The sequence below is a fragment of the Macaca nemestrina genome, chromosome 8 (assembly GCF_043159975.1).
Source record: "Macaca nemestrina isolate mMacNem1 chromosome 8, mMacNem.hap1, whole genome shotgun sequence".
In the NCBI taxonomy this organism is placed as follows: Eukaryota; Metazoa; Chordata; class Mammalia; order Primates; family Cercopithecidae; genus Macaca; species Macaca nemestrina.
The window spans coordinates 81,313,850-81,385,938 of record NC_092132.1 but is presented as its reverse complement, the minus strand read 5'-3'; the positions used below and the strand labels follow the sequence as shown (position 1 = coordinate 81,385,938).

At 34.4% G+C, this 72,089-nt stretch overlaps 2 long non-coding RNA genes across 4 annotated transcripts; one reads left to right on the top strand and one right to left on the bottom strand.

Annotated features, from left to right (window-relative positions):
• Positions 1 to 21,221: 21,221 nt before the first annotated feature.
• LOC105482205 (uncharacterized) lies at positions 21,222 to 26,110 on the bottom strand. Its single transcript, XR_987441.2, has 2 exons — positions 25,802 to 26,110; positions 21,222 to 21,475 (listed from the first exon to the last, which is right to left on the bottom strand). It is a non-coding gene; the product is annotated as an uncharacterized lncRNA (long non-coding RNA).
• A 101-nt stretch (positions 26,111 to 26,211) lies between these two features.
• On the top strand, positions 26,212 to 39,306 carry LOC105482206 (uncharacterized). 3 transcript variants are annotated; one of them, XR_987445.2, is made up of 7 exons: positions 26,212 to 26,363; positions 28,642 to 28,682; positions 29,601 to 29,621; positions 34,701 to 34,798; positions 36,356 to 36,509; positions 38,386 to 38,489; positions 39,027 to 39,306. It is a non-coding gene; the product is annotated as an uncharacterized lncRNA (long non-coding RNA). The 3 variants fall into 3 exon arrangements; XR_987442.2 differs by lacking the exon at positions 28,642 to 28,682 and having other exon boundaries at positions 29,601 to 29,728; XR_987444.2 differs by lacking the exons at positions 28,642 to 28,682; positions 38,386 to 38,489 and having other exon boundaries at positions 29,601 to 29,728.
• The last annotated feature ends 32,783 nt before the right edge of the window (positions 39,307 to 72,089 follow it).

Below are 72,089 nucleotides of genomic sequence, written 5' to 3'. Positions count from 1 at the left end.
AACATAACTATTCATAATAATATAAATTGATTAATCAATTGTGACCCCATCCCTGCTGGAGCTCTTTGTCCTCTTTTTTATTTTGGGATTAGCTGCTTTTTCTTCACAACTTTCATTCTAGAATTCCTCTTCCATTCTCTCTAGTGTGGGAATTCTTCTTTCCTGGACCTGCTACCCCTCTTTTTCTTTGTTTGCCTTCATGTTTTAGCTCATGATCTCATAGTTTCCTGAGGGATTGTGGGAAATAGTTTTTGGGATATTATCTGTCTAAAATGGCTAATCTCTGCTCACATTGAGTAGTTTGATTGGGTCCAAAATTATATCAAACACAAATTTCCTTTAGAATTGTGATGACTTCACTCCACTGTCTTCTAACTTCCAGTGCTGCAGTTATGATCTGCATTCTTATTTTGTTTCTTCATTCTTTATAAGACCAAATCCCTTCAGTCCTCAAGCTCAAAAGCTCTTATTTTCTTAAAATTTTTATTGTACCAAAAGTTTATGGTGCTATGTCTTGGGGGGGTGTGTGTGTGTGTGTGTGTGTGTGTATGTATACATACTTCATTTATGGTTTTGAACATTTGGTGTACCCTTTCAATAAGAAGTCATATTCCAGAGTTCTGGGGACAATTCTTGTGTTACTTCTGATATTTTTCAGCCTTACGTTTGCTCTGTTCATGCTTTTATGTCAAATGGTACATCCCCCTCAAGTGATGCTTTAATTACCTCTGACATTTACGTTTACTTCCTGGGATATTCCTGCATCTAACAATCCTTCTACTGATTGTTCTTTATCTCAGTCATCATATTTCCAAAAGTTCTTTCTTGTTTTTCTTGTTTTCGTAGTGTTTTTTCGTTTTCCTCACACTTACGATTTTCTGAATATATCTTCACCTTTTTTTTTTTTTTGAAAATGGTAACAGTGAAAGTGTAGAAGTATTGTTTCTCTCCCAATATCATCCCTATTTCCATTGAATTCCTTTATTTCTTTATTTATTGAAGTCTTTATTTTTCTCTTGAAGGCTTTCTTCAGGCCACTGGGGTTTCTTGGATACACATTCATATTTAAGAGTGAGACACTAAAATTTGTGTGTATGTGTGTGGCTTATCAGATCATTAGTTTTACTTTAGAGTAATCAGGTAGGGAGTCCGTTACTGGTGTGCTGAAAGGTGGTTACCAGGGAAGTTAAAGAGGGGACAAAACTGGATTTATGCATTTTCATAAGTCTTATTAAGTAGAATTATTAAGTAGAAGTGATGTTTACAAATTTTGTATATATTGTCAAGTTGTTAATACAGTCTTAATGACCCATACAACTTCAAAACAATAATATTTAAAAATAAGTTGTGAATTTTCTCTTCTTATCATTGCTTTCAATCACATGAGTAGATTATATTAATTTTTTAAACACTCAAAGTGGCAGAAATCTTTTAGAAGATGAAAATTTTGATTCTTTCCAATTTTTACTATTATATTTTTATGATTGTATTTCTATAAGTATTTTTCTGGAAATACATTTTTATTTCTCTTGGATGGAATGCTGAGTCTTACTGTAAGTATATGTCTGACAATTTAAGAAATTGCAAAACTATTTTTCAAATAGACTGTACCATTTTATATTCTTGCTGGCAATAAAAGGATTTCAGTTTCCACACATTCTTGCCAATATTTGTTATTGTCTCTCTTCTATATTATAGGCTTTCCAGTAGGTGGGTAATGATATCTCCTTATGGTTTCAATGTACATTTCCCTAATGACTAATGATATTGGCATTTTTTTCATGTGCTTATTGGACATCTGGATATCATCTTTAGTAAAATGTGTATTCATATCTTTGGCCCATTTTTTAAAAGGATTGTTAGTTTTCCTGTTATTGAGTTTTAATACTTATTGGTAAATTCTTAGTAGTTCTTTACTAGATGTATGATTTTAAATACACTTTCTCCTAGTTTGTGTTGTCTTTTCATTTTCTTAATGATGTCTTTTTAAGCATAAAAGTTTTAAATTTTGATTAAGTTCATTTTATCAAACTCCTTTTAAACAGATCGTGCTTTTGTTGTTTTATCTAAAAACTGCTTAACCCAAGGTCACAAGATTTTCTTTCATGTGTTCTCTAGAAATATCATAGTTTAAGCATATACATTTATATACACAATTTGTTTTGAGTTAATTTTTGTGTATTGCATGAAGTAAAGGTCTGAATTAATTTTTGCATATGCATATTCAGTTATCTCTGTAGTAATTTTTGAACATCCTTTCCTCAATGAATTTTCTAGGCATTTTTGTTAAAATCAAATGGCCATTAATTTAAAGCTCATGGATTATATAAATAATAAAATATATGATTGTAATTATTATTCCCTTTTTGAAATATGAGTTTTTAAAAAGAACAAGTTAAAATTTGAAATAGTTGAATGGCTTGTTTCTTCCCAAGTTGTTAAACAATTTTTTCAGCTTTGTTTAGTTGTCATTGGAAATATGGCTTATATTATGTCTATATTTTGAGTTTATTGAGGTATTCTTGGGCATAATATATGATCAAGTTTCAAAGCAATTAGATGAAAGGCATATTTTTATTTAGCCTATTACAGAATTGGATCCATGCTTATCAAATCAACATTATTACATACATTTGATTCCTTATTTCATGATGGCTATATAAACTCTGCCACAGACTGAGAAATACATATATAAATCCGCTATTGTGATTAATTGCAAGGGGCTGAATGTTTCTGGCTCCCTCAAAATTCACAGGCTGAAGTCCAAACTCCCAATGTGATATTATTTGGAGGTGAGGCCTTTGAAAGATAGGTCATGAGAGTGGAGTCCTTACAAATGAAATTCATGCACTTTTAAGAAGAGGCCAGAGTGCTAGCTAGCTCTCCTTTCACCACGTGAGGACACAGCAAGAAGACAGCTGTCTATAAACGAGGAAGAGGGCCCTTCCAAAGAACTGGACCCTGATGACATCTTGATCTCAGATGTTCAACCGTTAGAGTTGTCAGAAATACGTTTGTTGTTTAAGTCACCTAATTTTAGTTAGAGATTGATTGATGTTTTATTATAGGATCCTGAGTTAGGATAGTTTCATTCCGTTTCTCTTTGAATTTCTTTTTCCTTTTTTTGGAGATGGAGTCTTGCTCTGTAGCCCCAGCTGGAGTGTAGTGGTGCAATCTCAGCTCACTGCAGCCTCCACCTCCCAGGCTCAAGCAATTCTCCTGCCTCAGCCTCCCTGAGTGGAGTAGCTGGGACTACAGGCATGTGCCACCATGCCCAGCTAATTTTTGTATTTTTAGTAGAAATGGGGTTTTGTCATGTTGGCCAAGCTAGTCTTGAACTCCTGACCTCAAATGATCCTCCCACCTTGGCCTCTCAAAGTGTTGGGATTACAGGGGTTCTAAAAAATTCCCTTCATTTGTTTAATGCTAAACGGTTTGACACACATCGTTTTATGAAAGTTATATTTTATTTTGGATACTGTATTTAAATTTTTTAAATCATCTTCTAGTAATGCCTTTAGTTTATTGAACTGTACCAGATATTACCTTTGAAATCCCCTTTTATAATTAAATACTATTGTATGATTACATGCATATGACATAAAATTGCATGCTTTTTTAAAACTTCAAATGTTTTTACTTACTTTCTTTTAGAACTATCTCTTATATATTTTATACTGTTCTGTTTCTTTAACCCAACTTGTAGGCTGTTAGTCAACTTTTCAACAACTTTATTGAAATACATTTGAAAAAATCTTATTTGTATACAACAAATTGCAATTAGTAAAATGTGCAATTTGATAAGTTATCACATATGCATACATCTTCTAAACCATACAAAAATAAAGGAACATATCTACTATCTCCAAGAGTCTTCTCATGACTCTTTGAAATCCCTCTTGGCTCTCACTGCTACTTATTTCTATGCAACCAATGATCTGCTTTTTGTAACCATTAGGTTGTATTTTCTATAATTTTGTAAAAATTAATTCATAAAATACGTATTCATTTTTATCTGGCCTCTTTCATTTAGCATAATTGTTTTGAGAATAGTGAGTATTGAAGCAATTATAAATAATTCCAAATTGTAACATGTATATGTGTTTTCCATATATATATTCCCCTATCATTTTCAGGTTTTGGCTATTATAAATAAAACTACTATGAACATTCTCGTACAGATCTTTGTATGAATATATACTTTCATTTTTCTTCTGCAAGTACTTAGAAATGGAATGGCTGAATCATATGCTAGATGTATGTTTAATGTTTAGAAATGGTCAAACTGCTGTTCACAGTAGTTGTACAATCTTACATTCCCATCAGCATGTTGAGAGTTCCAGTTCCTTCACATTCTCACTAACACTTGCTATGGTTGGGTCATTTTAATTTCAGCTATCTGATGGTGTCTAGTGGAATCTCACTGTGTTCAATTTTCTTAATGACTATGTTGAGCATCTTTTCATGTGCTTCTTTGTGTTACGTCTTTTTTGTGAAGTGTATATTTAACAGTTTTGCTCATTTTAAATTGATTATCATTGAGCTTTGAGAGTTAAATATTCTGTATATAATTTTTATTAGATATTTCTCTATAAATATCTTCTAATTAACAAATTTACATATATATTCCCTTAACTGTCTTTCAAAGAACAGAACTTTTTAATCTTGATGAAGTTCAATAAGTTCAATTCATCAGTTTCTTATATCAAGGATTGTGATTTCTGTGTCTCACCAAATAAATTTTGCCTAATCCAGTATTACAAATATTTTACCTATTTCCTTCCAGAATTCTTATATGTTTAGGTTTTACATTAGATTTATGATTATTTTTGCATTAAGTGTTGTATATAGTGTGAAGTATGAATCAAATGTGTGTGTTTTTTTAATGTGGAGATCCAATTGATCCAGCAATATTTGTTAAAAAGATCTATTTCCCACTGAATTGGCTTTGCACCTTTGCTAAAAATTATTTGTACATAAATGGGTGGATTTATTTCTCCATTCTTTATTCTATTCTATTAATCTATTTGTCCGTCTTTGTGCCAATATCACATGCAGCATTGTAAGTTCGAAATCAGGTAGTGTGAGCCCTCCAACTATTTTTTCTTCTTTTTGAAAGTTGCTTTGGCTACTTCAGGTGATTTGCTTTGTTGCATGAATTTTAGTATGAGATTTTCCTTTCTACAAAGGAGCCTGTAGGAATTTTTGTTGAGATTACATTGAATTTCAACATCGATTTGAGGAGAATTGACATAACAATATTGAGTCTTTTGATCAATGAATATGATATAGCTCTCCATTTATTTAGGTCTTCTTTAACTTCTGTCAGCAATGTGTTTTAGATCTCAGTGTACAGATCTTGCAAAGTATTATTAGATTTATTCTTAAACATTACCATTTTTGATATTTAGTATCTTTAAAATTTTAATTTCTAAATGATCATTTCTAGTGCATAAAGCACAATTGATTCTTATATGTTGATTTTGTATCCTGCAGTGTTGCTAACTTCACTTACTAGGTCTTGTAGCTTTTTTGCAGACTCTATGGGATCTTCTGTCTAGAAAATGACATTTTGTGTCCAAAAAAGGCAACTCTACTTTTGCTCCAATTGAGATGCATTTATTTTATCTTATTGACTGATTACACTAGCTAAGAACATTTGTACGATGCTGAAACAGTGAGAGTAGACATCTTTATTTTGTTCTTCAACTCAGGAAAAAAATTATTTGGTTCTTCACCTTTAAGTATAAGGTTAGTTGTAGGATATTTATCAGTTTGAGAAAGTTTTCTCTATTCCTATTTTACTGAGGGCTGTTATGAACAATTGTTAGGTTTTTTTTTTTTTTTTTTTTTACAAATAATTTCTCTGTGTCTATTGAAAGAATCGTGGGTTTTTTTTTCCTTTCTTCATTTTTAGTATGGTAAATTAAATTAATTGATTTTCAAATGTAAATCCAAGTTTGCATCCCAGGGACAAACTTCAGTTGGTCGTGATGTATTATCCCTTTTATATACTATTGTATTTAATTTGCAAAATTCTAAAATAGAATTTTGTTCATTTATTGCATATATGTTCATGAGGATTATTGGTCTGCAGTTATCTTTTCTTGTAATACATATTCTTGTTTTGGAATCAGGGCAACGCTGGCCTCCTAGAATTAAGTTGGAAAGTACTTGCTCCTCTTCAACATTCCCAAAGAGATTGTAGAGAACATATATAATTTGTTCTTTAAATATTATATAAAATTACTAGTAACGCTCTCCTAGCCTAGAGGTTTCTCTGTGGAAATGTTTTAAGCAAAAAAAAAAAAAAAAAAAAAAAAAAAAGAAAGAAAGAAAGAAAGAAAGAAAGAAAGAAATTTAGTTATTTAATAGATATAGGGCTATTCAAATTGTTTCTTTTTTAGTGAACTGTGGTAGTTTTTGTTTCTAAAGAGATTGGTCCATTTTATCTAAGTTGTTGAATTTATAGTATTAAGCCCTTTATAATATCTTTTTAGTTTTCTAATATCTGTAGAATCTCAATTGATGTCTTGTCTGTCATTCTTGATATTAGTAATGTGTACTTTCTTCTCCCTCTTTCTTTCTGCTCTCTTGATTGGTCTGTTTAGAAAATTATCAATATTATTGATCTCCTCAAACCAATCTAAGAAATTCTCAAATTATTTTTGGTTTCATTTATTTTCTCTAGTGTTTTTCTGTTTTCTAATTCATCATTTTCTACTCTGACCTTAATGCTTTTTTGACTCTTTATTTTAGAATTAATATGTATACATATGTAACAAACCTGCACGTTATGCACATGTACCCTACAACTTAAAGTATAATAATAATAAATGAATTAAAAAAAAGAATTAATATGTTTGTTTTCTAGTTTTTAAAGGTCAAAACTGTGGTGATTAATTTCACCATCCCTTTTTTCATAATATAGGCATTTAGTGCTATGAATTTTTCCCAAATTACTACTTTAGTGGAATTTCCAAAATTCAAACATGTTGTGTTTTCCATTTCAAAAAAGTTTCAGGTTACCATTTTGATTTCTTTTCATGCCATGTGTTATTTAAGAGGATGGTATTTAATTTGTACATAATTACAAATGTCCCAACTTTTCTTCAGCTATTCATTTCCAGTTTCATTTTATTGTGGTTGAAGAGCATAATTTGTATTATTTCAGTCCTTCTAAATTTACTGAGACTTGTTTTATGACTTAAAAATGGTTTATCTTACGACATATTCCACGTGCTCTTGAAAAGAATATGTTTTCTCCTATTTTGTGAATTATTCTATAACTACACATTGGTTAATAATGTCATTCAAATTTTCTGTATTTGAATTGATTTTCTGTTAGTTGTTCTATGAATTATTGAGAGGAGAATATTGAAATCTCTGACAGTAATTGTGAATTTGTCTGTTTTTATTTCTAATTCTCTCAGGTTTTACTTCACATATTTTGAGGCTATGTTATCTAGAAGCATGCACGTTTAGGATTTTTATGTATTTTTGACTATTTGACACATTTGTCATTATCTTGTGACCTTTCTGCCAGAAAATGTCTTTTGCACTGATGTCTATTTTGTGAGATATTAATATAGTCACTACAGCCTTCTTTTGAATATCATTAGCATAGCATATATTTTTATATACTTACACTTTTAACTTATAAATTTCTTTATATTTAAAGTGTGTTTCTTCTAGGCAGCAGTACATATGTTGGCCTTGTTTCTTTATCCAAGCTATTTCTGACTTACTTGTAATGTTTAGACCATTTACATTTAATGTGATTATTCATGTGGCTAGATCAATTATATAATCTTCATATTTGGGTTTTTATTTGTTTTGTCTATACTTAATTCCCCTTTCTTCCTTTCAAGTCTTCTTAATTGTACATTTCTTATTATATTTTATTAACTTTGACTGCTTATCACCATAGCCCTGTCTTGTTATTATAGTAGTTGCTTTGGAGTTACAGAATATATCATTAACTTAGCAGAGTCTACCTTCAAGTGACATTTTACATAATTTCATATATAAATATTATACTTCTATTTTTCCTATTGGTCTTTATGTTATTGTTGTCATATACTGACTTCTTAATATGTCATTAACCTTACAATACAGTGTTGTTACTATTATTTATACAGTCAATTAATTTTACAAAATTTAAATTATCAGAAAGAAAATCATGTGTGTTTATACATGCAAGGACAATTTCTGGTCTTGCTTCATTTCTTTTTGTAGATCCATATTTTCATCTAATGTCATTTTCCTTCTGCCTGAAGGACTTACTTTAATATTGTTAGAAGGCTGATTTACTGGTAATGAATTTTTACAACTTTTCTATGTCTGAAAATATCTTCATGTTATCTTTGCTTTTAAAGGCTGTTTTCACCGGGTGGAGAATTTTAAGTACAAGCAACAAAAAAGAATAGTTAAATTTGACTTCATAAAAATAAAAACTTTTATGCTTCGAAGTACTATCAGATAAGCAGACAACTCACAGAATGAAATAACATATTTATAAATCATATATCTGAGAAAGGTCTAGTGGCCAAAATATGTAAAGAACACTTACAACTATGCAACAAAAAGGCAAACAACCCAACTTAGAAATGGATGAAAGACATGAATAAACATTTCTCCAAAGAATGTATACAATTGGAGAATAAGCCCATGAAAAGATGCCAAACATTATTAGTCATCAGAGAAACACAAATCAAAACTACAATGAGATACCAATTCTTACACATTAAGTTGGTCACTATCAACAAAATGGAAAATGGCAAGTGTTTTCAAGGATATGGATAAATTGGAATCCTCATACATTGTTGATAAAGTTGTAAATGGTGAAGCTGCTGTGGAAAATAGTTGAGCAGGTAAACATAAAGTTAGCCTATTATCCAGGAGTTCTATTCTTAGGTATATATCCTAAAGAATTTATGTCCAAGAGAATTGAAAACATTTGTCACACAAAAACTTGTACACACATATTCATAGCAATATTATTCATGATAGTCAAAATGTGAAATCCACGCAGATGTCTGTCAGCTGATAAATGCACAAACAAAATGTGGTATACCCATACAATGGAATATTACTCAGCCTTAAAAAGGAATGGAATACTGATTCGTGCTACAACATACATGAACCTTGAAAACATTATGAGAACATTATGCTAAGTGAATGAAGTCAGACAAAAAAAAAAAAAAAGAAAGAAACATGCACTGCATGACTCCATTTATATAAAATGCTTTCAAATCTATAGGAACAAGAAGTAGATTTGTTGTTTCTGGGGGAAGAGGGAGAGGGAAATTGAGAAATATGGGGCTTCTTTTTGTGTTACTGAAAAGTTTTAGAATTAGACAGTGTTGATAGTTGCATATATTGTGAATATACTAAAATCTAAATTATCTACTTTAAAATGGTTAAAATGTTAATATTTGTTATGCAGATTTTATCTAAATAAAAATTATATACACATATACACACACTTATGTATTGGGGGAACTCACCCCCAATATTTCAATGTAGTTTCTTTCTGTTTTCCCTAAGTGTCGGCTGGTCTGAGAAATAAAGAGAAAAAGTACAAAGAGAGGAATTTTAGAGCTGGGCCACCGGGGGTGACATCACATATCAGTAGGTCCATGATGCCCACCTGAACCACAAAACCAGCAGGTTTTTATCAAGCACTTTAAAAGGGGAGGGGATGTACGAACAGGGAATAAGTCACAAAGATCACATGCTTCAAAGGGCAAAAGGGAGAACAAAGATCACATACTTCAGAGGCCAATAAAGACCACAAGGCAAAGGGCAAAGCAAAGATCACAAGGCAAAGGGTGAAATCAAAAACTCCTGATGAGAGTCTCTGTTCAGTTGTGCACTTATTGTCTTGATAAGCATCTTAAACAACAGAAAACAGGGTTTGAGAGCAGAGAACTGGTCTGACCTCAAATTTACCAGGGTGGGGTTTCTTCACCACCCTAATAAGCCTGAGGGAACTGCAGGAGACCAGGGCGCATTTCAGTCCTTATCTCAACTGCATAAGACAGACACTCCCAGAGCAGCCATTTACAGACATCCCCCAAGAAATGCATTCCTTTCCCAGGGTCTTAATTATTAATATTTCTTGCTAGGAAAAGAATTCAATGATATCTTCCCTACTCACACGTCCATTTATAGGCTCTCTGCAAGAAGAAAAATATGGCTATGTTCTGCCCGATGCCACAGGCAGTCAGACCTTATGGTTGTCTTCCCTTGTTCCCTAAAATAATCGCCGTTATTCTGTCATTTTTCAAGCTGTACTGATTTCATATTGTTCAAACACACATGTTTTATGATCAATTTTTACAGTTAATGCAATCATCACAGGGTCCTGAGGTGATGTACATCCTCAGCTTATGAAGATAACAGGATTAAGAGATTAAAGTAAGATAGGTATAAGAAATTATAAAAGTATTAATTTGGGGAACTGATAAATGTCCATGAAATCTTCACAATTTATTTTCCTCTGCCGTGGCTCCAGCCAGTGCCTCAATTTGGGGTCCCTGACTTCCCGCAACACATATGTATATATAAGTAGTTTTATTCTTTCATTACTTTAAATAATTTTCTCCAGTATCTTCTCACTTGTGTTAATTTCAAAGAGAATTTTACTATTATCCTTATCTTTGTTTATCTTCATGTAACATTTAATTTGCCTCAGGCTGCTTTTCAGATTTGTTCTTTATCATTAGTTCTGAGCAACTTGATTATTATGTGTCTTGATGTAGTTTCATTTATGCTTCTTGTGTTTTAGGGTCATTGAAAATTTGGGGTTCACAGTTTTCTTCAAATTTGGAGGAAAAGGTTTTTCCTTCAAGTGTTTTTTCTGTCCTTCACCCTTCTTTAAGAACCCCAACAACATCTATGTTAGTTTCCTTAAAGTTGTCTCACAGCTCACTGATGTTCTTTCCTTTTTAAAATAATATTTTTTATCACTCTGCTTCATTTGGATAGTTTCTCATTGCTAAGTATTCAAGTTTACAAATCATTTCTTTAGCAATGTCTAATCTGCCATTAAATCCTCCCAGTGTCATTTTCATCTCAGACACTGCATTTTACATTTCTGGAAAATATATTTTTATCTTTCTTGTATATCTTTCTACATAACTTTGGCCGTATGGAATGCAGTTGTAATATATAATAACTGGAAGACAGTTTTAATGCAATTGTCTGCTAATTTGAACATCTGTGTTTGTTGTGGGGCAGCTTCGATTCATTAATAATTCTCCTTATTATTAGCTATGTTTTACTTTTCTGCATGTCTGATCATTCTTAATTGGATGCCAGACATTATGAATTTTACTTTGTTGGGTGTCAGAATTTTTGAATATCTATACATTTTCTTGAGTTTTGTTCTAGGATGCAGTTATTTAGAAATAGTTTTACAGGTCTTGCCTTTATGTGGGTCTTGCTTTTATGACTCAGTAGGCAAGTCTAGAACAGTGTTAGTCTATGCCAAATTATTCCCCACTATTTTTTTTTTTTTTTGAGACGGAGTCTCGCTCTGTCACTCGGGCTGGAGTGCAGTGGCCGGATCTCAGCTCACTGCAAGCTCCGCCTCCGGGGTTTACGCCATTCTCCTGCCTCAGCCTCCCGAGTAGTTGGGACTACAGGCGCCCGTCATCTCGCCCGGCTAGTTTTTTGTACTTTTTAGTAGAGACGGGGTTTCACTGTTCGCCAGGATGGTCTCGATCTCCTGACCTCGTGATCCACCCATCTCGGCCTCCCAAAGTGCTGGGATTACAGGCTTGAGCCACCGCGCCCGGCCTATTCCCCACTATTAAGGAAAGATCGCTCTGAGTATTCTGTCCAATTCCTTGTGAATTATGAGTTTTTTCAGTCTCACTGGTGTGAATGGGCACTATTACTGGCCCTACGTGAGCTTTGAGTACTATTCCTTCTGATGCTTTCAGGTAGTTCTTTCCCTGGCCCTGAATAATAGTTTTTTCTTCTTCTTCTTCTTCTTCTTCTTCTTCTCATACTTAGAACACTATAGTTTGCTTTTCCCTCTTTGAGACTTTATATAATTGAAGTTATATTGCATTTTTTTTTTTGCCTTGCTTCTTTCACTCAATATTATGTTTTTGAGATTCAGCCATATTGTTGCACATGGCTGCAGTTCATTCATTTTATTACCCCATCTTATTTCACAGTACAAGTATACTATAATTTATTTAATCTATTCTACTGTTGAGGTTGCTTCTATTACCAACTGTACTGCTATGTATAATATATTTTTGCACATGTCTCTCGGTAAATGATCTCACACATTTCTGTTGTCATATATAACAAAGGCTAGAGTTGCCAAGTTCTAATGTATGCATATGTTAAACTTTAATAGATAATTTCAAAAGGTCTCCTAAAGGTATAGTATCAGTTAATGTTCCCACTATTATTGTATAAGAGTAACAGTCACTCCACATCTTCACCTTTTCTAGTGACATCTTTCTAATTTTAGGTATTTTGGTAGGTGTGCAGCGACATTTTATTGTGATTTTAATTTGTATTTTTCTGATGAGTGGAAAACTTTTCATATGTTAATTGGTCATTTGGATATTCTTTTCATGAAATGCCAGTTTAAATCTTCAGCCTACTATTCTACTGTGTGACTTTTTTATTAATAACCTGAGAGAGATTCTCTACATATATTGGATATAAGCCTCTTATTAGTTATATGTGTGTGAAAATTGCTATTTATGACTTAATTTCCACTTTCAGAGAACTTTGACATAAACTTTCATGTATTTTTGTCTCTTATGTTCATCTTTTTTTTTTTTTTTTTTTGATAGAGTCTCACTATGTCACCCAGGATGGAGTGCAGTGGTGTGATCTAGGCTCACTGCAACCTCCACCTCCTGGGTTCAAGCAATTCTCCTGCCTCAGCCTCCTGAGTAGCTGGGACTACAGGCATATGCCACCACGCCTGGCTAATTTTTTGTATTTTAGTAGAGACACGGTTTCAACGTGTTGCCCAGGCTGGTCATAAACTCCTGAGCTAAGGCAATCCACCTGCTTTGGCTCTCAAAGTGCTGGGAATACATGCATAAGCCACCATGCCTCGTCTCTTATTTTTATCTTTGTATTATCTTTTAGTGCTGCATATCGTAACTGTGCACAATCCAATCATTTAATAACTGTACTTTTGAGTAACTCTTGATATATGGCTTATTAGTCGTTTTTACACTGCTGATAAAGACATACCCAAGACTGGGAAGAAAAAGATGTTTAATTGGACTTACAGTTCCTCATGGTTATCAAGGTCTCAGAAAATCATGGCAGGAAGCTAAAGGCACTTCTTCTTCTTCTTTTTTTTTTTTTTTTTTTTTTTTTTGAATCTTGCTCTTTTATGCCCAAGCTGGAGTGCAATGGCTTAATCTCAGCTCACTGCAACCTCCACCTCCTGGGTTCAAGCAATTCTCCTGCATCAGCCTCCCAAGTAGCTGGGATTACAGGCACTCACTACCATGCCCAGCTAATTTTTTTGTATTTTTAGTAGAGATGGGGTTTCTTTGTGTTGGTCCGGCTGGTCCCAAACTCCTGACCTCAGGTGATCCACCTACCTCGACCTCCCAAAGTACTGGTATTACAGATGTGAGCCACTGCACCCAGCTTGTGAAAGGCACTTCTTACATGGCAGCAGCAAGAGAAAATGAGGAGGGTGCAAAAACGGAAACCCCTGATAAAACCATCTATCTTGTAAGACTGATTCACTACCATGAGAACAGTATGGGGGCAACTGTCCCCATGATTCAAATTATCTCCCACCGTTTCCCTCCCACAACATGTGGGAATTATGAGAATACAATTCAAGATGCGATTTGGGTGGGGACACAGAGCCAAACCATATCAATGGTAAAGCAAGTTATCCCACTTTGTTCATCTTCATCACAAATAAGTCAATTGAGCTTGGCCTTTGATATTCTCTATTAATTTTAGAATTAGTCAGATTCCATAAAAATAGATTTTTGGTTGAGAATACATTCAATCTATGAATCAATTTGGGGAAAATGTTCATCTTTACAATATTATTTCCTTCAATTTATGTATATAATACATAGTATACTCCTCTGCTAATTTAGGTGTTCCTTAATGTTTTGAATTTTCTATGTGGCAATCTTTTAGTACATTTATTCCTATTCCTATGTATTTAAAATATTGGTGATACTTTACATAATATTATTTTTTAAATCTTGTTTCTTTTTTCTAGCTTTAGTTAGAAGTGCAATTTATTTTTTAGTCTGGATAATATGTAGAGCTGTCTAATTATAACAAGTGTGTCAGTTCCACAGAGATTTCTACTGACGATTTATCTTCTGCATTATGGGCTATATTTTATCCTTTCTTTGTATGCCTGGTAATCTTTGGTTTATTGTCAAACATTGAAATTTCACATAGTTATATACTGAATGTTATGTATTTCAATTTTCTTTGTACCTATGTACAAACTACCACTGAGTCTCTTCAGTTCTTTCTTTATATTTTCTACTAAATCCTGCTTTTCAATTATGTTTCCAAATAATCATCTCACTTCCTTAGCACCACTTGTTAAGGTTTCTACAATTTCTATTTGTTTTCTGCCTGTATCTTTGTCTTCTAAACCACCTTATAGACAGTTGCTAGAACACATGCATGTGTATTATATATAATGTGCTGATATACAGGATTGATGAGAGGAATTCATTATAATCATAATTAGCAACCATATTCTTGGCACATATTATATGCTAGGTGCAAAAAATGCAGTATTTCTAATCTCCACAAAATCTCTTTGAATTGGATAATTCTATCTTCACTTTATAGGAAAAAAGACTGAGTCTCAAAAATGTCTCATTTGTGTAAGGCCTCATGCCCCATATGAGGAAAGGACAAGATTCTAAAGCATATATTCTAAGGTTTCACAACTCACTTTTACTGAATATATTTTATGTTATGAGGGTTGTAATCTTTTAAAGTTTTTGAGGTCTTTGAGATCTTTTATATACTCCACACACAAATTGCCTCAGCAAAAAATAAATATTGATCAACTTGTTGAATTTTGTGTCACAATTCCTCAAGATACGAATAGGCAGGTAACAGAGATGTGCTCAGTGTGAATAGGCAGCAAGGCTCTTCTGCTCCAAAATTATACTCACTGGACAATGGTCCTTTGATGAGAGAAAATAGCTCTAGAAAAATGAGCTAATAACAATGAGATCATTTTCTCCTTGAAAATATCCTCAGTTCAATAATACATGGACATTACATTTTCCTGATATCCTCTGCAGAGTTTGAAAATAGTAGTCCATCTCTAAGGTTGTTTCAAAACTAATTCAGGGAGCTTTCAGTCTTCACTTTAGTTAAGGCTGCAGTCACAATATAGAAGCATTCATCAAATTATTGGACAATTCAAACCAAAAGAATCTTCCTCTAACCCTATACACACTATTGCCCCCTCCGAAAAAAAGAAAGAATTTTGATTAAAGGAAAAGATTGTGATCTAACTAATCCTGTCTCTTCCATATGCTTCACATATATTCACTATATAACTGCTCCAACCCTTCCTTACTGTAGTTATGGAGATCTGGTTATGTTCATTATAGAGTTTAAGCTTTTTCTTCTCTGGTTATGACTGGATTAAAGAGTTTAGATAAGACACAAATAAAATGGAAAGAAATCTAGAGAAGGAATAGCTGTCCTAAAGAAACCTATGTACTTCCTTAATTTTTGCAATGGACATGGTGATTTACAGATAAGTATTCTAGAGCTAAAGTGACTGTGGGGATTATACGTTACAGAAATGTAGCCACCTAAAATATATAACAATGATTTTTAAATATAGACAGATGATTTAGTCAAGACTGTTTACTGACGGTAAATCTTGTTAAACAATCTCTTTTCTGAACATTCATCCTATAAATAAAGTGGAATTGAATTTGATATTTTAAGCTTTAGCTACTGTGACTAGTTGCATTTAATTGTGTGCAATATATTCAAGTAAGCAAATTCCAAATGGAACTGAATGATCTCTTATAACTGCTTTTTATTGACTCATTTCTCTGTATGTTCCTTAAATATTTTATCATTTTATTTCCCTATTGCCTTTTACACATATTTTTAAACAGTAGTTGTCTTGCCCCACAATCTTTTGAATTAGATCATCATGTTACTGCTCTTATCAGTATTGTGAGTAAACACTATTATTCCTGTTAATATAAATCGATCAGCATTTCATTTCTGGTATAAAATTCTATTACTGTTTACTGAAGTTCCTGAAAAGGAAGACTTAATCCATGTGATACCTTCTTTTACATGTAGCTAGAAAATGCCTTCAAATTCTCTTGACACTTCAGTGTTGTGCCCAGAACCTGTGTGTGATTAAGAAAAAGTACTAAATGCATGAAATTTGTCATATTAACTGACAGGGATTTAGAAAGCATCCATAAAATGGTATATAATGAAATTCTCAAATAAAGAACAGCTATGTAAAAAAACAAGACTAATACTAATATTTTAATTATTATAAACCTTGTTTATAAACCAGCAACTTACCTATTTTCTGCCATTTTAAGCTAAAATCTGAAGATTTATTTTTAAAAACTATGAGAGCATTTTTTCTTGCAAGTATATAACCTACAAGTCAATTATTTAAAAGACCCTGGTACTGTTATCTAGACTGATTCTGACCCCCACCCCCATAACACTGATACCTTACTTCTATTAGTAAGTTGATTTTATTTTTTCAGATATACAAATCATTAGAGAGTCTTTCCTCTGTGGCTTTGTTCTTGTAGGGAACATGGAATTAAGAGACACTCTGGATAAACCCAGGTGTGATAGAGACTGATTTCAGTATCAGAATGACTTATTGGATCTGTTTCCGTGTTTGTTTTCTGGATTCAGTGGCTAATTTGGTTTCTAATCATGCTTTTGACCCCATTTTCAGACTGTTTGTGGTAACCGGAGAAGAAAGGCCCTGCAGTAGGTAATTAAGTCTGCAAAAGCAGGGCTGCTTACTTTTCATTGCAGCAGATAATCAGAGTGCTGTTGCTCAAGTGTAAAATGCAGAAATTAGTGATCCTATATAATACAGATTAAGGCTTTCATTTTAAAAACTATCAGTGCAGAAGAACAAAGGTAGGAAAAACAGCATGATATTTGGAATTCCAGGATATAGTAAAGCTTGCAAAATTTGAAAGAGGTCTCTGAGCATGGGACTAATCAAAATTCGCCTTGTGTTCTAAAGTGATTGATTAGTTCAGAACTCACATATATTACTGCCCCATTGCATCTTGAAAAGGCACAATTAGACACATTCGTCCATATCTTTTTACTTGTAAACATTTCCTATTGTTCATTCAGATCAAATCAGATAAGTAAAAGCATGTAACACACTGAGTGTCATATAGTAGGTACTCAATAAATATTACAGTGTTTGATTTCAAATAATTTTTCATAAAGGCGTTATAAGGAAGTATCTTGTAGCCAAAAGTGCACATGTATTTTAAAAACTATACAATCTTTAAAAAATTCCATAAACAACATACCTGGATGCTTTTTCTATTAGAGCTCAATAGTTTGAAAAGCAGCCTTTGCTATATAAGGACATCAGTTTACAGTGCACCCTTCATAGAAAAAAAGTAGGCTTTCAACAAAATGCCAGTGTTTGATGATATAAAACTTACTGCCAAAAAAAATGCATACATCTCACACCATGGCTCAATGATTCAGTCCTCAGTGTGCATGAACATACTTTAACAACATCATCAGTTTAATCAACAATTACATCAATAGATTTTCAGTATTCTTTGTGAACTTGTTTAGGGCATTTTGATTATATATTCCCCATGTTTGCTTAATGTCATTTTTTTCAAGATTATACAATTATTCCTCATTTATCACCAATAATAAACTAGCTAATCTGTTAAACACTTCATTGAACTTATGAATAGCATTATATTCTTCACATTACACATGGGAAAGCTTAGACAAAAGCAAAAATGGCAATAAAGTTTTGGTCAGTCCACATCAATGAAACATTATCATTTTATTTTCTAATTTATACAAATTTTCACCAGCTCATATTCAATGGCTCTTGGATCAGAAAATATAATCACAGGGCCCCTGAAATATTACTTTAAAAGGTGAAGTTAGGCCTAGAACTCCACACTAAGTCATCCAGAATGAAACAGCATTATTCCTGTCAGCAGTTGGGAAAACATTTGGTGTGTTGATCTGGCACAGTTCTAACTAAGCCTGTATTAGAAAAAATTGTGAACACATGAAGAGCAGCATTTGTTGCATATTGGTAATCATTTTAATCTATTTATAAAATATGCTTTGCAGCATTGTTTTCTAAACAGAGAAGAGAGGAGATTTGGCATGTATCCTCTATCAAAGCACTTGTAATTTCACTGAAAAGAACATGATCAGAAGTAGACCCAGAAGTTATAATAATGAACTCTGTAGCCAAACCTGTGCTTTGCAGATCAATTTTCCCACTGGCCAGGACTCACCAAAAGTTTAGTGTTCATTCACTGTGACCAATATAGTAGATTTCAATAAAATTTTGCCTTCCAAGTTATATTCAGTAACTACATGCCATCATCATCAATAAGACTAACCAGCACTGCACATACAGTGTCTCATCACACTAACACTGTGGTGTCATGCAGCTGTTCACAGGCCCATTGATCTATTCCTTCCCCTATAAATTATGCAGGCAGGTTTTTCTTCTTATAGCTTTGTGGAAAGCAAAGTTAAGATTACTCTTTGGTTATTTTAAAAGAAAATGATGCTGTTAAAAGTAGGATGCCATAACCATTAGACTAGCTAGGTTCTCAGAGTGTGCCTCTTCTCGCCACACTGAGGGGAAGTGGGTAGCCTGGCCTCTGACCCATAGAAAAAAGCCAAGAGAGGGAACTCAAAAGTGAATTCCCTGAGGATGGAGTGACTAGGATCTAGGATTGCTGACTCAGGCAACTTTAATTGTTTCTTTGGCTCAGTTTTACTGTTTTGGCATTCCTGAAAGATCTTTACCAAAAGGCTCCAAGTCAATTATTCATTAGCAAATCCAAGCATGTGTAACATTTCTTGCTAGCCCTTGCAAGAGGGCTTGGAAGAGTATTCCAAGTGCTAGCAAGCAATGAAGAGTTACCAATGACTAGCAGTAGAGTGGGTCTGAATTTGGCCACTGCTACCTGCAATGTAGATTGGCAATAACAATGGGCATAGGAGATAACAGGAAATTACAATCTCAGAGATAAAGGATTTAGAGAGAAAAAGCATTCCTATTTATCCACTTTCCACATGTTATTCATATCATTTGATTTCAGATCCAGGCTCATTTATCTATATAGTTACAAAAAGTAAATAATAAAAGTGAAAAGGTAAACTACCATGTTGAAAGTTGCTTGTTTTTCTTTTAATAACCACAGGCCAGGTTTTGTGTTTTCATACCTAAGGTTCCCTACAGGCAGACTTTACTACCCCTGTTTTGCAAATGAGAACAGAGTTAGAGAGGTTAAGTGACTGAGAAATCAATTAAGCTAATAAGTGGCAAAGCTGGGATGATTATATTCAATTGGAAAAATGAACAAGTATAAGGAAAAATAAACTTAAAAAAAGGCAACATGGTCGAAAGTTAATGTCAGATCTTGTTGACATTTTTAACTACTTTCCATTCTCCTATTTTAAGAGCTACAAAAAGTAGCCTATGCTGTTCTCTTTGCTCTTGTAATTCATCCTGGATAAATCTCTAATTCTTAGCCTCATGGCTTCTCTCTCTTTCTTACCTATGTTCCTGCTTTCCTCCATCTAACCCTATAGGTTGATGAAAAAGTTGAATAGCCTATCTTTTTTTCTTTTCTTTTCTTTTCTTTTCTTTTCTATTCGCTGCTTTTCCTTTCTTCTTGAATTTTGAGGCTCTTTGAATTCTTGAAAATGAGGCTTCTTGAATTAATCATTCTTTATTCCATTCCATTCAGCTAAAAGACACTTTAGATTAGGCCTAGAATCCAGGCCTTTGTATTTGTGAGTGGATTTGAATGGAATTGGTATCATTAAATAATCAAACAAATTATAAAGCTACCATAATTAAAATATTTTCACCCTGAGGTATGAATAGACACTTTAACAGCTCAGAATAATTAATGTCACAGGTGTCACTGTGTTTTTTAAGAATTGGGTATCTAATGAAATTAACATATTAATATGGAAGAAATAGTATTCAATAAAGTGTTTTAAAAGTACTTAGAATACAGGGGGGTGATATCTAAGATCCTGAATTCATTCGGTATACCAAAATAAGTCCCATATGTATTAAATAGTTACATTAAAAAAATCGTGTCACAGAAAAAATTAAAGGAAGCACTAGGATACTCATAAAACTGCTGCAGGCCAGGCACAGTGGCTAACGCCTGTAATTTCAACACTTTGGGAGGCCGAAGTGGGTGTATCACCTGAGGTCAGGAGTTTGAGACCAGCTTGGCCAACATAGCAAAACCCGGTCTCTACTAAAAATACAAAAGATTAGTGGGGCGTGGTGGTGGGCACCTGTAATCCCAGCTACTCTGGAGGCTGAGGCAGGAGAATTGCTTGAACTGGGGAGGGAGAGGTTGCAGTGAACCGAGATTGCACCACTGCCCTCCAGCCTGGGCAACAAGAGTGAAACTCTGTCCCAAAAACAAACAAACAAAAACAAACAAAAAAACTGCTACAAAGTTTATTCACAACTAAAACTCAAAAAATTAAGAAGTAAAAAAACAATATTGACAAAGATTGATATGTATTGGTGTTTACTGTGTGTCAGGTTTAGTCCTATGAACTTCCATGTCTTAATGAAATGGAGTAGTTCCCTGGACCCCTTGGAGGGACTTGTAAAGTGATGGCTTGCTTACTCATTTCACAGCTCTCAACCCCTTGCGGAAGGGGGAGCATGAAGGAGAGCAGGTGAAGAGATCAGGATGAATACTTCTGGGCAACTGGCAGAAGCAGAATTCTGTGCGGGCCTGTGGTAGCTGCATCTAGGGTTGCCCACGACACCGTGGAGCCCCAGAAGGTGTGTGCTACAGTGCAGTCTTTTAGCTTTGCCATCTCTGGACAGCGAAAGTACTAAACAGCTAAGTGAAGGGTCAGTGTAACAGCATTTCGCGCCCACACCTGGGTCTTTGTCCAGCGTCCAGGAAGAATGAGGTCACACAAACAAATTGGAGGGTGGTGAATGCGGAGGATTTTATTGCTGATAAAAGTGACTCCCAGTGGGAAGGGGGACTGGGAAGGGGATGGAGCGAGAAGGTGGTATTTCCCTGGAGTTCGGCTGTCTGACCAAATTCCTCTCCAACTATCTCTGGCTGAACTCCTCTCCAACTGTAGTCTCCAATGTCCAGCTGCTGCTTCTCCTCTCAATGTTCAGATGCTTCTTCTCTTCTCTCCTTTTCTGCTGCTCCTTTGCCAATGGAGTCTGGGGTTTTTATGGGTACAGGATGGGGGGTGTGGCAGGCCAAGGTGGTTTTGGAAAAGGCAACATTAGGGCAAGAAATTAGGAATGCATGTTCTTACTTTGGGCCTTGGGTCCAGGCTTGAGGTTGGGGCTTCGCCAAGGACCCTGCCCTTTTCTGCCTCTGTCTCCTGTCCATATCATTACCACATTTAATATCCACATCCCTCATGATGAAAATAATATTATTGTTTCTATTTTACAAATCAGATGAAAATATTAAGAAAGGTTAAGTGATTAGTCCAAGGTTCAGAGTTCATATTCATCACTGTTGATTCCAAACTCTGTACTCAACCACTACATTGTACAGAAAAATTCACATATAAATATGAACAACTTCCACTATAGCAAAGGTTATGAAACAGACTTTAAAAAAACACATACAGCAAGAAGGATGGGAAAAAGTTGATATTTTTATTTTGTAAAAGGCTATTTAAATTGATAAAAAATACACAAAACTTTAGCTCAAAGGACATGACCAGTCAATGTACCAAAAAATAAAGATAACTGGAAACATGAAAAAACTCCACAAAAAGTAAAATAATTTGATCTCTTAAATTAATATAATTAAATCTATTCATTATTTCTTTGTAGACATTGTGAAACAGATACTTCATAAATTACCTTAAGAAAGCTATTGGTTATATACAAAACTCCTTACAGTGTTTACAACAGATTTCAACAGATATGTGTTAAAAATGGACACTTAGTTCAGTCTCTTCCTTCTTACTAGAATATGGGCAACAAACAAAACCAAAAAAAGGGGAAATAGAGACCAAAACTACTGGAAGTCAACTGCTGGACAAGATCAGAGATTTTTATTAACCATGAGTTATATATCTATGTAATTTTTGAAAAGAAGTTGATACTTATTTAAAATCTTGTACCCAACCACCCCAAATAAACCTGCCAGCTTAAAGGAAGATAATAAAATCTCCTATCTTTTTCTGACCTGCCCTTACTTCTCACATCTCCACACCCACTTTTGTAGTAATGAAACCTGAGCAACCATCCCTCTAATGCTTTTTGAGGAGATCATTGTATTGTTTGTTCTCTTTCTCTTTTAGCAATTTTCTTGCCACATCAATTTGGAGACTGTAATTCCTACAAAATAAGAGGGCAGAGAGCATTGGGCAGAGAAGGGTTGAATGTTGAGAGGTGTCATCCTAGATCAGTTAGTTGCCGGCTGTGGAGTCGCAACAGGAGGAGTCCAGGCGCTAGGGCATTCTAGGAATGGTGGTTTTTCATAAACTCTATTGTATCAGAGTAAGAGATCCAGGCAATAGGCATAGGAGAAATTTATACCTTGGCGTTATGGAAGCCACAGGACAAATGGTTACTGATGCTGGAAATTGGTCTAGGAGCAGAATATATCAACCTGCCCTCCAGCTGGCATTATGAAAAGGAGATTTAGTAAGCACTCAAATGAACAGACAATGGGCCCAGGATAAGCATGACATTGGGATGGATTGCTTCCCACTTAAAAAAGAATGAGCATCAAACAACAAAAATAATAGAAGCTCTTAAAACAAAACAAAATCTTCAAAACAAGGGAAAGGGCAGGTTATTTTAAAAGCCTCTGGACTAACAGACCTCTAGTAGGAGACAGCACTCCAGGTGATGGAAAGGACCAAAGGCAAGCGCGGAGCATGTCTCTCTTCCCATCCTCTGAAATTCAAACTGGCTGTAGCAGGGTTTACACTTAAGATCTATATTTTAAAATAAATGGAAAACACTGCCTAGGAAGAGCTAAACTGAATGTGAGTTTCGATATTTTAAAATAAAGCCCACATTTGCATGGTCAAGAAACATTCTGCTCTTGCTGTACACACATGAAACCTGCAAGTGGACATGCCCCAGGAAAGTACACAAGACCTCAAACTCAACTTCACCATTCTGTGTGGCTCTGCAAGTCGTTCAGGGTTAAAAGAGGCTGTTAGTTTTCAAGAGGAGTCAGTAATACATGTTTTAATGGGAAATTGCCTGTTTAACTGTTTGCAATTAAATAAAATTTTAAAATATGTTCAGCCCCCCAAATCTTTAGATTGGATCCAGCATTCTTGTCTAATTTTATCACTGTTGGAGTATTTAAAAAGACAAAAATTGGAAAATATGATAGAAATGTAAGATAAACTATCAATCTGGAGTGGCAATATGTAATAATAAGAGAAATTTCAGAAAGAATCTATAGGTTACAATTATATAAAAGGCTATGCATTTGCTATGCAGTCTATATACTATGCTGGGCTTAAATGTAAGTCACTGTTCTAGGTACTGTATATATTTTCCCTTATTTAATCATCATAAAAACCCTATGACTTAAGTATATGACATACCCATTTTACAAATAAGAAAACTATTCTAAAGAAACGTTAAGTAACCTGCCTAAATTCTTATATCATAAAAGTAATGGATATGGGATTTGAACTTAATCTGTATCTACAATGTGTACTTCTACCTTCTCCACTAAGAAATAATAGGGAAAAATAACAGGGAAAAATACTTTGGACAATATTTCACAGAGCCAAAGAAAGACTTGAACTTTAATATCAAATGATCTATCAGTAATTCAATAAGATGACTTTAAAAAGAGATGAATCTAGACATGCCCTTGTGAAATGTCAGAACACCAAAGACAAAAGATTTTGAGTTTTCAGAAGGCAAAAGAAAAGCAGTAATCATTGGGTTAGCATGACACTCTCATTAAAATATACAAGAAAATAGAAACCAGTACATGAGGGAAGACCATGAAGCAATGTTTTCAAAGTTGAAAAATAAAATGATTGTGAATATAAAATTTGATTTTATATAATCTACCAACTGTCCAACTCCCTTCATCTACTCATTCTGAAAAAGCACAGATAAAACAAAAACTTCTTGAGGATGTACTCCTGCAAAACAAGTTAGAGTACAAAGAAAAAATATAAATAAATCCAAAAAAGAGAATGACTCAGGTGGCTGGGGCAGGAGGATTACCTGAGCCTAGGAGTTTGAGGCCAGTCTGGGCCACATACTGAAACCTCATGTATAAAACAATAAAAATAAAATATATAAATGAAAAATTATTAAAAAGCCAAAAATGTGGTCTCCATGAAAAAAAAGGAACTATTTTAGTGTGAAAACAACTTCCAGAACATCAGTCTATAAAACAGAATTGAAAATCAATTGATCTGAATTAGAGTAGGAAGTCAGTCTTCATACAAATAATATTTTCAAACAAAAAATTAATTTCATTTATAATATTGTATGAAGAAAAAACTGGAAGATCTCCATGAGATGGTGAAGAAGGTACAGATATGTTTTTTTGACTAAAAAGAAAAAAAGGAATTTAGAAATACCAGGGGGGGAAAAGTTGTTCAATAAAATCATAATGAAAATACAAAGTAGGTGAACATGTGGAGGAATAATGAACAATTGGTGGCCAGTAAGAAAATGCTTACACTTGAATTTAATGCTTGAAACACATTATTTTTCAAGCAACAAAGATAAAACATGGAATTAAATTTCTTCTGCATAAGTCCAGCAGTTGCTTTGTTCTATGAAGAGTAATATTTATGTAATAACTTTGGCTTAAGAAACAGAAAGATTTAAACATATTATGCAGCATCATAAATAAAATGATTTAGAAAAAACTATGTAACTAATGAATTGTGAGGGTGGTTTCAGTGTATTGAAAGAGTAGATATGCTTTAAAATGGAAAAAGTAATACACAGAGTTGAAATAATATTATTTAGAATGTTGCTGGTGGCCACCAGAGAAACTAAATACACTAAAATGACAGAGTGAGGATGGGGACTGTAGCAGGAACTTTGGAGGTGTAGGAATTGAAGCTTTACTTTCCACTTATACCCTGTGGATTTTCATCGTTTTATGGTATACATGCTTTATTCTTACGTAAAAAAATAATTTCTTAATAAAAGATAAATTGGCCACTCAGAGACTTTTAAATGGGATATATAGTTTACACATTTCTGGAGCGATAAAGTAAATAAGGTATTTTCGGGGCTGACTTTCCCTGCCATGTATTAATATCTTCAAAACCATGAATTGGTGCCAGAAAATAAGTAGTTAAATCAATAGGATTAAAGATCATTATACAATATGGATCCAATTTTGTCACAAATATTTAGAAAACATATGTAACATTAGTTGTGCCTCTTTTTGACTACATATCACTATTGTACCAGGGCAATCTAATTCAAATACAAAGGAAATTTTGCTAGCTTTGATTCTTCCCATGATTTTTTTAAGACCTCTTTTTTATGCTTCTGATGATATACAGTCTATACCTCTCTCATGCCAGGAGCTTCTGTGAGAAGGAGCTGTTTGCAGTGCCTTGCACATCCCATGTGCCCAGTCTGCTTGTCTCTGCTTTCCGTTTGCCTGAAATTTCAACTTCTCTTGCTTCCCCCAGCATTTCAACCTCAAGAACTTGTAGCCATGCTTCAAAATAATTTTTTCTTCATGAAGCATTTTAGGACCCTTTCCCCAAAAGGGGATTGACCATTTCCTTTTTTGGCTTTCCAAACTACTCCCTACATAAATCTACCAAGCACCTGGTATGGACTAAATGTTTGGGTGCCCTGCAAAGACGTATGTTAAAATCCTAGCCCCAATGCGATGGTATTAGAATGTGAGGGCTCTAGTAGGTAACTGGGTCATAAAGGTAAGCACTCAGTAATGGATTTAGAGTCCTTATCATAGGTACTCAAGAAACATAGGTAACCTTCTTTATACCATGTGAGCACACAACAAGGAGACAGCAGTCCTCATCTCCATAGAGGGCCTTCAACAGAATTGGATCGTGCTGGCACCATGATTTTGGACTTTCAGCCTCTTGGACTGGGAAAAGTAATTTTCTGTTGTTTATAAGCCACATAGTCTATGATATTTTTGTTTTAGCAGCCCAGACCAGGACAGTATCTATAAAATTCTATTGTACTTTCTTGGTATATGCCTATTTTCTTCCCCAAAAAATCTATAAAGTATTTGAGGTCAAGAACCATGTTTTATTCATTTTCACATTCTTAGTATAGTACCATGTTTTTGTCACTCAATTTTTAAAAAGGAATAAATGAATAAACAAAACAAACTATATTATACAAAGGTTAAAATATATTACAAACTATATTATACAAAGGTTAAAATATATTTTTAAGTATGAAATAGTTAAAATGTATAAAAACTATTAATAGAGCAGGACACAAAATTGTATGTATAGTATGCCTGTAACTTTGTAAAACATATATATTTAGAATAAAGCTTACAAGAAAATATATACATATTGCTAAGGTTTGTTCATTAGGATGCTAAAATTAGAAGTGACTCATTCTTCTTTTCTCTCTCCTTTCCTTTCCAAATGTTCAAATTTCTTTTATAATCATATATGTATATATTTATTTTTGAATATATATGCATATATATTCATGTATATGAGATATAAATATATTTAAAACAGATAGCTTTTATTTTAGGAGACAGATTTTTACATATGATTCTCAATGTTATATCTTTGTTTTTGTTTGTTTCTTTCACAATCACTTGGGTATATGATCCTAAGAAATGCTTTCTCATAAAGAAAACGTGAGAAACCATCAAGAACTCTAGGAAAACTACACTAAGTGAATTATACCAATTTCCAGAATCAGATTATTGATAACTCTCCTCTCTGTATTCTATTCTACCCCCTAACTCTCCAAGGCACTACCGAAAGCTAATTGTATTTGTCTTTTTTATTTTAACTGTCTTTCCACGAGTTTTTTCCCTAAGATTTTTTTCAGGGAAGTTTCTTATTCTACAATAATGCACCCTCACAGCTCATATGTGGTTCATCTATAGAGCAAAAAGTCTGGAACATATTTGAAAGTCATGGTCAAAATGAGATCTGAAGCTGTATGTTCATGTTAATGGGTATTCATTCTATCAGAAACACACATACACACACACATATACACATACAAAAGTCTATGGACAAAATTCCTTTTCTATCTATGAAGGCAGAGTGTTGACTGGGACACTGAATAGTTCTGAATAGTGCTGTACAATCCCCAGTCTACATGCAATTGAAAGGCCAGAGCATATAAGACATCTCTACATCTTGGGTGCCTTGCACATGGCAATCACAAGATGAATCCATGTTGCGTGGTACAAGTAATCAACTCAGAGCCATAGCATAGCTTTGTGAGACATAGCAGAGAGACAGCCACTAACATCAATATATGATCAGTTAGTAGAAAAAGAAAATTATTTTTCTCTGTTTTGGTAGTTTCTGTGGAAAGAGAATGGAAGGTCTGCAGAAGCTAATTGGAAACTAATTTATGCTCAGGATTTTTATTTTTATAAGTATTTCTTATTTACATATTAGACTAGTAATTAAAAGCAAAAACATTGGTGCCAAAATCCCTGGATTTGAGTCCTGGCTCTACAACTGTATATCTGTGTGACTTTAGACAAGCTACAAGATCTCTCTCTTTCTATTTCTTCAGCTTCATCACTTATAATCTGTGAGTGATATTAATAGATTCCTACTTCATAGAGTGGTTGTGAGTATTGATGTATAAAAGCCTTAGCCCAGAGGCTGCAACATAAATGTGATTTTAAAAAATCATCATTAGTTAACTGTTGTTATTACTCTTACCATTTACATCTGAGAAAGTCTGAAACTAAATACATAAACTTGTCATGCATTACATAGTAAAACTAAGATCCAAGCTCAAGCCGCAGAGCTTTTGTTCATATATCACAAATGATGCTTTCAAAGAACAATCTTTCTGAAAGAAAATGAAAAATGTCTTGATAACCTAAGAGAATAAGCTTTTCCCTACAGCTGAATTTTCTGGATAACTGAATTTTACCCCTTTAAGTGCAGCATTCTTTTGGTTTCAACTATTTGTTAGTCATTAACGTGTACTTTACATAATTCGTTTTGCTCTTTGTGATTTAGGCTTGTTATTATTTCTATCAATTGCTGTACACAACCATCACGGTTCATGTTATCATGTCCCAAAGTGCTGGTGAATTCTACAGATATGTTTACTCCTTCACTCTTTGGTTCTAGCATGCGTCCATTCAAGTTCTTGTGTCTGTACTTCTGTAGTTTTATAGTCTTTTCCTCTGTTCTGTGTGACAGCCTTCAAGAATCTCTGTCAGGAGTGTGTCTGCCAATAGCAGGTACTTTCTCCTGATAACTTTTACTCTAACCATTCTGGGGAGTTGACAGAAATACATCAATATCGACAGACTAATTATTATAATGTATGTCATCAAAATAAGCAGAATCTGAGCAAAGGCCTGTAGGGCAAAATATGAGTAAAATCCATATGCTTTATGTACAAGTGTTGTAACATCTGTTTTGCTTCCCCAGAGATCACTTGTTCACTAACTTGTACTACTCTGTGTGTTAGTGTGTGCATTAGTATATATTTAATCCATTCAACTATACAACAAACTTGAGTTGCAATATTTAAATCCCAAGATTCCGATTTATATAGAATAATTATTTTAAAGCAAGAGGACTATTATGAATTACAGCATTGTGTCTGAGCTGTCTGCACTGTGGTGTTCTGCGAAGTCTGCTACTAACAAGATATTGAATAAGAAATTTTGTTATTTAGATATATTTTCAAACTTACTTGTATTTTTTCCATCTGTAATAGGCTTACTAAGAAGCTGAAACAAATGTTTCAGACAAACACTCATCTGACAATAATGTCTTCAAAGGTGTTCATCCCAATACATAAAATGTAACACACACAATAAAATGTTATGATTTTTTTAACAATCCAATCTAATCCTTAATTAGAGGAGAAAATGGTGAATGAATTCCTCTAAACTCTATTCCTAAATATTTTAATGCTTATCATTAACTTACTTAGTGATTGGCTAGATTCTAAAATCTATAAAGTTGTGGAGTATTTGGAACAATAAAATTTCTCCTCTTTTAGTTTCATCGAAAATACTTTGTGGGTTCTTATTTTTAAATATATTCCAGATAGGCAGAAGAAAAAGCAATGTGACATCTTAGAATATTATTAATCATAGCAATCAATATGTGTTTATGTTTAACGATCTCCCTATATTTATTTTCAGCCTTGACAATTTTATTTTGGAGTAAGTTTCCTCAAACTGTGTTTCCATGATGTCATGATTCTGTTCTAAACATTTATGAAGCTTAAATTGTTCATATTTTCATACAAGTTTTCTCTCAATAATCATGGGTAAGCTTTTTTATGAATCACATTTTGCATATATAACATTTTAACTTCCTCATTCTAATATCTTAATTTGTAGGCAAAATTTTTACTATAATATTGCCAATTTGCCTACTATTCAGTTAATATTATGTATATTTCTTTAATTCTTGCTGTTGCACCTTAATTATTCCTCCACTATAATATCTTCTTTTATTTTACTCTGCTAACATAAATTTTCCCCTTTTTTACATCTTCTAGAAGTCTTCCTGGTTTAACTGCATGTGATTTTTGTATGTTTTTTAATATGGCTATGGATTATTTATAGCATTTGTGCTGTTGAATATGTTTTCCCTCTAACTTTTCTTTTGCTTTTTTCATGAGTATATGCTCCATTTTTCAAAAGAGAGAAAAAAATGTCAAACGATCTTTTTTTTTTCTTTTATATTTGTCTTCTTACTCCAAAACACATTCTCTAAATTTTACATTCTTAGTATATGTTATTGCTCAAGTAATCATAGTGGAGCTTGGGATAAAACAAAAATAGTAAGATTTCATTGTGGATGTTTTAAACTTTCTCATTTGACCATTTCTCAGGTATTTGACTACAATCTATGAGTGTTAGAGTTGGAACATGTGTTAGAGATCATCAAGTCTTATCTTCTCATTTCACAAATAAGTACACCTAGGCCTAGAGAAATTAAGAAACTTATCTGGGGTCAACTAGTTAATAGTACTCTGAGGACTAAAATGTGATCATGTGACTTTCAGTACACAGTACATGGCTTTGGGCTCTATAATAGGTTGCCATCCCTATATTAAAGTGTGATCTCCTCCAAGTCCTTTGGTGGTACTATTTTAGAAATCCATATATCATACCTGAGACTTGAGTTAACTAAAGGACAGTGGCCCTAATTCACAGCTATGCTAGAACAAAGAGATGTAAAGTGGTTGACCAAGATAGCAGAACAAATCTGCAAATGACTCAAAATAGAGCAAGGCTCTACTGTGTCTACTTCTCCATGTTATCCACGAAACTACTCTGCTTTTGTGAGAACAAATTCTATCTTCCCCAGAGGGTAAATAACTCCCTAATGGTAAGTTAGTCACTTAGGAGGCACATTAACTCTTCCAGGCCGCTGGGATGTCATTACTTTGAAATAATTTGTTTCTAGGCCATTGGCTGCAATGATAGAACACTATTCTAAATGACACCCTCGTGGCCAAAAGAGCTAATGCACCTTCCGTGATGCTAAACTTACTGTAAAGCTTAGAGATGCTCCTATCACCCCTTTTACCTCATAGAACATTTAAATATTTTTAAAGATTTCCTGGCCCAGAATAGCACCATATTAAACTGTCTTTGAATTTATTTTGGCTTCAGAGATTTCATCTCTGTCTTCAGGGATTCTCCCTCCCTCCCTTGGTCATTGTCTTAGTATCTAATTTATCAGAGCCCCAGAGTCCTCATACTGCCTTCAGGTATGCCCTTTGCTGTGCCCTCAAGATTTGTTCTCTCTTGTTAGAAATTTTGCTTTTTTTGGTCCCAAAGCCCTCCTTCTTCCATGATAAAATATATAAATATTCAATGCCAGGCTCATAGGGATTTATACTAGCTAGTTTTTATTAAGGGCAAAATAACTCATATTATGCCATTAATAGCTAATAGTGAATGTTTGTGTTACTTCTATGGCATGCTTTAACAATAAGCATTTTATTTTATTAGGCTAAGGAATACATTGTCATAAGACATTCAGAAGTACAAAAAAATGATACAGTGAGATATAAGTCTCCATCTCTGATCTGACCCTGAATGTCTAGTTCCCCTACCCTGGGGCAACCTCTCTTATCAATTATCTGTATTTTTCCAGGGATACTCTATAAATATATTCACATATTGATGCAGATGTGTGTTTATATATATTATATATAGAGATAGATATATTTTTAAGCAAATGTTAGTTTATTAGATACATTGTTCTACACCTTGCTTTTTCATATAGAAAAATAAATTGAGGATGATTTTATTTCAATGCATACAAAACAGCAATATTGTTTTTGACAGATGTATCATTTTTCCATTGTATGGATGTACCATGACTTATATAACCAGTCCTCTACTGAAGGTCATTTAGGGTTTTTTTCCTCTAATATTTTGTTATTACAAACAATGCTACAGTATTTTTTAAAAACCAGCCTTTATATGTTTATGTGAGTATATCTGTGTAAAAATCCCTAGAAATGGAGTTGCTGAAACACAAGATACATGCATTTTAATATTGATAGATATGATTAGTCAACCATAGAGTCTATAATAACTAATATTCCCTCCACATTTTTACACATGATTACATTTCATGTTGGCTGATTCCATAGGTGAAAATAATTCAGAATGAAGTCAATACAGCTGATTCATGGAGCCAGGATTCACAATTATGACTACATAACCACTGAGCCAACACTCCTTTTCTCCTCTTAGCCTAGTTATGGAAACAAATTTGGGCCAAGGGTTTCTGTGCAACCAAGAAAATGACAACTCATTTTTAGACACCTACCTCATCAGGACTGAGAACTCAGGAGTGAAGGGAAGAGGGCATGAAGCATTGGTAAGGACAGATATAAAAGAAAAACCAAAAGGGACAGAGAACAGGAAGAGAGAGGAAATAAAGGGAGTAGCTGAAATCCACTGAGAAACTGATCTAAGACTCTAACTGCAAGAGAGAGTGGTAGAAGGCATAATGTCATTCGCCCCAAGATGGAACTCCAATGTGACTCTTCTACCAATACCGGTTCTTTTGCATCAGTCATTTATACACTAGTGTTATTCTCACAATTACTTATTTACAGGTCTTTCTTTAGAAACGATTGTAACAGACATTTTACACTACATATTCATCTGAAATGAGTGAGGATCAGAGCTGTATGTTTTTTCCTTTTCATGTATATTCTTTATCTCTTTCCTTCTTTCTCCTTCCTCCTTCCCTCTTTCCTTCCTTCCTTCCTTCCTTCCTTCCTTCTCTCTCTCTCTTTCTTTCTCTTTCTTTCTTTCTTTCTTTCTTTCTTTCTTTCTTTCTTTCTTTCCTTCTTTCTTTCTTTCCTTCTTTCCTTCCTTCCTTCTTTCCTTCATTCCTTCCTTCTTTCTTCTCTCTTTCCTCTCTGTCACTGTTTTACACTTTTGAATTTTTTCTTTGCATCAGGGGGCCTATTAGTAAGTGAAAAATGCCCTAAGGACTCCCCTTTCATAAAAAAAAAAAAAAAAGGATAAGCCTATCTTTTGCAATAAGAGGAGAAAGAAAATACCCAACCCAACATAAAAGTCTTTATAGCCTCATAAACCACAGTACCACCCAGGATGTTAACAAGCTGGCATGTTTTGAGTATCAAAGATAGAGAGGAAACTGTGTTTACATGTTTGGCACAAAAACTAATGAGGAAAGTCAATTGGCCCTTTGTCTTGAGGGTCTGAAGCGCTGAGCTCTAATGTTTGGTTTCTTCGTTGGCACTTGTTCAAGTAATCACTCGTGGCCTGACAAAGCCTCACTTGTGTTTTATTAGTGGCCATGCTGAACTCTCCCGCTTGGGCTGTGTTGTCTCTCAATAGAGTGCTGCAGCAGAGGGCACACTTATTTGAAAACACTAAATCAGAGCATGATGATCTTTGCTCAACCAGACCAACCCAGAGAAGAACAAAAAATGTTTAGAGTATCGTTTCTTTTGTTTGGAGAGGGAGGGCACTGAGAATAAGGGGAAGATAGACCTAGTGCCTGTGCCTGAATAATGCAGAAATGGCAGCAACAAAACCTAGTTTGTAAAAGCAGTGTTTTCCCCTTCTAATCATGGATACTACATTAACATCTGAACCTGCTGTAATGCATCACATGGCACAAGCCGGCAGAGCCTGGACTCAGCCTGCAGTGGAAGGAAATGTCAAGGTGACCCCAGAGATCTTTTCTTTCTGGATTACTAAGGTGTCATGAAAGAACAATCATGCTACTCTGAGAGGAAGCTGACTTTGTCTTTGCAAATATAATTTGGTAGAAAGGAAAAGTTTCCAAAGTAGGTCAAAGTACAGTGTTTATAACTTTTCCCATTAGGTTGCTTTCCCCCGCTCCTTCCTGCCTTTCTCCCTCCCTCCCATCCTCTCTCTTATTAATTTTTATTTTCATTTTTTGCTTCCATTTAGAAATAGGAATGGTTTGGCCCAACCTGATTTTTTTTTTTTTTTTAATCTGCACAACTGAACAAGTATCCAAACATTTGGCTGCTAATTTCAAAGTTCTGAACCAGAAACGAGGACTCCAAAATCTGGTTGCAAACAACATTTTTAAGTGACAGTTTTGGCAGTCTTACCTACAGATCCAGTAAAAATAAAACCTAGAACAGTTTGTTCTTAAACTATTTCTAGTACCAGTTCTGTGAAGAAAGTACTGAACTACACATAATTAAATTTATTTTTTTAAGTGACTGAAATTTTACATGTTCAAAATGAGAATTTGGGATAGGTTAAGATATATCCTTGCCTTTGCCAAATCCTTGAAGTTCTCTCTGGCTGTGTGCCTTGCATCAGATCTTTTTATGAAGGGTGTAAGTGTACATTCCATGTATTCACTGCCACTGAATAAGTCTGAGTGATGCCTACACTGAGAAAATGAGAAAATGCTAAGTGAGACTTATTACTCAGGAAATCACATGATAAAAAAGTTAGAAGTTTAGAATATACAGAGTTTATTTAACTAACATGCCCAATTTATTTGACTAACATGTCCAATATGCAGTCTTTTCTTTGCCAATTACTACTTAAATGCTTAGTTTTTAAAATAAAGAGGATGCCGGTCAGAGTAATGCTTTAGTTTTCTAATTCTGTAACACATTTTATATAAGCCTCTCAAACTTGCATTGTTCTTGCAGAAAGGAAAGCATTCATTTTAAGTGTGAGTAAAGTAATTCCAAATTCCAATTCTTGTTGCTAATAATATTTACTTTTGTGAAATGACCACAGTAGTCCAGAAGCACGAATGATCTGTTGGTGGTGTAGAATAAGCAAATGTGTGGAAGCTTTCTAAAAATGACAATTTTATAAAGGGAAAAGAAAAAGAGGTAAGTGGCTTTTTTCTCCCTGCTAAAGGCTCCTGGCCTACGAAACCCTCCTAAGGTGATGAAGAATGAAGTCTGATGATACAAGTCTACAGCCCTACCTGGTCTAGGAAGGCAATATGTTTAAAGAGAATTTGCTTTTTAAAAAATAGGTGGTTCTATTCTCAGTCTTGAGATTCAGGGAGATGGAGTGGGAAGAAAGAAACCTCATCTGTCCCCTGCCACCCAGCTCACTCCCGTCTGCCCATGCCCTCCCACCCTGCACATGCACCCAATGCTGTTTCTTCCCACAGACTCCTGCTGCAGAATGTCAGACATCTCAGCCCACATTCAGAGCTCAGATTGCTATGAATGGAGCAAGGCAATGGGGAATGGGGGTGGGAAAGAGGAACTATGCGGTCATCAGCTATTCCTCCACGGAGGAGCTGTCCACAGTCTGGAATCAGGATGAATGTGCTTCTGCTGCAGAGAAGCCGCTTCTCTTCAACCGCACCACTTCCCTGAAAAAGGAAGACAGGACAGCTGCCTCACACAGAGCAGTGAGGCCTGCAGGGCATCCTGACCCCCCTTTCCCTTCCCACCTTCTGGGGATGATTCGCTCAGAATCTATCAAAGTGAAAGTTAAAAGCTAACCACCAATATGGTCTTTTAAGAAAAGATTTTTTCCCCCATTGTTAAATGTATACTCTGCCCATAAACCATTTGCAGTTTTAATTCACAGAAGACATTTTTTCAAATGATATGACCTAATACATTTATTTGCCACTCAGAACGGTAGAAATGTATCCATGTGTATATATATACTAATACCTCCTAAATATATCATATATATTTATTGTATTTTATAACAGTCATATATGTAACATATATGTAACATATAGTCATATATAACAATATATATTTTTATATACCCTATTATAACCAGTTCTTTGTGTAAACATGCTGGGCTTCAGAATTAGCTTAGTCACTAAGCAAATCTTGCATATTAAATACTTTTAAGTAATGGGTGAAGGTGCTTCCCTCACTAAATGTGGAAAACAAATCAAGGCCAACTAAATGGAGTAATAACAAAAGTAAAACAATCAATGTGAATTTCACAGTGCTGATCATACCTCATACAGTAAAGATAATGATTTTGTGCTTTAGAGTTTCTCTGTTGGCATAACCACTGTATTATCAGCCTAAGGATTCCCCAGGGATGAGAAAACTTAAGACTGATATATTAGAATAGTTAGAAAAGAGCAACACGTTTAAACAATGAGCCAGGTGCTAATGTATTCACCTATGCAGAAAACTGGGGAGGTAGAGCTATGGATAGGCAATGGGGGAGGTGAAGAGGGGGAATCTTGGGTAATTTCCTTCTAGAGGTGAAACATTTCAGAAAATTGTTCAGATTATAAAATTAAAGCTGTTTAGAACCAAGCATCAAATTTGAGTAGCACTATGAAAACTGACCTCGAATGACAGAGAAAACATTTTATTATCTCTAGAACACATTTTCACAGTGACATAATGAATTATCTTTTTTAAATGATTTTTTGTATTGGATGTTTATCACAGTCCTAACAGAATGAATCCAGGAACCACTGATATATGCTATCAACAAACATTAGATTATGAACATCAAAGAATTCCAGAAACTTAATAACACAGTTTTAGTCTGTTTTCTTTGAGGACAATTGCTGTTTTGCATCTCCATCGCAAGACACCAAAGGTAAACAATGACTCAAATATTAAGTGTTGTTTAAATAGAGACTGCTGATATTGATAGCATCATTTTATTTTTGCAAATGAGATTTGTACATTAATTTGTAAAATATTATTTCATGAGCATTCAGTGATAGCCAATGAATTACATTCAACACTTGTCAGAATACTAACCAAGATATCTATCATTTAGTTTGCAAAAATTGCTTAAAAATAGAACTGTCATTGCTCTAGTTATGAAGGACTAGAATAGCACAATTAAATATTTGGGCCACTTGGTCTATAGATACTGGTATTCTGTAAAAGACTATTGGCAATTTCATACTAAAAAAACATTCTATGTAAAAAATTAACAAAGACCAAGTTTTCATATCAACCTTTCAGTCGTTGTAAAACAGTTGCAAAGATATGTTACCCTTCTTGTAAAAGCTAGAAATTACCATGTGTCCCCAATAACTAAATTAGACATATTTATGAACTCTGAGCTTTCTGAAAAGTTCAGAAACCATTACCAGAGTTTTTCATTAAAATTTAAAGTATATAAATAACAAATAATGACATATTTTACTTTTCAAAATAGAAAAATGATAAAAAATATTTATCATTTCCTTTTGATGAATTCTGCCTAAAGCCATCAATATTATTTTATTATGATACTCAAAGTATAGCAGTAAATTTCTCTCCACTGAATCTGTTCTGTTATACCGCTTCCAACTATATTTCGAACTACCACATTTCTCAAGTTAAAATTTGTATTATTATATTTTTAGAAGATGAAGCTATTTTATAATTATACTCTTACCACTTACAGATTAATTTTTAACTTAACGAATGTATTCTACTAGGTGTCATCATTTCCTTATATATGTTGTTTTTCTCTATCAGAGCTGTTTGATTGCTAGGCTGAACACAGAACATTTGCTTGGCAAATGGTTTAGTACTTTTGCTACTTTGGTATTATAAATACAAACAAATACAGTCATTCCATCCATCTAAAAAATATGAAAGCACAAATATTTCTATAATGAGCCAGAGAAATTATCCACAACCCTGTTTATAGCTTTTAGAAAGTAAAAATGTTTTTAAAGTTAAGTCCTTCCCTTAATTTAAAAACTAATGTTTTAAATAGATCTTGATGATCTGACTCCATTCCCTCTACATGGCACAAGTTTTTGACCTTCTGAATTATTCATAAGCCTCAAATGAAGTCCTATGTTTTAAGTATGTCTTTGAAGTCTTCGACTAGATTCAGTGTTTACAAGAATTGTCTCTGCATGAATTGGGTCATTTTGCTACCATACAATGTCCTCAAACTAAAGCACAATAAAAGTCTATATCAACACATATATGATTCATCCTAGCTCTTTAGGATCAAAGAATAATTGAATTCAGCAATTTGGGAACTGGTAAATATGGTAATAATTTAACTTAATTATTCTGGGTTGACTTTTCACAAGTATTTAATGTAATGTTTCTTCGGAAACTGTTAAGGCCCTCACTAAAAATCCAAGAGGTCATTTGGTTATTTCAACTACGTAAATAGAAGATAGATTTTCCTGTCTCTAATTTTCAATATTTCTACTGAGTGGTGAGATAATGCAAATGGACCAAAGCGCCAAGCCAGGCTTCTGCAGAGAAAATCTGAGTCCTGCAAGTTCGATTAAGCTAGCTAATTTTCAGTCAAACAAGTTAATTTCCAGACAGATTCTTCTGATGTTTTCCCTCTGTTTGTAATTTGCATCATTAAATAGCTCAGTGTTTCAAAGCAGCGACAGCATTAAGGTCACGGGGCTTTGTGTTAAATAGCAACCACCTCGACTTTTTTTAAGGAAGGAACAGAGAGCAGCTGATCCTCCTGTAGCATGATTTTCTTTTTTTCTTAGTGGGAAGAGGCTGAAGTGTCTTGTGGATCACAGAAATTTGCTTTGGTTCGGAGAACAGCTTTCCTCAGTGCCTTTGTGCTCCAGAAAGCCGCCCAGGATCACAGGTGGCCTTGATTATCAAGATTTTTTTTAATGGTGTCCCCCTCCCTCTCCTGGAACAGCAGGACATCTTCCTGACATGAATATCTCATTTTAAGTGTCACAAAATCCAAAACTCTTAAAGAGATATCCAAAACCTAAATTTAAAAAAAAAAAATCTAACATCGAACTTCAAAAGATAAAATTGGTTCATAAACATTTCTGGTGTTACAAAAGAGTTATACAGGTAGATAGGTAGTTATGGCCTCTCATAACCAATTTTTTTCTAGAAGGTTTTCAAAGGGCTGCTTCTAATATTGCATGCTTAATACAGAGAGTGCAGAAAAACACCTCTTTACTTTTACCTATACTTCTCCAGAATAAAATAATTTCTCTTAGTCTTTCTGGTCACAGAAATATGTACTTTGGCTCATTGGCCCCCTGGAGCACTGATAGTACCCTACAAGCTGACACTGGTGCAAGTATTAAAAAATCTTCAATCATATAACTCCAAGCCATTCATATTAATGTGCCTGTGTCAAATTACCCTTTCTATTCTTCAGGAAGAAGAAAGACCATAAAATGCTCTCTGAATCCATAAGGACAACACCATTGGCACAGACAGGAATTTTGCTCTGAAGTGACAGCACTCCTCTTCTGAAACACGACCTAATGACTATAAAGGGTTTCTTTGGAAACACCATATTTTGTCATTAAACTGTCTTTACCACATCACATGCTCCCAAACCATTCTATACCAATGTTCCCAGAGAGTTAAAGATGGCTCTGAAGAAAAACTGTCATCTTTAATAAAGAAATGCAATAGATGTTTCTCATGGGGAAAGGCCCAATTTAATGTGTGGTATCTCTGAGTTTCTATTTTGTCTTGAGTGTTTTCAGCACATTCTCTCCACATTCCCAAAAGTTAGAAAGTGTATTTTAAGAAATGCCACCATTTTTTATATTTACTAAGAACAACATGCTCAGAGACTTATTTCTGTGGAAATGTAGACCACAGAATTTAGAAACACACAATGTAAAAGAATTCAACATGTTTTAGGATACCACTAAGCTTTTGCCAAGTAATAATGGGATCTTAATGTGTGCCGTACACACGAAATTGTTTATGTCTTTTCATTGAAATGAGTTCTTATTGTAGCAAAGTAAACTTGGGGATTATACACATTCCAATCTTGGAAAAAGTGCCTTTTTAAAAAACTTGAGTTCACTAATACCAATCCTCTTTCAAGAAGGAATACTGCTCCCTCTTCTTGAGTCTCTCAGCAATTGGTTTCTGGCTTGAATATAAGGCCTGCTGCTCTGCATCCTACTCTCTCTCTCTCAATAGAGTGTGAACAGCTGTGGGCAGAGACTGATTCATAGATAGCATTTTGCACAGTATTTGGCCCATTTGTTGAACCAATAGTTCATGGAATTAAAATACATTTTGTTTTTCTTTGCAGAACTGTCATGGCATCACGTTACAATGTTTCAGCTATTTTGAAAAGCCTTGATTTGTTGGGGGTTGGGGAGAGGCAGAAAACTGTTAAAGTTCTCTCCAAGGAAGACAAAATGCCAATAAGATCCATTAGGATAGTGAGTTCGAAGAAACGACAGAAACCAAATATTCTTCTGTGGGCTGTGTATACAAACACTTGGGTGCAAAGAGCCCCATGCTATTTAAATGGATGAATTCTCACTTACATTTGCTATTCATCCTACTCTGAGGATGTTAGAAAAATGGGAGCAGATTTAGTTATTCATCTTTACTTGCCTAGTTAGCTCCCACGGAAGAATACAAAAATACTTCAATAAAATAAGAGATACAAGAAAGGTTCTTTTGAGTACATTCTGATGTGTGCAAACATGACATATTTAATTAGTATTATATTCCATCTTTAAAAAGACACCCAAGATTTGAGATATGAAATTACCTCTTAATAACGTACAACTGCTAAACTTCTCAAGCACCCATAACTACTACTAGTTAGTGCAGACCAGAAGTGACTATTTCTCAAAATGGAGCAAAATGCATACACATGTAGGTCACAGAATAACAAAAGTAGAACTAGAAACTTATTGTTTTTATACTTCTCCATGGAACAAGAGTGGTGTAACTGTGATGTAAGTTCATGTGACTAAAAGCTACACAAACAAGCAAAAAAACTGCATTAACTAGATCATGAAATTACTTGTGGTAGGTAACAGATGTGTTACTAAGGACATTTTGTTTATCCGTTGCAGTTAGGTTGAAGAGAATCATCAGGCTTATAATTTTGCTTAAGAAAACTAGTTCATCTTCAAAAAGCAATTCTTTTTGGCCCCCACTCTATCAGGCTGCACAGAATTTTCAAAGCAGCACCATGTTGTAAAAAATGCCCTTTTAATCAGATTACCCTTGGCGAACGTCCCAAACTCAGGCTGAAGTGCAGTGCTTGTGGTTTCTCAACAGCTTACACTAAGCCTGCACCATGGAAATAATCTACTTTTAAAACCCAGGAAACAAATCGACGGCACTAAGGACATAAGTCGCTGTCATTAGGGAGTGATTAGGCTAAACATTTTTATACACTCTACTAGCCCACTTTCAAATTATATATCTCTGGCAGATAGGAAGAAAGGTACTTCAGGTGAGTGGTCAGAACAGCCATGCGGAAAAGTTAATAAATCCAAATGAATAGAACAGTAAGAGGAAGAATTAAAAGAGCTCTTGTTTTATTTTTAACTTGCTAATACCTGAATCAGGATTTCAGGAATCAAAAATGGAGAGTTTGGTCATATAATACACATACCCAAAATATTTTTCTTTTCAGCATATTTTTCTTTTTAGCATAACTTTTTTAAAGGTTTAGTACTACACATGTCTCTATTACTTATTTTAGGATAACATGCTTCCTGTGTCACATATTTTAAGTAGGAAATTCAATGAAGATTAAGAAAAAAAATATCATTTTTATAATTGATCATTATAGGCCGTCCCATTCATCTTTCTTTAACAGTTAGTTTTGGGGATTTAGTGGCTTGTCTTTGTGTTACATTGTGGAATATGGTAGGAAGTTACAGCATGATTCCAAATGTAGCCACCTCTTCTTGTCCCACACCCACCCCCCTGGAACTCCTCCCTTCACATACTCCAATAGAGGGATAGAGGGCCCTGGTAATTAAAGGCTTACAATCTCAGATTATATATTTATTTTACTTTTTAAAATGTGTATATTCATTAATGAAGCTGAGCATTCAGTTGCTTGGTTTTATAACTTTCTGTTTTTTTTTTTTTTCTTATTTATTTTGCTTTTGTTTTGTCTTTGAGAAATATAAATGAAAGGTATCAACATGGTTTTTACATGTAGAAAACATTGACTTCTTTAATGAAAGAAGCTAAATATATGCTCTCAGCCAGTGGATATGAGTTTATTTTTTTTATCATGGGCTGAAAAAAGATTGGATTTAAGAATGGGCTATTCCACCGGCCCAAAGCTCTGGCTTGAGCAATCTTTGATTCCTTCTTTGGACAATCTGCTGATAGTTTCATTTCTAATTTATGAAACATTTCATTAATCCTCAATCTGTCAGCTTTTTTTTGACAACAATAGAGGCTGACAAAGATTAATATTTATTAAATATGCTTTACAATTTTTTGAAATACTCAGTTCATTTTAGTCCCCATTTCACCTAATTCTAAACAAACTGCACCTTTCCTAATTTCCCCAGAAATCAAATAGACAACACAGCAAACAATTCTTTAAATACCAAATTGTGTAATAATAGATCTAAACACAACATTCAGAAAAAAAAATCAAAATACAGCTATCCTTGAGCAGAACCGCTAACATTCATATTAAAAGCATCTCCTATCCCAAGTATTTTCAGCATAAATTTTTTGTGTGCTCTTCTTCCTCATCCTCTCTGCACCCCCCCTCCACTTTTCCAATCTCATAAATAATTCATGAACTGATAAATATGCAATTTCAAAAAGTGCAGACAAGGCAGCACTGCATTAAAAAAAAAAGAAAAGAAAAGAGCTTGTGCTTTTTACACACAAGTCCTATGCTGCACTTTACGGATGACAAATTTTCTAGTATTTAAACCCCGTGTTGTGTATATGATAGGAGTGTGACTGCATTTCTGCTCATATACCTTGCTAGACATGTTATGAATTGTTTGAAGAAGACTGTAATACACAAAATAATATACATTTAAGGAAATGAAGTTAGCAATGTTTTAAAGCTAGGCACTTTATCGTTGGAATTTTTGACTAGTTTAAATGTTCACTCTATTGAGTTAGAAGATTAGAGATGTGCAAGTTTTGCATATAGGATAATGCTCTAATGACAACACCATAAAGGTCTCAAACTCCTAAGGTTTTTCCTAAGAGTCATTTATTTGACATCATACGAACAGTCTTAAGAGGCCAATTTCACAAGATCAGCAGTAAACTGTTCTGCCTGAGCTTTCAAACGGGTAAAACCACCTATCTAAGAGCCGGTATATAGAGCAGAGCGAAGGACCTCCATTTTGTGGACTAATTGCTTGATTACCAGCCTGAAACAAAATGGAGGGGAAACCTTTTGAAAGCAGCTCAGCCTGATATATCAGAGGGAAATGGGAAATGTTTTAAGGGGATAAAAACATTCCTTAAAGAACCATAGGCATCTAATCAGATAAATATTAAAGGTAATGTAATAAATATGGATTACTTGGATTTATGTACTGAGAATAGAGATAATAGATAGGAATAAAGTATGGATTGAAAGAGAGCTATTCTAGTTTAGCAACAGTTAAGTTTTAAAAAAGGAAACCTGATTTCAGTCAGAAATGTAACCTTTCAAATGAACACTTAAATTGGAAAACACCATGGGTAAGAAATAGACCACAGCATTTAATTTGGACTGGCTAGTTGGAAGCCTATATTTACTGTACTATAATTTCAAATTTAATTAAGTCACACTGCTGACGCCAGTAGCATCAACACAGTAAAGATGATTAATTGCAAGCGTAAATGAAATATAAACAGCCCTAAAAGTAACATTAATGCAGAACCTTGCACACAGAAATGGTATGATCGATTTAAGTGTAAGCGCCTACCTGCGTCTTTGAGACACATGCCAGAATTGGGATGATGGTCCTGCATTTGAATGTAATCACTGTACCAAAAATATAACCTTTTACGGGTCATTATTTTTCTTAAGACATGTGTCCAACCTCCCCTTCTACTCTCCTCCCCATACTTCAACCCCCAACATGATTTGTTATCTTATAGAAGACTTTTCACACAATTTGCATTGTCATCTTATGGATTGGCTACCGGTACACAAACATGAGCTGACACACTGCAATGGTGGGACTGGGCTGTCACAACAAGGCAGCTGGACTGTTATATATTCACTTTGCTTCCATTGTGCTTCCATTCACAGCAGCAGTAGGACAAAGGGCCCGCCAGAGCTAACCACGGATTGTCACCTTGATTTGTCCAGTCTAGCAGATATGCAGAAATGAATTATCTTCTCCTGCTTATGAATCAACACAGAAGCAAATAAGCTTGCAAACAGCATCTTCCAAACCATATTATCTAAGAAATATCAAGCTTCTTCCTAGATACTACATGCTGCCTGGCTCAGTAGGTGAGGAAAAGCGGAAAACCAGTGAAGACACAAAAAGGCTCTGAGTCTCCCATAATGTATTCTTGACATTAGAAACTAAACTCTCTCTGATTGAGAGATATGGAATTTGCATTCTGCTTAGCTTTTATTTTTGATGAAGGCTATCACAATGCTTCAAAACGTAAACATATCATATTTTTGAAAAGAATATACAATGTGAAACCTAGTAAATAAAACTGTTGTTCTTTTAAGAAAAACTATACTAAACTGAAATATTTTTTCTTAAAAATGATAAAATGAATGATTTCATGCAGTATCTATTTATAAGAAACTTCTCAATAAACTCAAATCTTGTCTTATATAAGTTTTACCAAATGTTAAAGCTCTAAGAGTGAAAGCACCCAAAATAGTTTGCTGCTAATGAGAAAATTCACCGGAAGACTTTTTTAAAATGCCAGTTGTTTAATTTACTACTTTATTGACGAAGAATTCGTATGCCTTTGAGATCCAGGCAGTTTTAATATCAACACATGGATAAACGAAGCAAACAGGGTTTAGAGATTTCTTTATGAAAACATGTCATCAAAACCAGAGAAAAGAGGGAAATTGTTGTCTACCAACTTTCTGAGTGAAGGTTAAAAAAATTCCTTCATGAAGCAAAGAAAAAAAAATTGTTACCTTGAAAAAAAAACCTCAAACCTTATAAAGATCATTTCTCTCTCTCTCTCTCTCTCTCTCTCTCTGTCTCACACACACACCTTACAAATTATTTCCATTTTTATAGACAATTCTGCATTTTTGCTGATCCTTCAAAAATACATTTTTATGAAACCATAGCTTCATGTTTAAGAGTTCTTGGAGCAACAGAATTTAACCTAAAGTTTGTCTTATTATTATTTGTTAACGCTACCTCCAGTGTATGCAGAGTGCTTGCCTCTGAAGAAAAACCTAGAAAAGCATTCCATTTGTTCCTTTTTTTAAAGTAAGATAAGGCTAATCTGAAGATGCTGCATTTAAAAACCAAGATATTTCATTGTGTATCTGAGTATATCATATTTAAAATAGCCATCTTAAAAATATGTTCCATTCAAAAGACCTATTAATTCTGCATTTTAAACTGCACTATTCTATTGTCTTCTGCTTAATGCACATGGATTCTGTTCACAAAGCAACACTTGGTACCTAGTGCTTTAAACGGTGAGTAGCACAAACCAACATGATACACGTAGTTATAGACAGCATGTAAGAAAAGAACATAAAACCCTACCCCATACAGAAATGCAAATGTTACTGATCAAAGGACTGCACTTTCACAGTGAAGGAGTCGGTCAAAATAAAACCTTTACTTTAGGAGGATGCATAAGAAAATCTTGCATGTTTTTCTTCAAATATATTTAAGAAAAATCTAAATATACCAAAAGTATTGTTATTGTCCAAGAAAAAATTGTACAGATGTGTCTTTCCTTGGAATTCTATGCAGCCAACCGTAAGAGCTCTGTGACCATTCACCTGACTGCAGCAGAATCAGGGCTTGATGGTTACAGAGGGTGACAGAAAGAGACCATTGGAAGTGCTATTATGCAGTTTGCAGGGGAAGATTTCAGCACATTTCAGCTTTATCTAGTTATACCAGGTAGTTTTTTTTTTTTTCATTTACTAGTTGTGCATAGCTCCCAATACTGAAATTCAACTTGTACTCAGTGACCACCATTTATAGCATTCTTTGCTTTAAGATTTAGCATTATGTGAGAGATTTTCAAGTTGCCTTGGCATTTCAATCTGCTTTATAGTTGTAAATAAAATTTGCACATTAGTGCCTTCATGCACATGGTCCTCTTTGAAAAAGATATGATTCCACTTTATCCCTTTATTTAATCATAAGTTCTGAGAACATAATACAGAGTACTAAGGTTTTCTTCGAATTCATTGTAGAAATACACGCAAGTTTTAGAGCTTTTGTGAAAAATGTGATCTCCAGGGCTAAGATGGTTTCCTCAAAGCTTGTCTTTTGTGCATTTAAATTACAGCACGTACATTTGTCTTTAAAATTGAGCATGTTGTATGAAACATGATTCTGGAATTTGGAGTTATTTGGAATTATTTTATAATGAGTACAAGTTAGAGCTCTGCATTAAATGTAGAAGGGCATTCTATAGTCATTAAAGAGGAAAGATTGAAAATTTAAAGGTTCAAAATAAACACATATGACCATTTTTTAAAAATCAGTAACTATGCTCAAGAAAAAAAAAGTCTTCAAGCATTTAATGGAGGACAAAATAAAATATTTGTGAACGTAAGATTTTGTTCCAGAAAATAATCATAATCACTCACTTCCTCTCCCCAATACATTCCCTCTCCCCTCACCCAGAATGTTCTTTTGAAACAGGTTAAAAAGGGAGAGGGGCATCAAATCACGTTCAGCATTGTCCTAAACTTTCATTACATTTAAGAGCAAGGCAAGCCACATAGCTCTGCTCCCTGATATATTGTTGAGTGGGCCTTCTAAGGTTCTATTTTCCACGTAGGGTCAAGACTGCTGACATGGGATTAATCAGCTACTCCTCCTAAACCATGAATCAGAACAATTGCTGTCAGTTTCATATGGTACAACTGCCTGGAAATAGAAGAGTTGGAAAGTGAGAGAACATATCAGGAATGTAGAAAAGAAAATGTTAGTGGACAGTTGTAACTCCAGTTTGGCTACTTGTGATTTGGTGTAGTCACCAAATTAAAATGATGAAATATATGTTTAACCAAGTGCTTTCGGAACATCCATCCCCCACCTTTTTTCCCTTCTTTGAGAACTTGCACATTTATGAATTGTGACATATTATAAAAACTTCACACTCCTTTACTTTCTTTTGGTAGGCATTTATGTTCCAGTTCACATTAAAACATGTCTGTTGACCCAGGGTTACAATCAATGAAGGCCAGGCAAAATGCGTGCAGCTTTTCTGCATACATATTACAGAGCTAACATTGTATTTAACCTCTCCCTCAGTGTTTGCATTACAGAATTGGAAAATAGTAGGTGCAAATGTCTGCATAAAGGGAAACGGAAATCTTTCACTATTAGGGAGGAGTGTGGCAAGCTTCTTTTTATATGATGATACACTTAACATCAAAATGGCCCTGCTCCTAAATTAGATCACTCTATTACCAATGATGATATGAAAATGGACACATTGATCACATGTTTGGAAAACAACTATCTTTAGCTTTATAAATGATATTCAAACAAAACCAAGAGTTATTTTTCTTGGAGATAAAGTACCACATGCAAATTACGTTTTTCTGTTTGTTAGCTTTAGAATTAGATAGTTTCAGGAAAATAAGTGTTAATACTCTATGATATAATACGTGATCAGGACATATGGGCAAAAGTGATTAATAATTGTGCCATGCCAATGAAATAATAGTGTATTAGAGAATCTAAAACTAAGGGAATTTTCAAAGTGAAAGGTTAATTTCATTACTAAATGTAATATTATTCAGTAGCACTATTCTGTTATTAATTCTAAGATAGAATGATTTAGAAAACAGACCTTCATAATTAAAAATTAAATAGCTGTTTTAATACTGATATGTTTTTAAAAGTTAAAAGATTTGTTACTCAAAATGATAAGAACAAAAATTATATATGTGATAATATAATAATGCATAAATAGCCATTTATAAATGGAACCATTTCCTATGTACCTGAGATCTGCTTTTACACAACTGATTGAAATAAACTTTGATGTTTCATGATGCTACTACAAATGAATTCATAGCATATGAGAACACAGAAAAAATATTGAGATTGTCCATAAATAGTGCAACAATTGTGTACATATATATATAATCCATTTTACATATACATAAATTATATTTTATCTTACCCATATACACAGTAAAAACATATGGGCAATTAGAGGTTTATTATTATTAAAATACACTACAAAATTGGTATGTTAAAGGAAATTGAATTATTTTACAAAAATTGTATGTAACAGAAAAAATACATATTCATTTTAGTATGCAATAATAAAGACTCATTTTTATAACACAAAAATTCTATGGTCATAATTTTATATGCAATATTTGGTGTATCTACACAAAAGTTCTCAAGAAGATTGAATCACAAAAGAAAGAAATGGAAGTATCTGTTATCATTTGTCACAAGAATTCATTCTTCTCCAAAAAATTTACCTTATAACTTCAAGACATTACTTGGAAACAAATGTATAGCTATCATCACCTTCTTTAAGTTTAGAACAACACTTTTAATGTTTTTGGAAATGTATTGATTTGATTAAATAGTATGGGGATTGAAGTTATAACTATATTATTGCTCCATTGAAAAATACTTTTGTTTGACAGAAAAAAGTGCAAAGTTATGTGAACAAAAATTGGCCATAAGTACTCATAAGAAGTACTGCTTTTGGAAGTAGGTGACTTATTTTTATCCAAAAGCAATTAAAGATGAATGTATTTTATAATTGATGAAATATTTGATTATAAAAATAATTGGTTGTAGTGTAATTCAAAAATGATTGTTTAACTGTTCTCTGACGTTAATATATAAGACATTTGATAAAATTACTGCCACGGTTTCAAATTGTGTACAAAGCAGTGTAAATAATTTGTAAAAGGCTGTTTAGAATGATTTAAATCTTCTTTCCTGTTTTATTAATAATTTTTATACAAGTAAAAGCACAATAAATATATTTCTAAATAATTTCATAAATGTACCCAGATTCTATGTGTATTTGTTTAACATTGCCAGGGTTAATTTTAATTTGAAGCATCTAACGCTATTCTTATTATTTCCAAGGAAATTCATAGGATCAATGTTATTGCCCTAATGCTTGAATAAAAGCTTTGTATGAAGTGATTTATAGAACATGATATTCAAATCCATTTTTGAGAAGGAATATTCTGCTTATCCAAAATCAAATAACATGTGCTACATATTTTTAAATGATTTGATAAAGATGTTCAGGAATGAAAACATATGCCGTGTATCTCGGAGTAAAATCAGGGTAACCAAGTATACATAAAGGAGCAGGTTTAAAGCTTAGGATTATACCTGAAAACAATTTCTGCAGGACGAATTCAAAGTGCTACAGACACACAGAGGTGCTCACAAAGAGTGGGGCAGGGAGCGGGCTGGGGAAGAGGAAAGAGGAAGCCTTGATAACCTTTAGTAAGACAACCAATTCATCGATGTGACTCCTACCATTCTCCCCAGAATGATTTGCACCAAGAAAGACTGGACACCTAGATCAAAGCCACACTCAGCCTCGGGAATCTGGCTAACTTATCCTCAATTATAGATGACCTTTAGGCAAAGAAGGAAAATATTTTCTCAGCATTAAATGGAACAAAATTTATATTTTAAAATTGCTGAGTCTCAATTTAAAATTGGGACATGCAAAACTGGACTCCCAACAATTTTTATTGCCTTTGCTTCACCAATATTTGATCTACTTTCTGCATAGAATAAGGGAAGAAGGTTTAAAATTACTACATATACCTAGAAACAGCATAATCAATACTCAGTAAGCTTTTAAAATTCCATGTGAGTCTATGGAAAATAATCAGAAAACAAGTATGACAATGATTTATAAAACAGATTTTTTTCCTGTCAAAAATTAAATCAGTGTAAAATCTGGGTTCCTGCTAATGAAAATAGTATCAAAGGGTTGCTAACTATATCAATGTTTTGTAGCTTCAGAAATATTGTTATCTCTGCTTGAAAAAACAAATCTCTGAAATTGTTTACCAAATAGTTGGATGATACCTCAGAATTATGACTGTAGAATATACTTTGAAGAAGAGAGAATTCTGCTGGCAAACTAAAGATTTCCATTTAAAATATCTAAAAAGGGTTTTGGTATTTTAAAATTACCTTTTAGAGTAGCTATTTAATTTGAAAACAATTTTTTTGGTTAAATGCTACTCTAAAAATCCAAATGAAGAAAACAGGACTATGATAGGACAATAACAGCATTGTGTAGCAAGAATTATTCTTAAATAGTAGTATTTGGTTAATAAAATTTCCCTTATAAGTAAAAGTTTAAGAGACTCTAAATCACACAATCAAATTATTAAACCTCTATTCAAACCATTGTCTGAATCTGTTAAGAATAAATTTTCTTAAAGGTCTATGCGTATCTATTTTTAAAAAGTATTCATTCCTGCCCTGCTTTATACCAGATAAATACACTTTAAAAGTTTCCACTGAATTTTTAAAAATAAAAACATCTTTATAATTATGTTTTTCTTTTTTAATCCATTGTGCAAAATAATCAAAAAGTAGGCAAAAAATGTGTGATAAGAAAATAAATTATCTACAATCCCCACAATCACAGGCAAAAACACTTTAGAATATTTCCTTCCAGTCTTTTTTTCCTTAGGATTTTATATTTTATAAAAATTGATAAAATAAATTATACACAAAGTGGTATTCTGCACTTTTGTTCCAAAGTGTGTTAGAATTTCACTGCATGCTCTTTTCAAACAAAACTATAAATATTATGTGATCCTCCATCTTATGAAAATATTAGTTAAATCACTTTTCAGGAAACAAAAAAGGATATTTGTTATTTGAAAGATACTATGAATACTTCTTTGTAAGATAATAATTGCCACTGAATTATTTTTCCTTACAATTTTGTGGGTTATTTAGAACAAAAGATAAAGATGAACTCTGAGTTTGGTGAAAATGGTTATCAGATAAATAGCTTAGCTTTCACAACATGTCTTGCCAAAAGCTTGCAAATCGTTCCTCACTTGGGGGCATGTGAGAAAGGGCTGCAATAAGAATAGCTGAGATTTGCTGGAGCAAAAGCTTATGGAAAGAAGAATCTGCAGGTTTAAAAAGGTAATGCTGTAATCTTACTTTTATTCGGGAGCAAACCATAGATGTGCAGTGTGACCATTTGCAAATGTCATTTAAAAAGAACACATACATATGAATTCATATTCATTGCAGATAACCTTGTTGTTTTGTATTCTGAGATGATGTTTGTGTGTGTGATATATATACACTCACCTTAAAATGTATCGAGAACTAAAGTCACATGAACTGCTAAATGAAATAATGAGGAAAATGTGCAAGAAGGCATGTAAACAGGGTAGATACTTAACAACGTTGCAGGTGACATAAATATTTCCTTTCTTTGCTGAATTTCTCACTATCAAAAATTTTCCTGAAGATGCAATAGTCCTACTTATATCAATAGGGTTTTGCAGGTGTTTAGGGACATTTTACTGAAAAAAAAAAAAAAGACAAAATTCCCAATTTTTATTAGGTAGATATTTCTGACATGTGACCAAACATTTTTTTCTGCTCTTTTACTGATCATTCTACTTGACAGAAATGACCTGATGCTAAAAGTAGGATGGAATATCTTGAGATAAATGTAATAATAGGTTTTGCAATTTGACTAATTTTTAAATTTAGTTGAACAGTTATTTTCTCTAAATTGATTACGTTACTTAGGTTGGGGATACATTGGAGAGAGAGAGAGAGAGAGAGAGAGTGCGCGTGCTGAGGGAGGAGAATGATAGGTAGGAAAGTTTTATGCCTATGGAGAAGTAGAAATGATTACAGACACAGGAAGTATTTAAAATTACACACGCAGTCATCTCTGATTACAAGTGTCAAATGTTTTTCACGTTTCAACTATAAAATAATCCTGCTACCATTACTTTAGAAAGACAAAATATAGTGATATGTGCGTGTTAAAGATCTAAATGTAGTATTAATTTTACTATTTTTAGTGGAATTTACTTTTAAATAAAGTGCATAGCACATATTTAGAAATATGGCACTCTACATCCCGGCTTGCAAAACAGAGTAGGGTTGATTTAAATGACACTTTTGAAATGAACATGTCCTAAGAGGTGCTCTCTCAGTTGTCTTGCTGCTTTATTTTAATATGAAAAAGATAATCTAATCTCTACTTGCTAAGAAGATTATGCATGTATTTATTTATTTAAAATTAGGATATACTTGATATCATATTCATTCCAGACACACAAAGTTAAGAAAGAAAGGCGAGCCCAAATACGAGGAAAGGTCTAAGCTTGAGTATCTGTTTTATTGCACCCCTCATTTTATAAAGTAACAAGACTGTTCATTCTTCATTTAATAAAAAAGTAATTGTTTCCATTCTTTCCCCGCAAATCATCGAATTGAAGAATGAGCACTACTAGATTTGAAGGAAAGTGAAAACTAAAGATATTCTTTCATGTTTTCCTTGGGGGTGTAAAGGGAAATTGTTATTTTCCAATTTATTTCATACCACAAAGTTAAATTTTATTTTGTGGATAATTTAATTACCTTTCATACCTCATAGATTCAGAACATTTTAAGGCATGCTTCCGTTTTCCCTCTTTCCTTCATATCTCACATAACCACTCACAGAATGATAGAAATCTTTGAAATGTTCATGTTGTCACATGAGACTGATTCTTTGAAAAAATTACAATCTTTGTCTTTTTAAGGGAATTGCATATGAATTTAAAATTCATATCTTAATCTATTAAAATATACTCAATCCCCTTAAAACATTCCCTTTTAATATGCTCAATCCCTTTGAAACACCCCCTTTTAACTTAGTCACTTCCTTCTAAGATGCTACAAGCAATTTGACTGGCAGATCTCATTCATGCACCATATAATTGTTTCCTGATTTGGGGTTTAAGAATTATATAAAGCATAAGCGTTTTAAGTATAGAGTAATGAGATCTCTAACAAACAGACTTAAATTTACATTTTCAAATAAGTCATTTTCATCCAAAGGCATCTCCTTCAGAGTCTGTAGTGGTTCCATTTATGTGACCATTCTTCTTTTTAAAGTGACCTTCTTCATGGGCATCCTGTTCACAAACCTCCAAAGAGGTTATGATGTACTGACATCATTTAGTTCCAATATATTGAAGAGGTAGGTGATATGGCTTGGTAGTGGTACAAAAAAGAAGGAAAAGAAGAAAAGAAAGATTATGAGAAGTTGGATTAAATAATGTGACTAGTCTTCTTGAGTGATTCATGAACAGATTCAGAAGATGGTTCTAAAACAACAGTTTCAAACAAAGTTTTGAAAAAACACAGTAGTACTGGTGAACTCTATGTTTGGGCTCTAAGATAGCTTATTTGAAGGATGATGCTCATTTGCATATATGCATACTAATTTGCTAATTTTAAATACAGTAGTCTTCCCTTATCCAAGACCTCCACAGATGCCTGAAACTTTGGATGATACTGAACCCTATATATATTATGGAGTTTTTTCTTTACATACATACTTATAACAAAATTTATTTTTTTTTTATTTTTTATTTTATTTTATTTTTTTTTGAGACGGAGTCTCGCTCTGTCGCCCAGCCCAGGCTGGAGTGCAGTGGCGCGATCTCGGCTCACTGCAAGCTCCGCCTCCCGGGTTCACGCCATTCTCCTGCCTCAGCCTCCCGAGTAGCTGGGACTACAGGCGCCCACAACCGCGCCCGGCTAATTTTTTGTAATTTTTAGTAGAGACGGGGTTTCACCGTAGTCTCGATCTCCTGACCTTGTGATCCGCCCGCCTCGGCCTCCCAAAGTGCTGGGATTACAGGCGTGAGCCACCGCGCCCGGCCAACAAAATTTAATTTATAAATTAGGCCCAGTAAGGGATTAAAAACAATAATAAAATAGAACAATTATAACAATATATTGTAATAAGAGTTATATGAATGTGGTCTTTCTCTATCTCAAAGTATTGTACTGTGCCTCAGGTAACTGAAAACATAAAAAACAAAACCATGGATAGAAGGGACTACCGTTGTGTGTGTGTGTATACTCACATTCTATTGCAGTACTTTGTATGCCTTTTACCACATTTATATCTTGAAAGAGGAAAGAAAAAAAAAAAAGATGAGCTGCACAGTTAGAAACTAAAACAACAGAACATTGTGTAGCTGAGGCCCAGTCAGCTGCCTATTTGCTCCCATATTTTGCCATTTGTTAGATAAGGAGCTTTCACACTTGGTTCCAATTCATCAAATTTTGCCTATAAAGTACTTTATCACAAATTTAGACCCCCAAAATTGCATTATCCAGTTTGGATTACTCAATTTATATATTAGACTTGGTTGTGAATGCATTCCCATTATTTCTAAAACCAAAATAATCCTCAAAAGAAAATGTCTTCAACCCTTGATGGCAGTCTGTAGTTTGAAGAATATGTCACATATTGTGAAAATAATTCCAAAAAGTATCTTACAGTAATATTTCATCAATGCTCACTCATTGGCTTAAGATGACCATTTGAAGGGAACAGTACTCTGAGTGTTAAATTTTTGATGTGGGTACCTAAAATGTTTTCATGGAGTTTTATTTTTACATACCTACTTTCATAGAACATATTATTATAAAATTGTAAATGTAACGACTATAAGCCAACTTGATCACTTTTCTTTTATAAATGGTCTCAGGGGTTAACATCGAATCAGAATAAATATTGAAGGGTACAGTTAAATTAACTTTCATTATTACACAAAATCGTTCTAAGATATAGTGTTTCATTTCCATCTACCTCCAATTATAGGAAAATGGATTGTTAAAATATTATGTCTTGTTGAGATAAATTGTTATTTTTTAAAAATAATTTGAAACATGAAGGAATTAGTATATATCTCAACACATTGTAGGAGAAGAGTTTTTTAAAAACTTAGACATAATAGTTTTATCAATATATAATTATAAGCATTTTATCTACTGACTTCCTTAAATTAGTTAAATGTCTGTAGATTGTGTAAGTCACTGACTGGCCAGGGAACCATCATATTCACTAATATATTCACCTGGACCAATTTCTTAGTGCAGATTTGGGTATTTTGAAAGATAAATACATGGAGCATTTTAACACACATTTTAAATTCCCTCTTGCTTTATTTTACTTAAATGGAGGAGTCTACAAATATCATTTGGAGATAACCTTTACAGAGTTGCTGTAAAAATTCGTACCTTGCCAGATGTTCTTTCATCTCCTACCACAAAAGGTTTCAAAGTGAACATCAAGAAAATGTCTTCAACCACTTCTACTACATCTGGGGCTTAAGAATTTTCTGAACATTTCAGTCAAAGCTTGACACCTTCAGATTTTCTATACAATAAACATTATCAAAGTTATGTGATTTACCAATACGTTATTTTCAGAGCAAGAAGGAATTTGGCAATAATTTAGCTTAACCCCATGTTCTGTATATGAGAAAAACAAGACCTGAAAGCGTGAAGTTCCTTATTCAGTTCATAGCCTTTTGTATTAGTAGAGTGTGAAGAATTATTCAGACCAGTATGTTTAGGACACCCCACCCTGCTCCATGGACAGTTGGAACTAGATACATAGATAGATAGATAGATAGATAGATAGATAGATAGATAGATAGATAGACAGACAGACAGACAGACAGACAGACAGACAGATAGATAGATAGATAGATAGATAGATAGATAGATAGATAGATAGATAGATAGATAGACAGACAGACAGATACAGATATAATTGCTTTTTCCTGATCTATTTGTAGTTAGCTAATCCAATGCTGGTGATTGTCTGAACAGATTTGGAACTCATTTAGGCTTTTTATTTTTATTTTTCTGATCACGTAAAGATAAATTTTCCTCAAGAGAATAAAAAAGAAATCAAGACTAAAATAGGTCAAGCTTTGAAACCTTCTAGCTAGAGCTGATTCAAAACTTTTTTGAGGCCATGTTTCCTCTTGATCGTAGAGGCGATAGTCAGAGCAGGCTTGTCTCCAGCCTTCTCAGACTGTGGCACTGCCCAGGAGGGAGAGGGGGTGGTGATGGGGGTGGCAGGCGGCCACAGAGGCAAGCTGAGCAGCGAATTCTTTAAGGGAACCAGAGATCATTTAAAGATGTTCATTGTGTTCTTCCTTATTTGGAATTCCGTTTATGCTGTTAACATTAACATAGATTTTCCTCAATGAATGTTTTCCAGCTGAAAGATATATTATGTGAATTTTTTCAATATTACTTCACTAAATTAAAATAGTTCTGTCTTGCAATGAGGCCTTTGCCTTTTGATGTTATACTTAGGTTTTCAGATAACATCCATGACAATACATATGTACTCTGCAAAGATGATCTTTTTTTATTTTATATATATTTTTTGAGACAGAGTTTCACTCCTGTCACCCAGGCTGCAGTGCAGTGGTGCCATCTTGGCTCACTGCAGCTTTTACCTCCCTGCTCAAGCAATTCTCTTGCCTCAGGCTCCCAAGTAGCTGGGTTACAGGTACCACTGTGCTGAGCTAATTTTTGTATTTTTTCAGATCATGGGGTTTCTCATTAGTATGATTCCCAGGCTGGTCTCCAACTCCTGAGCTTGTCTTGGCCTCCCAAATTGCTGGGATTACAGGTGTGAGTCACTGCACCTGGGAGATCTTTTTAATCAATGTCATTTAGGGTTCACAGTATCTTTTAATAATTTGAAAGGTTTTCTGTCTGGTGATACCAAAATTAATGTAAATATTTAGGTTTTATTATTTCACAATTTGAATCCATGCATTTATTTATTTTTTTTTCCCTGAAAGCTTAGTGACCTTATTGCCAAAACTGCATACATTTTGCTTCTTATCCCACTAAAAAAATACCAGTGTTATGATATTTTTCCTATTTTATTTTAAATGATTGAGATGATAGAGACGCTGTTTCAAATCTCCCCATGCAAAAACCAAAGAGAAACCATCACCACATTCGTGGTGATTGTATTTACTAAATCACTCCCAAATTAGACACTTCAGAAACAACATGCTACACAAATAGCAAATATTCAATTCGTGTATTGCCTGAAGGTTTTGGACTACATTACCCTACATATCCATCACAGGAACAATAGAATAAAATGATTCTGCAAGGTTAGAGAAATCAAACCCCCTCAGCCACTTTTCATAAGGAATATTTGGATAACCAAGGCTTGATGCAAATATTTGTTACTAGCCATTATGACAAGCTGGGGACATTCCATGATCTTATTAGTACCCAGTCATTCACAGTTTGCTTTTTCTGTATCAAAACATGCACACAGATAATAGGAATAAATTGTTTATTTCCCATGTTACTAGGCAATTATAAATATTTCAGCAAAAGGGTTATACTGTGCCAAGGTTAGAATCTAATTGAATAATTCAAGATGCAAATGCCATTGTTTAGTAAGCTAATGCTGATGTTCCCAAATAGTGTTCATCTGATTGGTTTCTAAGTAAAAAGACTTAAAACAGAATATGGTATGCACAAGCTTCTAAAAAGCTATTAGCTTATTGCTTATCACTTCTGTAAGGTCTCCTTTATTTTTTCATCTCTGGACAGTATTCTAGAAAATAATACTATGCACTTTGCATAGCTATTAGCAACTGAGAACTCCCTAATTCAATTCTACAATATTTTAAAAACAAAAATTACAAGAGTTACAAAGCTACTTGTTTATTTTACTACTTTTATTATACAATGTTTTCAGAGGACTCTGCTTCATTCAGTATTGCAGGCAACTTTTTCCACTATTGTTCTTCATGATGTTTTGTATCGGCTGATATGTAAAGTTGAGATTTATTAATAGGTTATAGCTACTCTGAAAAATAAAAATATAGTTACAGAATCATGGAACTAGAATTGGTTTGAGGAATTTTTGAATCATCTTACTGTATAGGTCAAAGAAGACATGCCAGTGAAATAAAACAATTTGGCCTGAATTTAAGTTAATCTTTTGCAGAACAGCCAAGACCAAAGCTGAGGCCACATAATACATTGTCTGGTGTAGCACTGTTTATGCTATCTCATATTTTTGCCTCTTCTCTCTAAAGCTTTGTTATTTTTGCAGGAGAAAGGTGGGAGAAGTCTCTCTAGGAGGTCTACCTACCCCTTGTGCATTCTACGGGTTCACTCAGAACCCTCTATCCCTACAGAAATGCTCAGTATTCTATTTTCCACAGTCATTTCTTTCATCTATTCTTTTCATAATATTTTTGGCATTCTTTCCATTTTAGAGAAGATAGAAAGATTGTTAAAATTGTAGTTCTTTTATGATGTTCTGGAAAAACACAAGAAGGAACCAAGATATTTTAAAACAGGAGCATTTCTTCAAGTTTTAAGAGATGGAATGGAGAGAGAGGACATTCTTCTCAGCAGTCACTGGGATATACCTACGGGTAGGAGATCAGGAGTAGAGCGATTTCCAGAAGGGCTGGGCTGCTTTCTGATTACGCTTCAATAGGCTAACTCTTTATCTTTTAAAAAGAGAGTTCTGTGCCCATTTTGGTGGAAACTAGTCATAGGACATGTACATTAAAACAAACCCTCCTCCATCTTAAAAGAAGGAGGGTGAGATGTGAAGATTAGCCGAGCCTGGGAGGTCAAGGCTGCAGTGAGCCATGTTCATGCTACGGCACTCTAGCCTGGGTGACAGAGTGCTACCTTATCTCAAAAAATATAGGAAATAAAGAGAAACCCACAAAAACACAAAATGGTATGGTTTGACTGTGTTGACACCCAAATCTCATCTTGAACTGTAACTCCCATAATTCCCACATGTCATGGGAGGAACCCAGTGGGAGGTGATTGAATTATGGGGGCAGGTCTTTCCTGTGCTGTTCTCATGATAATGAATAAGTTCACAAGATTCGACGGTTTTAAAAATGGGAGTTTCCCTGCACAAGAGCTCTTTTTGCCTGCTGTCATCTACATAAAATGTGACTTGCTCCTCCTTGCCTTCTGCCATGGGGGTGAGGCCTCCCCAGCCATGTAGAACTGTAAGTCCATTAAACCTCTTTTTTTCGTAAATGGTCCAGTCTTGGGTATGTTTCTATCAGCAGCATGAAAATGGACTAATACACAAGACAAACAAAAAAAGTAAGAAGGATAGACAGAAACAAAAAGTATGTTTTTATCAATTTAGTATTCAATGTGACATTGATTAATATCTAAGACACACATTTGTTAGTTTATTTATTTTCTTTATGGTGGTAGTGAATATCTAACATGTGTATATGGTTGAATGTACAAAAGTTCAGATGTCTTCCAAGAGAGCTAGAACACTTTTTATTTATTTCCAAAATATTATTCTAGTTAGGTGCAGTGAATCATGCCTGTAAGCCTAACACTTTGGGAGACCAAGGCAGAAGGATCACTTGAGCCCAGGAGTTCGACACTGGGCAACAAAGCAAGACCTGCCCCCACAAAACAACTGAAAAATTAGCCAGGCATAGTGGCACATGCATGTAGTCTCTGTTACTCAGGTGGCTGTGGTAGGAGAATCGCTTGAGCCCAGGAGGTTGAGGTTGCAGTGAGCTGTGATTGCACTACTGCCTTCCAGCCTGGGCGACAGAGAAAGACTCTGTCTCACACACACACAAAATATATATATATATATATGTATATATATGTATGTATTATATATATATTTTTTATATATAATATATGTTATATATATTATATATAATGCCACACAATTCTATATATAATTATATATATTATTCTGAAACAAGGAGGTGAATTTCATTCATTGTGCAATCATCAAAATGAAGAAAAATCTAGAAGAAGTTGTTCAGCTCACCACTAGTAGATCCCAGATGAGAATACAACCTCCTGGAACATATCCCCTATGGACTGACATCCCCAAATTTAAAATATTCCAGCCTTTGGGAGTCACATTTTATGAATTTTTATATGATTCATTTGTTTATTGGCATACTAATCTTTCTAGGTACATCAAAATGTATATATAAACATGGTTAGTAATTGATTTAATAAAATAGAACTCTATTTTTCTAAAAAGCAGACATTCTGGGCTAAAAGCACAAATAGTAAAATATAGGCTACTAAGAAGCACTTATACACTGAGCATGAGGCACACAGAGTTTAATATTTCCCTTTGGGGTGGCACAAATGTTTAGTAAGGTTTTTTCCTTCATTTCCAAAGGCATACAAGGGTTGAGACATCCAATCTTTAACGTGCAATAAAATGAAATGGCAATTTTCCAAGAGCCGTGAGACTGCAGCTAATTAGCACATTAATTTATATAAATAAAATTCTCTTTGCTGTTCCCCAGTGTTCTGCCTGAGAAATGCAACAAGATGAATGAACATGACAAATCAAAGTGAAATTTACAGGCTTAAAATAAAGGATACAGAAATAATCCCTTGACCTTATTCCAACTTTTCTGTCCCTGCTTCATCAGTGCAGCTCTGTCAAGAGCTCCTAAATGTGTGTTCCTTGTTCCACCACACTTCAATTCTAAGGAAAATTTCCCAAGAAGGGTACAACCAGTTCTTTCCTCCAGGACCTGAACTCCTAAATAAAATAGCTCAGTTTACAACTCAAGAGAATGACTGTCTTTTATTTTTACATTTACTTTTAAGATCTTCTCACATATATTTCTTAACAAAAACATAAACATTGTTTCCATTTTTTAATATTTTCCTTACGTACAAGATATTGTGTTTAATTATTCTTAGTTTTAACTAATTTTTATGATTAACTTGAATTTTTAAAACTAAAAATTTCTTAAGGCCAAGTCAATATTTCAAATGAAATTATTGGTTTAATAGAAAAGCAAGTTCATAATTACCAGGAAATACTTTGTTCAATTTTTATTTTATTATTACTCTTAAAAATACATTTAATAGGCCGGGCGCGGTGGCTCAAGCCTGTAATCCCAGCACTTTGGGAGGCCGAGATGGGCGGATCACGAGGTCGGGAGATCGAGACCATCCTGGCTAACATGGTGAAACCCCGTCTCTACTAAAAAATACAAAAAACTAGCCGGGCGAGGTGGCGGGCGCCTGTAGTCCCAGCTACTGGGGAGGCTGAGACAGGAGAATGGCGGGAACCCGGGAGGCGGAGCTTGCAGTGAGCTGAAATCCGGCCACTGCACTCCAGCCTGGGCGGCAGAGCGAGACTCCATCTCAAAAAAAAAAAAAAAAAAATACATTTAATGTAGTAAGTACTTTCAAATATGTATGTATACATTCTTACTTTTACATACATATCTAATACATATATCCAGATATACCCCCTTGACAGAAGATAGCCTGCACACCATAGGTAGTTGGCCACGATTATAACACAAAATTAATAAAATTAATTCTATGAAAAATACGATAGAACAGAAAATTTAAAAACAACTTTACATAGTAAATGGAACTACTATTTTGTGAGACACATCTATCAGTTATAAGTATCTGAGTGTATACATTGTAATGAAACATGTATTTCTAGTCATGTTCATAAAAGTCCATAGGATCCTCTATAAAGTAGAATATAGAAAAAACTAGAGTCTGGGCTATTATCTCTTAATTCATATATTCAATAAAAAATTATCACTAGGGTACAAGAGCGAACAAGACAGTGTGTGGACTTAAGGAATGTATGCTATAGTGAAAAATCAGAAAATAAACAAGTGAATAAAATGTATATGTGATACGATCTCTAGTGATGGTGACACAAAAGAACATAAAGGAAGATTAGAGGATTGGAGACAGATACCAAGGGTAGCATGGGGCTGCTGTAAAACAACCTTTAAAGACGGCTCACTGAAGAGGTACTATTTGTTCACCCTGAATAGTGTGAAGAGGAGCATTTCAGCCATGGGCACAGCTGATGCAAAGTCCCTGAGGTAGGAACATGATTAGCATGTATAGAGGAGCTGCATGAAGGCCATTAGGAGAGGACTGGGTTACATGTAGGGGGAATGGGTACCATGACACCCAGGGACAGGGTCAGCTGCCAATGATACGGGACCTTGTCAGCCATGCCAAGGACTCTAGATTTTATCTAAAGTGGGATGGTGAAGCTGCAGGGAGAGCTTTGGCATTTCCATCTCTTTTTTTTTTTTTTTTTTAGATTTTTTATTTTTTTTTTTTTGTTTTATTTTATTTTATTTTATTATTTTTTTTAAATTTATTTATTATTATTATACTTTAAGTTGTAGGGTACATGTGCATAATGTGCAGGTTTGTTACATATCTATACTTGTGCCATGTTGGTGTGCTGCACCCATCAACTCGTCATTTACATCAGGTATAACTCCCAATGTAATCCCTCCCCCCTCCCCCCTCCCCACGATAGGCCCCGGTGTGTGATGTTCCCCTTCCCGAGTCCAAGTGATCTCATTGTTCAGTTCCCACCTATGAGTGAGAACATGCGGTGTTTGGTTTACACATGCACACGTATGTTTATTGCAGCACTATTCACAATAGCAAAGACTTGGAATCAACCCAAATGTCCATTCTTGGCATTTCCATCTCTTAAAGTGCTCTCTGGTTGCTGCATGGAGAACACACTATTGTGAGAAGGTTAGAGTAATGAAAAAGCCAGACTAGTTATAAAACCAAATGAAATACAGGAAAAACAAGATAATAATACCTTGGTGTAGGATGGCAATGATGGAAGTGTGAGAAGTGGTTACAGTCAGAATACAGTTTGACCAATAAGACTTGATGATTGAAGATGAATGATATGTATGAAGGTAAGAAACATATCGATGATGACTTTTCGACTTTTGGTCCTAATATTCTTGTGAATGATAGTGGAGCCTCTCACTGACATGTGGACAGTTTTGGGAGGAGAAAAGTGGGTCTGGGTGATTGGTTAATTATACTTTTCCCCTTTTTTCTCTGATTAATATCTTACCATTTTTATAACATTCTTATGAGCATTGATTAAGGAATGACTACGAGCCTGGCTCTGTGCAAAATCCTGGGACTATAAGGTCAAAATAAAAACATTTTTACACAAACAAAAACAAAACTGGAAATTACATCATGCTGTAATTTGTGCTATAATAAGTATACAAAGAGAATATACTGGAAGGCAGAGTAAAGAACTTTTATTAATTTAATGGGCAATCAATATTTCCAATCAAAGTGAAACTGAAGCTGTGTTTCAAAAGACAGGTTGAAATTAACAAGAATAACAGCTTGTGGAGGAGATGGAGAACACTCTAGGTGTAGAAAACAGAATGGGCAAGTGCATAAAGAAATAAAGCATGTGTGTTGGAAACCTAGTTCACTGTAATCGAGTCTATGTTGGATATTGGCAAATTATGTAGCTAAAATGGTAGGCAGGGACAAGATCATAGAGAGCCTTGTTTATTGAGCTATGGGGTTTGAGTTTTTACTAAAATCTATAAAGACGCTACAGGATTAAAATTAGGGGAAATGATGTGATAAGAGAAATTGGATGGGGACCAGGCCAAAGGCAGAAAATACAGTAAAGATGCTTTTGTAGGAATCAAAAATAGATATGGTGAGATCCCAAATTAAGGCATTGAGAGCAGGGATGAAAAAAGGAGATTAAGTTTTCACTCTACTAAGGAAGTAGGCATTGTAAGGTGAGCACTGGACGAGAGAGGCAGATGATGTCTGTGAAAGTGCACTGAGAGTGTAAGCAGATGACCTGTTAGATCCACTTTATGCTTGGTCAGGAAATATTTAGAGGTCATCATAACACCTAGCCAGATCCTTGCATGACTCGAGTTCTCTAATTTAGGCTCTTCCTGAGTCCTGGACAATTTACACCCTGGGTCCTGATTTCTGTCATAATAAACTCCCTGACCTTCCTTTTTCCTTTGACCTGTGATCTTCCTATTGCTCCACTGCAGGTAGCACATGGTTGAGTGAAGGACAATGGTATTGAGCTTACACATAGTGCAGGATTACCCTCTAATCAGCTGTTTGACCTACAGCAAATTTCATTTTTCCTGAATATAATCATAAGATTACGTGTCATGGTGAGAAATCAGAAAAATTAAGAATGCTCAATAATATATAATCAGTTAAATGATTTTGAATATCATAAAATACAAGGAATTTCCAAAAAGTTCATAGAAAATGTGTATTTTATAAAAAAACTATACAAAATTTCAACATTTTTTTGCACCAAAATAAACTTTCATTCACTGTTATAACATGCCTGAACAGAATCTAGTTTGAGGCACTTAGAAGAGTAAGACACCAAGTTTATAGGGACAATGCACCAAAGTAATCAGTAGTTTACAAATAGATAACTCATTTTAAGAAAAGACAAGATGATGTTTAGATGAAGCCTGCAGCAGCAGACCATCCACATCAATTTGTCAGGAAAAAAAATTAATCTTGTTTGTGCCCTAATTGAAGAGGACCAGCAATAAACAGCAGAACCAATAGCCAATACCACAGACCTTTCAATTGGGTCAGCTTACACAATTCTGACTGAAATATTAAAGTCAAGCAAACTTTCCACTCAATGAGTGCCAAAGCCATTGCACACAGACCAGTTGCAGAAAAGAGCAGGGCTTTCAATGGAAACTTTTAACAACTGGAATCAAGATCCTGGAGCATTACTCAATGAATTATCACAGTAGGTGAAACATGGCTTTACCAGCATGAACCTGAAGACAAAGCACTATCAAAGCAATAGCAACCAAGAGGTGGCAGCGGTCCAGTCAAAGCCAAAGTAGACCAGTCAAGAGCAAAGTTCATGGCAACAGTTTTTTATTTTTTGGATGCTCAAAACATTTCTGGAGGGCCAAAGAACAATAACATCTTATTATGAGAGTTTTTTGAGAAAGTTACCAAAGCTTCAGCAGTAAGCCCCCCAGGAAAGCTCTACTAGAGGGTCCTTCTTCACCACAACAGTGCTCCTGCTCAATCCTCTCATCAAACAAGGGCAATTTTATGAGACCTTTGATGGGAAAGTCTTAGGCCTCCATCTTAAAGTCCTGATTTGGCTTCTTGTGGCATCGTTTTGTTTCCTTATCTTAAAACGTCTTTAAAGGGCACCCAATTTTCCTCAGTTAATAATGTAAAAAAGACTACATTGACATGGTTTAATTTCCAGAATGCTCAGTTATTTAAGTGTGGACTAAATGGCTGGTATTATCACTTAGAAAAGTGTCTTGACCTTGATGGAGCTTATATTGAGAAATAAAGTTTATATTATACATACTTTTATATATATAATATATATTTTTATCATATATATAAATGATATATATCAAATATATATTTGAGAGAGGGGATCATTCTGCCATCTAGGCTGGAGAGCAGTGGTGCAATCACAGCTCATGGCAGGCTTGACCCTCCTGAGCTCAAGTGACCCTCCTGCCTCAGCCTCCCAAATAGCTGGTACTACAGGTGCACACCATTATGTCCAGCTAACCTTTTGATTTTTTTCAGAGATGAGGTCTCACTATATTGCCCAGGATGGTATTTTTATCTTTTAATTCCATTTTTCCACAAACTTTTTGAAGTCTCCTTCTAATATACAGCATTAAATTTCATGCTTTTAGAACATTTAATAACAGAAAATGATATCTTACATAAATAGAAAGCAGTTTATAAAGCTGCATATTTTAACTATACAAATAGATACATATTATAGAGAAATTTAAAAAGATATATTAAAAATGGCATTAATGTTCATGTTTATCTTCATAAAGAGTGATTATGAGTAATTTTTATTTTCCTTTTGGTGACTTTTTTGTATTTATTATATTTTCTACAACAAAATATAGGCACATTATATATCAGCAAAAAATATATAATCTGTGGTTTGCTCATCCCCAACAATAATTTCAAATACAGTATACATCAGATTAGGATAGATTCAACTGCAAGTTCCAGAAACCTCCATTAAAAGTGTAGTAAAGAGACTTATGCTTCCACTTAGGACAAAGACAGTGTCAGGATAGTGTTGCTTCCATCTTGACAATGAGAATAAGCCAGATAACCTATTTAATCATAGCTGCGGTGTTCTTGTTTTAAACCATCACAGAGCTGAAGAAGCAAAGAAACCTAAATAACAAGAATCTAGAAAAATGACAAACTCTTCCTAGGAGAGAATAAATGAATACAATTCACAATCACTTTCACAATCACTTTCATTTTTGGATGAACAATGAGGAGTGAAGGACAGGAGCAAAACAAGATCACTGAAATTTTTAGAAATTTGTAAGGCCACTAAGGAGAGGCATGACAGGATCCAGTGGACGGTAGCCACATACAGAAATTGCACCCACCCTCCAACTCTGTTCTATAGGCATGCATTAAGTGCCATCAGAAAATTGAATAGGGCTGGGGGTCTGGTGAGGGCTGAGGGCAGGGTAGGCAATTATATCTTCCATAAAATAGTAAGCAAGGGCTGACAAGCCTGCTGGAGGGGCAAGAAATCTGGGAGAAATCACCTCCTGATGCCCAAGTATGCAGGGCCTACCAAACCTGGAGGCAGGGCCAGAGAATTGAGAGAAATCCTTCATGAACTCTCCAGGCCTTCACCAAGTCTACCACTTCAGCCCTGCTGAGCTGGCTGTAGCAGCAGGTGGAAATAAGTCTCCCAAGGCACAGGAAGCTAAAGGCAATACTGGCAAGCAGAGAATGCCTAGCATATTTACCAGGCAGGAGCCCCCTACAAATAGGATTAGATCACCCATGGATTGAAAGCTGATAGTGGACTGTAAAGCACAAAGGGGTATCTACAGTCTCTGAGTGCTCAGATCTCCAGCCTGGCTGAAAAGAAGGTCCTAATTTTGACCTCACATCACGTGAAACCATTGGTGAATTGAATCAAACTAGAGACAGCAGCCTTAACTCATTTCTGGATTACATTGGCTCAGCTAATTACATTGGCTCAGCTATCCACTCACTCCCTTCAGACCTCAGCTAGGACTTGAACCTGACACCAGGAAATACATCATTGCACACATCCAAAGACCAGGAGAGAGAGAGGTTTCCCTTTTTATACCTCTTCTTAGGAGTGAGAAATCCTTCCCAGAACCTGAAATACTGGTCCTTCCTGCTAGAATTGTACATCTCATTCACAAATTAATCGCCAGCAAAGAAAAAATAATTGTCATTAGCTTATTCTAACTAATACTCACGTTTGAGGCCTGCTCTGAAGTGGTCATTCATATCTTTGCCAAAACAAGAGTTATTTTACCAAAGAAGAGGCAGTTGGAAAATAAAAAACAAAACAAACAAACAGGGAGTACACGTACTTGGCATTTATTACAACAAAAATTTACAGGTGCAGTAGGAAACCATTTCATGTTTCAACATAGAAAGGATGAACATAATGCCAAATCTCACAACTGCATTACTAATAATATTGCTACATCTCTGAGTAGCTCATATTACTATTTGATTATTCTTATATTTCTTCTAACAACCAGCACTGGGTGCTAATGATAATAAAAAGGCATTGTTTCTGTTCTCGGAGTTTCCTTTGTAAAAGGGGAAAATAGACCTAAAACAAATGAGTGCCATTGGAAGACTCAATAGTGGAGTATGATCTGAATTAGCTCCTTCTCTTACTATCTCAATTACCTTGAACATGGTACCTAATCTCTCTAAGCCTTGAGGACATGCAATGGGGAAAGGAGCTAATAGGTATCATTCTCATATGATTGTAGTGACTCCAAAATAGATATTCCATGAAGTGTTAAGTAAAAGTATTCAATAAACATTTGACATCTTTATTATTATTAATATGTTTACAGATTTTAGTAGGTGTGCATACAGAGCAATGGTTGAGAAAGTTAATATATAAATGGTAGAGCTTGAATAGATGTTCACCTGTTATAGGAAAGACTGGGATAGTAGTAAAAGGATTTTCTGGGAGAATGACCAGCACAAAAATAAAGATACAGAGGCATGAAAAATGAAGGGGGAGGGATCCAGGAAAAATGTACCAACCTGAGTGCAGGCTTTATGAGTGGAATCTAGGGCTAGGAGGAGAAGATGTGCAAGGACATTAAGTTGAGGCATAAAGAATCACATATAATGTGCTAAAGTAAGTTAAAATTTGGCCCAAAGATGCCTTGTACTTTGAATCCCTATGTAGCAAGCTGCAACCTAACTTAGTATGTAAACAAACTGCAGCCTACTAAAGAGCATATTCTCGTAATAAATAGCTGAGTCTCAGCCAATCACAGCAGCTGAGATTCATTCAATCACAGGTTGCCGACTGACCAGACCACATCCCTACAAGGTAAACACCCAGCTGTAACCAATCAAGTTGTTTTTCTAGGGTACTTTCTTTTTCTGTTTATAAATACTGCCTGCCCACACTGCTGGGTGGAGCTCTCTGAATCTTTCCTGGTTCTGAGTGCCGTTTAATTCATGAACGGTTCTTTGCCCAAATGAATTTTGTTAAATTTAATTGGTCTAAAGTTTTTCTTTTAACAGATGTAATTAGAGTATCAGACTCTATTCTATAGACAATAGGGAATCATTAAAAGATTTTAAACAATAAGGTGGCAATACCAGATGCCATTTCCAAAGATCATCATGGCAACAATGGGTGCTGATGGACATTCAGAAGGAGAGAGAGCATTTATCCTTGCCATAGAAATACAATGACATAGAAGAGTTGCAGTATTCCAGGTGACAAATCATGAAAGCCTAGAATAAGGCCACAAAGAAAGGCTGGAAGAAAAGGGAGCAGTTATAAGACATGTTATGGGAAAACTTAGTTCGTGGGAGAAAAACAAGTTTGAATACTATAAAATTTGAAATTTATCATTAAAAAATTAAAAAGCTATTGAATGACTTTCAATTATAAACAGTAACAAAAATATTAGTAAATACAATGTTGTACAGAAGGCATTCTGCAAATGTGCACGGATTATTAGAAAAATCATTTGGAAGATTATTATTTGTAGCCAGTAGGTACTATTAAGCTACTTAAAACCAGCCTGAATGTTTAAGCAAGATAAATATTTCCTTCTAGAGTAATAGAGCAATTTTGTATACTTTATTAATCTAATTCAGAAGTCTTTTTTCTAAAAGACAAGTTTATGTTAAAGCTCACTCCATTAATGGTTGAACTATTACAAATTATAAATTAGCAGATTGTGAAGTAATGAGTTTTTAAAATATCTAGTCTTAATCGCTAATGCTGAAATTTAAATTTCTGTATTATTTGTTTCTCTGGAGATAAAATAAAACTGCTTTACCCTGATAACTTAGGATGTGGTTCGAATGGAGAACACATGTAAGTACCTTATGGATTCACCACTTAATTTATAAATGAATTAACATTTCCTCCTGGACAAAAATCTCTTTCTCTATTAATCCTGATGTATTGACAATACCCTGTATTCCTCTTTCATGTCTTTCCCAATCAGTTTAGAGCAGTCTGTCAGGGTTATTCATTAATCCTCACTTCATGTGAAGCAAAGCAGTTATAGGCTTTATCCCCATTTCACAGATAATTTCTTTATTTAGGCAAAATTCTCTAACACATAATGCCATTCAAAAGTAATTTTTATACAAAGTGTATTACTTGTATTCTTTGCTGTCAGTTATAAAAATGGAAAACTTTTCTGCTTTCTTTGCTTCTCTGCAATCCAGTTAATGACACTTAAGGCTACAACCTGAAATTTAGTATGTTACTGGTGATTTAGCAAGAAGATTTGTGAAGCATTTAGCAATCTCGAATTATAATTTTTATAATTTTGTATTGGTGCAATCTGCTTAATTGAAGGATTATATTCTGGTGACCATTTTGGCTTTAGGAGTCTAAAGAGCATAAAATGGAGGCAAGTTAGAAAGATGTTTAAACCAGCAGCAGTTCTCTGGCGCCAGCTCTGCCAGGAGTTGTCCTTCTTTGGACAGTTCATTCGAGAGCTTTCTGGATTCACTTGCACATCCCTAAATTGGGGATCGCACCCCTGGATCTACTTAATGTAATGGATGCTGTATCAATGAAATTAAAAATTTGTCTAAAGAAGATGAATTCAATAAAAGTACATTCTATTTTATAATCATGATGCAAAGGGCTTCCTTTGGATCCTCTACAGGTTAATAGTAAATAAAAATAATTTCTGAATGTCTACTTTTTAAAAGTTGACATTATGTTTAATGGAGAAATCATAATTACATATTTTTATAGGATACAATGTGATGTCCTGATATTGTAAACAATGTGAAATAATTAAATCAAAATGATTAACATATTTATATATGTATCAGCTTGCTTACCTATCAATTTTTGTGGTAAGACATTTGAAATTTAGTTATTTTGAAATATTCATTATTTATTATTCACTATGGTTACCCTGCTATGCAATAGATCTCAAAACGTAATTTTCCCCATCTATTTGAAACTTTATAACCTTTAACCAGTGATTTCTCCATTTTCTCTCCCACCCCTCAGCTTCTAGCAACCATCATTCTGCTCTCTACTTCTATGAGTTTGATTTTTTAGATTTCACATATAAGTGAAATTATGCAGATTTGTCTTTCTGTGCTTGGTTTACTTCACTTACCTTAATGTCCTCCAGGTTCATCCACATTGCCCCAAATGACAGAACTTCCTTCTTTATTAAGGGTGAATAATAGCACAATATTTCACAAATGTACTTCCTTAGACCAACCGGTTCATGATTCCTGAAATGTTTTAGGTAGCAACTATTTTCCCCTTGCTTTCCGCCCACCCCCAATACACAGAAAAAGCTAATACTATCCATTAGAAGTAAAGTAATGAAATGTGTCTTTCAGATACTCAGATCTAAAAAACAAATAAACTCAAAGTTACTTCCCTCTGCCAAGTGCCGTGTTTTAGAAGGCCTCCTCAACTTTCCACCAGAAAGGCTACTCTACTATTTAAATCCACCCATACAAAACATCGAAATGAATTATTTGGAGGTGGGATTATCTCCACTAATTTAACCACCATTAGAACAGCCAAGTCAAAATACACAGAAATTATAAAATGACTCTCTCTCTACACACACACACACACACACACACACACACACACACACACACACACACACGTAGTTTACAGACACTGAATAATGTTGGAACCTTGCTGGGAGCTCTTAGATATTTCAAAATTGTGGTCTTTCCATTCTGATCTGAGATTCCAGTCAGCCCATACCGTTAGTATCGTAGTGCTATGGCCATGGCTGCAATGTGAGCCCAGTGTCTGTATGCTAGAAATTGTATTAGAAGCTTGAAACTCTGGCTATTACCCAGGCTACAAATCCATGCATATCTTTATTTGAAGGGCACTCAGAGCTTATTAACTTACAGCCAGCTTTTCTTTCTCCATGAACACTGCATCTTCCTTCATTCATGCTGGACCCCAGGATCCTGGCATGTTGTTTATACAAGAGTGTAAATTCCCATTTGGCCAATGCAGAGCTGCCCTTGGAATCTATGTCTCTAGCCACAGTTGTGTTTATCCTTAGCATCTGGTTTCAGTTATCTTTTGTGTGCCATTTTGGACTCTGATCTGTTTGTTTCATTTGCTAAGTTTCCCATTACAGAATGGTGAACAGGACCACTAAGAGGTGGCAGAATGGGGCAAGGCTCGGCCTCGTTCCTAGCCCTGTGGCACTTAATTACTATACTTTGCTTGCCAATGATTTCTTGGCATCTAATTTAATTTGGGTACCTGCCTAAGCATTTAATTGAACTTGGAGAACTCCCTTCAAATATTTATGCCATTTTCTTTTTCTCCTCCTGCCACATCATCAATGATTCTGCTCCACATTTTAGATCAGATTCACTTGCCTTTTTTTTCCAAAACACTTGCCCTTCTTCTTTTTCTATTAAATATATTGCCTCACACTCCCAATCCTAATAAGACTGTATTTTTTTAAAATTTGCCCTCCTTTCTTTTTAACTTTTTCCTCCCTCATTATAGTAGAATTTTACATTTTCTCTGTCCATAAAGTTTTCTGTTACCTCATTTTATCCAGCTTGTATCTCACCTCTTTGATAATTTTCTTGTATAAAAAATAGGCAGCACAAAGAAGAGAACATTGGATTTATTATACTCATCACAGTCACAGCTTCAATATCCTCATCTCTGACCACAACTCTACCTACTCAGTTCTTTTACTCTCTAAGATACATTTAATGTCCTCTTAAATTTCATCACTGTCCACACTTTATTGACATCCTTAATTCATTTCTTGATCTATCAGTATTCTCCTGGCTTTATGTCCTTTTGCAACCAGCCTCAACCTCATAGGCCATCATTCTAACTAGACTCT